Source organism: Nyctereutes procyonoides, unplaced genomic scaffold, assembly GCF_905146905.1.
Source record: "Nyctereutes procyonoides isolate TBG_1078 unplaced genomic scaffold, NYPRO_anot_genome, whole genome shotgun sequence".
In the NCBI taxonomy this organism is placed as follows: domain Eukaryota; kingdom Metazoa; phylum Chordata; class Mammalia; order Carnivora; family Canidae; genus Nyctereutes; species Nyctereutes procyonoides.
Window position 1 is genome coordinate 67284859 of NW_026575046.1, and position 70661 is coordinate 67355519.

General features: G+C 52.6%; 1 protein-coding gene across 1 annotated transcript; it reads right to left on the minus strand.

Moving 5' to 3' along the window:
- Positions 1-271: 271 nt before the first annotated feature.
- On the minus strand, positions 272-40018 carry LOC129509422 (collagen alpha-1(XIII) chain-like). The gene is made up of 3 exons (XM_055324864.1): positions 39725-40018; positions 23163-23235; positions 272-306 (listed from the first exon to the last, which is right to left on the minus strand). Exons 1-3 carry the CDS (start codon positions 40016-40018, stop codon positions 272-274), a joined length of 402 nt encoding a protein of 133 aa, XP_055180839.1.
- Between the last annotated feature and the right edge of the window lie 30643 nt (positions 40019-70661).

The window sequence follows — 70661 nt, forward strand, 5'->3', positions numbered from 1 at the left end:
TTCCAAATTTTCGACTGACCTAGTATAAGAAGGTCAGTTACCGGCAGAAGCAAAAAGCTTCCTGAAACAGTAGTTCCCCTACCAGCTGCGATGCACTTATTATTTTCGACTTCACTTGTCTTTATTTGATTTCATTTAATTAAAAAAAAGTGCTGGTCACAACCCCCTAAATTGATTTTACGCTGATAGGCTGTGACTTGCCATTTGAGAAACACTGACCCCCACGGAAACGGGAGTCATTGGAGTGAATGAGGTCCCTGGGGGGAGGGCTTTAGGGGGCCAGGGTGGTCTTGAGGAGCCCCGACACTGCAAGGAGATGAGGAGGTAGCAAAGGGGACCAGGCAGGGAGGCACGAGCAAACCAAGGAGAAACAGGGTCCCGGAAGAGAGGGGAACATTTTGAAAAGAGAGGAGGTGGCAGAGAGATGTCACAGAGCGTGAAGTTTGAAGAGCACATGGGTCCCAGCAGGGCATGGCCAAGGGAAGCCCAGAGCCCTGGCCCTGGCCCAGATTCAGGGAAGGGCAGCACAGGACGAGGCCGCAGCGGCACTCTGAGCATGCTACAGATGGGGAAACTGAGGCCTGAGGGGGTGTGGGGCCTCACCCAAGGAGACCTGGAGCTCTCTCTCCTCCCTTTCTCTGCTCCTCACCCCCTGGCCTGTTACCCCATCTCTATAGAGTGCTTGTGGCCTCTTGGGGGTGTTAGATGTGTGTCCTCATTTCTTGCTCATGTTCAAGGCCTGCTTGCAGCTGGGTGGGACATGTGTGCTGAGGACCAAGAGCCTTGCTCTCAGCTGAAGCACTTATCATGTGCTGAGGGCCTACTACATGCCAGACACTATGCCAGGCCCAGAACCCAGGGGGACCCAAACTAATCAGGGTGAGGCTTCGAGACAGCTCCCCTTGCACGGCACTTGTCCTCTCAGGCCTGAGGAGTGAGTAGGAGCGAGCTTGGCCATGACACAGAACAGACTGTCTCAGGAGCCTGGGAGGTGGGCCATCCATTTCCCACAGATCCTCTGGGACTGAGGGTACAGAAATCAGGGACTCTGTCCTGGGCTCTGAATGTTGGAAAGGTGAGAGGAGCTGGAGGCTGGAGATGCCTGGTGGCTTAGGCACCGCCAGAGCCCCAGAGACCTGGCCAGTGGCCCCTTCTGCACCAGCCACTTCCTTTGCGACTCAGGCCCACACTGACCCTCCTGTGACTTCTCCATCCTCCCTGATGCCTGTATACCGCCAGATACGGAAGTTATGGGAAGTGGGAGAGTGCCTGTGGCTCGCCCCAGGCTGCCACCATCCAGGAGAGGACCTCCAGAGAAGTGCCAAGCCTTCCACCGAACAAATCAGAAGATGCTATTCTGGAAGGGATCTTAGGCATCATCCAACCAAACATATTTTGCAAATAAAGAAACTGAGGGACAGAGAATCAAACGACTAATTAGGTGACATGGTTCTCTTTGAAGTCCTCTCTGACAAACTCCTACTCATCTCTCAAAACCCATATGAAGTCACCTCCCCTGGGATTCCCCAAATGGAACCCAGGCCCTCCAGAACAAAACCAGCACACCCGCTCAGGAACTGAGACTGAATCCGCCTGCTTCCCCAGCACGGCCGTAACTGACAGTGTGGGGCACTCGTCTCTCCAGTGTGCATTCACCTGACATATGTATTTTATGGTCTTAAACACCTTTAAGGTAAGAACCTTTAAGTCCTGCTCAAATAATCAGGTAGGTCGGCCAACACTTCTCTTCTCCAAGACAAAAACGACAATCTCTGTTGTCATCAAGCCAACGTTGACAGCTGACCCTTCTATAGCGTTCCCTCTGTGTCTGCTACCGTGCCAAGCCCGCCACATGAATTAACTCGCTCAATCTGAGCAACAAGCCAATAGAGTGGCTACTATTGTTTCCCTATTTTACAGATGAGGACCAAAGCACAAGGTTCAGACCGCCTTGTCTTTGCCATGGGGCCGATCTTGAGGCAAGATGTTCTCCTCTTCCTTCACAGGGCATTGCCACTGTGTCCTTGTGGGCATCTCTCCTGGAGGATGAGCATGTGTCTTGTTTAAGTTTGGGATCCATCACAGACCTACCACACTGCCTGGCCCAGAGTAGATGATCACATTTTTCCTGACAAAGCAGTCCGGGTTTACCGACGCCTAGCTCCTACACGTTTTTATTCATTGGAGGCACCTCTCCCGGTGGAAGCAGCAGGACACACAGAGTGTGTTTGGAAGTGAATGCACAGCCACCAATCTCATCATCCCAGTAAATATTAGTTGAGCATTTACTATATGCCCGGAGCCACGCAGCTGGCTGTGTGTCCATTGCCTCATGGAATCATGTCCCGATCGGCAGAGTGAGCCTTCTTTCTCATTGTCTTTCCAGATCAAAGCTGTCCAATAGAACATTCTGCAGTAACAGAATGTTCTACACCTGTGCTAGTCCAATACCATTTCCACGCAAGTACCTGAGATATGGCTGTTGTGACCCAGGAACTAAATTTTAAATTTTATTTAATTTGAATGAACTTAAATATAGACTCCTATGTAGCCAGTGGTGGTCATAATGGACATGGGAGTGTATGTAGATGAAGGAAGACCCAAGAGGTTAGGTGATTTGTCCAAGAGCCTGCATCTGATGAATGATAAAGGGGTGACTCACAGGCCCTGACATCCAGACATGGGCAACCCCCGTGCTGTAACTCCAACTCCTTGCCTCATTCCTAGATTGCGGGTGCAGTGGGGAAAAGTCAGCATCATCACCCCAGCTCCACTGTGGGCTGGTGACCTCTGCAGCCCTCGGACACTTTGTGTTGTGTGGCCGAAGGATGTGAGACTATGGCCCTCCCTGGGCCCCCTTCCTGCTCTGATAGTGGTTACTGGAGGGAGATCCCACATCCTCCCACACTGACATCCCAAAAAGCACAGCTTTTTTGCAAGAGGCTTTTGGCCACAGGCTCTGCAGCCCAAGAACATAAACAGTTTACTCTCACTGCATTTCTGTGGCCCAAGCAACAGGGAAGATGTCCCCATGCTTGGTCCTGATACCAACATCCACAATTGTAGACCTGAAGCATGTGAGGGCCACTGCTGGGCCCGTGTCTCATGCAGTCAAGCCCAACAGGTGTGGCAGGAGGCTGGGATCCCTGCTCCCCAGAGGACCAAACCAGAGTGAAGCAGTGCTCACCCAGTGGGTGCTGCCACTGACACTGGCCTGTGGCAGCACCTGGGGGTCAGCCTCTGGGCACCCACAGCCTGTCCTGACTGCTGGAAACAAGGGTGTAGAGAAGACTATGGCATCATAGAAAGCCAGTGTTTGGGATGGGGACAATGTTAGTGCCTTGTGAGCCTGGACAGATGAATGCTGTGGGGGTGGGGACGGGGGATGGGGGGGTGGGATGCACCCTTAGAGATGCAGTGACCTGGGGGCAGGGGGAGGCCTCAGAATATGCACATCACGTGAGGACTGGGTACAAGGACACCTGGCTTCTTGCCTCTGTTCTGCACAGAAGCCAGGGAGCTTTTCACACCAGCCTGATCGGGTCACAGTTCTGCTCACTACACGTCATTGCTCCCTGTTGCTCTTAAGATAAAGACCAAAACCTTGACCTAGTCCACAGAGCCCCGTGTACTCTGACGACCGCTGGCCTTCCAAACCTGTCTCATACCTCTCTGTCTCCCAAACTCCCTGCTCTGGCCACCCTGCTCTTCCTTCCGTTCCTCATTCCTGCCATATTCCTTCTCACCCCAGGGCCCTTGCATAAGCTGTTCCTCTTTGCCCGGTCAGTTCTACTCCTTAAGGATCACTGCCTCGAGGGAGCCTTCTTAGACCTCTCTGACCATTAAGGATTTTTCCAGTTTTTCAAGAAAACCCCTGTATATCCCTCTGGTAGGGCTGGTCCTCGTTGCAATTTTACATTTGCTAGTGCAATTGATGGAAATTGCCTTCCTCACGAAACTGTTAAGTTCCGTAAGGTCAGGCAGGTGCCATGGCTTGTTCACCCTTGGGTCCCCAGCACCTAGCAAAGACCTGGCATGGAGTGAGTGCTCAACAGCATGAGTGGAATGCACGAAGGCACACACGGATGAAAGGATGCTTTGTGATTCTGTGCAAGGCAATTCTGTTCTCTGGGCCTGATACCTTAAATGATGGCGTGTCGAGAATCTTCTCCATGCCAAGTGCTGGGAAGGGCACAGAATGACTGTCTAGAGGGGAGACAGCCATGCAAACAGGACATGAAGACACAGCAGCATAAGGCTTTTCCCGGAAGACCCGCAAGCACTTGGTAGAGGCATTCGGTGGGCGTACGGCTGGGACCCAGGGAGGGCTTCCCTGGATGAGGTTATGTGGGGGGACCCGCCGGCTAAGGGCAGAGCAGGGGCAAAGGCCTGGCAGCGAGAGAGCCCAAGGAGGGCCGAGCAGCAGCTGGGCACAAAGTGGTGGGGGGCAGCGGGGAGAGAAGGGGCCAGGCGGCCCAGTGAGACTTTGTTGTGAAGGCGCCGGCGCCACTGTGGGGTTTCAGGCAGGGGGGCGAAAGGCGAGTGTCCTGTGTAAAAGGAGAAGACTGAGTGAGCAGTTTCGGGGCCCTCCAGCTCTGGCGCCCGGGGGTATGAGGCCCATGGGGCTAGGTTGGGAAGGTTCCGGAGTCCACTGCCAGCAGGAGCCTCAGGGGACTGGTTTCCTCTCTGACGTCAACATAAAGGTCACACAGATCCCAGGTCTCCTCTCAGGAGCCAGTAAGGGCTCCAATTTGTCTTTTTACCCAGATCCCGTTGGGATCCCGTGACATTCCCAGCCTGGACCACCTCATGGGGTAACCAGTCCCCTGAGCTCCTGAGTCATTGTGAGAAGCAGGACTTCCTCTAATCTGTCCTAAACTTACCTCTCTCAAGTTTCAAAGGGGGGCCCACAATCCTAGTATTTCGGGAGTCAGTGGGGGAGGAAACGCACTACGAGCTGCCCGGTGGGAAGGGGAACTAGGGACATCTTTGACTCTGGGGCTGTTGCATCTCATCAGTGAACATGCTGTACTCCCACAACCGTAAGGACGGGCCGCGGGTCTCTTCCTGTCCCCCCACAAACCCAGGCCCCCTCTGTGGGGTCTAAGCCCGGCAAGCCTGATGAACCAGAGGTGAAACTAGGCCGTTCGACTGACTTCTCGCTCTGGCAAAGGGCTGCCACTGCTGGGGGACGTGTCAGTTTCAGGACCCCTCCTTCCATGTCGCCCACTGTCCTGCCCACCCAGCCTGTTCTTCCAGTCCTGTCCCATCCCTCCAGGACACTGTCCCCACCCCCAGTGCCTTGGGCTGCAGCCCCTCTTCATTGCCCTTCATGACCCAGCTGCATGCTGGCACCCCACAGGCAGCCCAGCAGCAAGGCGTGCCAGCATCATTTCTGAAACAACTCCTCTGTCACCGTCACCTCTCACCTGGGCACCCACAACGGGCTCTCCTCTCCCTGCTTTTACACCTCTTTAATCCATTCTCTACCCCGGGGCCAAGAGGAATGTAAAATGTAAAGCTGAGTGTGTGGCTCCCCTTCTTAAAACCCTCCAATAGCTTCCTGGTTCATTGAGGGTAAAATTTACAAACCCACTGCCAGAGGTGTGCAAAGTGCCAGCGGGCTGGTCCCATGACCCCTCTGAACACCCTGTCTTCTCTCTCCTTTTCCCTCATTCCATCAGGCCACTCTGACTTTTCTCTTCTTTAGACACATCAAGCTCATTTCTCCACCTCAGGGCCTTTGCACATGCTGTTCCCGCTTCTCAGAACGCTCACCCCATCCTCTGATTTAACTATTTAATTAATTTATTCAATTGACACGTTTATTGTGCTTTATGTGATGCCAGGCTTGTTCTAAGCACTTTTTGAGTTCTGAATCAAGAGTTTGTTAACTCTTTGCATGGCTGGTTCCCTCCTGTGTCAGGTCAAATGCCCCCTTCTTGTGAGGGCCTCCTCTGACACAGATAGACTGCTCCCTGCAGACCAGACCCTATAGAAAATATGTCTTGATTCACTTGCATCATAACAACCAATGATATTTTCTTATTTATTTCCTTATGTTCTCATTGGCTATCTCTTCCACTGGACTAGAAGCTCCAGGAGGAGCTGTCGGTCGGGTTGATCCTTGTGTCCCTAAAGCCTCGCATGGTGTGTGTCCATGAGAATGAATGAATCAAGGGGTCACTTCTCCCCAGGAGGCTTCTAAGACCACCAGGCTTTCTAAACCCTACGGCTGGCCTGTACAAATTACAGGATCTAAGTGGGAAATGTTTCCTGTGGATGCTGCTTGGAGACCCCGTGAGGAGATGGGCTTCTAGAAGGAGGGGATCAGGTCTTATCCACCTTCATGTAAATGTGAAAACAGCAGTCAGTGGGTTCACAGCAAATGGCAATGCACTGTAGAACTTCCAAAGGATCTTCCCAGGTAGGAACTCATGGGTCTCTCCCAGCTACTCAGTGAGGTTGTCATAGCCCCATTTTACAGATGCAGGAGCTGAGGCAGAGAAAGTCTGGGCCACGCAGTGCACACAAAAGCCAGGGCTCACCCCCATCTCCCAGTGCAGATCTCAAGCCTTTCCCAAGGGCTGTGCCCACCTGAGCTCGGGTGCCCTGTATACAGCATGGGGCTCAGTGGAGACACCCCCATTTGCTGCGGCACTAGGCAGCCCTGAGGGGCTCCTGCTCACAGCCCGCTGGACGGTCTGGTCCCCAGGGCACTTGGGAGGAGAGGTAAGGTGAGCAGTGAAAAGGATGCTGGGCTGGGGTTCAGGAGAGCGGGGTGACAGCAGCTCAACAGCATTTATTAGGCACCTCCCCTGTGCCGGGTGCTGCACCAAGTGCTTTATACACATTTCCTTAATGCCCACAACAGTGCAACGTAAATGTTGTCATTGTGCTCATCTTACAGATGAGAAAGCTGAGGCTCTGAGAACCAGCACACAGTCGTGCCACTGCTTAGTCAGGGCCCTTCCAGAAACGGCTGGGTGACTCTGAAAGACCCTCTCATCTTCTCTGGGTTTTAGAGCCTATCTGTAAAGCCCCAGCTCACACAAGATCTTGTCTAGGCCTGTCCCACTGTAACAAGAGTCAGGGAGGTGACAAGACAAGATGTGTGGCCACTGGTGTTTCCTGCGCGCCCCCTACCCCCGCCCCTGCAAGCTGAGGAAGGGCCTGCTGGTTGGCTTGGAGCAGGGGCAGACTGTGCTCTGCGCAGGGCACCATGGGTGGACTGGCCAGGGACAATCATCCACAGGGCCCCAGGCTCGTGTGCTGGCTGGGTGACAGAGGCCAGGGGGACCCAGGAATGGAGGAGGGCTGGGAGGCCTTGGAGCTACCAACAAAGTGACTCCTCACATCCATGGGGGCAGGGAGGGGATTACGGTGGGCAAGTGCTACGAGGAACATGCTCCCCTCTGCAGAGCTGCTCAAATGAATGTCAGAAATGGGCTCCCAGCCTGGGCTTCCTCTGGATAAGAAAACCTTCTCTGTATCTTCCTTCCTTCCTGACTTCCTTCCTTTCTCTCTCCTTTCCTTCCCTCTTTCCTTTCTACCTTTCTCTTTCTCTCTTTCCCCCTCTTCCCTCCCTCCTTCCTCCCTCCCCCTTCCTTCCCTCCCTCCCTTTCCCCTTCCTCCCTTTCTTCCTTCCTCCCTTTCTTCCTTTCTCCTTCCTCCCTTTCTTCCTTCCATCCTTCCTCCCTCCCTCCCTCCCTCCGTCCCTGAGTGTGTGAGTCTGTCGCCCTATAGAAACAGGACTATACCGCTTGAGTGTCCTCCCCAGGGGGGATGGGCGTGGAGGACAGAGAAGGGAGAGCCCGGCCTCCTCCTGACTCATCGGGACAGTTACCCACCTCGGAGGCCGGAGGCCATAGGAGGGTGAGTGAGAAGGCGCCCCAGGGAGAGCAGAGGAGGCTGGACCTGACTTCATTCCTAGAAATAGTTGCGCGGGGTGGTGGCTGCAGGGGCCAGCCAGTTTCAGGGATGTGGCGGCATGTCTTGTTCTGTCAGGAGGAACAGGCTGTCTGCTGGCATCCGGAACCAGACACCCCGTTTGGCCGGAGCCCTCGCCTCGGGAGGCGCAAGAACCTGCGGTGCTGGCTGACACTGGCCACACATTGTTGAACAGCCCTCGGCCTTGCCTTCCTTTCTGAAAAAACCCCTGCCTCCCCGTGACCCCAGCAGTGGCTCTGGGGACCATCTGGGGGACAGGATGCAGTGGGACGAGCCCAGCAGGAATGGAGGATGCCTCCAGTCCCCAACTGGCTGCGCAGGTTAAGACAAGTTCTTTTTGTCCTCTCGGGGGCCTCCTTTTGTCCAACTGCAAATGAACAAGGGGACACCAATGGATTTTCCATCCTGAAGGGGCACTTGCATCCCCTGTACAGCTGCGCAGTCCACACCAAGGGGATGTTGGAGCTCACCTTGGGTGGAACGGGACAGGGGCAAACCCTTTCTTTTCAGTCCCCTCCACACCTGCTCAGAGGCCTGGTCTGGATGCAGAATTAGGCCACCCCCCTCCCCAGAGGAAAGGCTCCTTGCTCCCCCTCCCCTAGGCCGGGGCTTGCTCCTCCTACCTCTCCCTCAGCTAAATTGGGGAGCACTTTGGCAGCTGCCAACATCATAACTGTGAGTCTTGGGAGCTGTGTTCTAGAGTTGGGCACACTTTCCAAAGTCAAGTTCTCTCTCATGGTTGGTGGAGAAGAAACAAAGAGCTGAAGTGGAGACGGGAAGCAAATGATCTGTGTCTACAAAAAAGTAGACGAGTGGGCATCAAACACACCACGTTGACTAAGCAGAAAGGAAACTCAATTATCCAGAATGCTACCCTTTTAGGAGACAGGGGTGCATAACTTCAAAATAGTAACATAATAGCGATGAAAGAAAGGTGTCCGTGGACTTCCAGCGCGGTGTCTCACAAGCAGGGCACCTTTGGCCCGGTGAATCCTCTACCCCTTCCTCACCCCACTCCTTAAGCTAAAGACAGAGCACCGCGTGCTGGTCGTTGCCTCTGAGTGCCGACTGGCAAACAACAGCAGCGCCAGGGCCGATGTTGTCAAGTATCTGGAACTATAAGAATGCGGGACCCATCAGTCCGAACCAATGCCAGCGTGATTAATGGGTAAGGCCATCACGTCCAGACTCCTGAGCACCATGTGGGAACGGAAATTCTTCATTTGAGAAGGACTGGCACCAGGTTCCAGGCTGAAAGGGCAACGAGGGAGGGATTTCAGTTGCCAAAGCCCTCGAGCCCGGGCGCCCTGGAGCCTGGGGACACAGATGGGTCAGCCCTCTGTGCCCACACGCGGGCGGCTCTCAGAACACACAGCCACTCTGCCCCCTACACGCTGCTCCCAGGATGTCTGGGGCCTGCCTCGCCCTCCCTGCTAGCTTGTCGCCCGTGTGCCAGCCCGCTGTGACAACTTGCATAACTATGCGGAGAGCCAGCATCCACTTATATACCCATGCCTGCTGGGCATCTTTCTAGGGCTCCACGCCAGGCTGGCTCATCACATTTCCTCCCCACTTGGGTGGACTGAAGTGGCAGGCAGGCTCTGCTGGAGCCCTCTGCCCATGCTCGACCCCCATCCCCACCTCCAGGAGCCTCCGCAGGGCCTTCCAGAGGATGGGCCCTGCCCAGCCACCTCCAGCTCTTTCAGCCGCACCCCCGCCCCACTGGAGACACCCCCCGAAGGGCTGGCGGGGATGGCAAGAAGTCCAAAAACAAGTCTGTGAAGTGAGCTGGAAAGAATGACAGGCAGGTCCCAGGCCAGCCCCCTGCCACTCAGCTTCTGGAGGGTCTGAGCCTTTTGTAATCCTCTCCCCTTTCTTTGTCTGCCCTGCCCCACCAACCTCTGCCACAGCCCCATGCGCCCAGCTCCCCTCTGTGCCTCTCCTGCTTCTCACCCAGTCCCAGTGGCCTTCAGTTAAGTGCCAGCTGTGCAGACCACCAACAACTGTGTGGGTCTCCACAGCGTCCCTGCCTTGGTGTCTGCCTTGCCCCGGGCCCACCTCGCAGGAGCCGGGATCCCAGGGCTCGGCCCAGGACTGCCCAGGACTGCCGCTGGATGGCTCGCAAAGCTTGCACCTGCCACCACCTGTGGGGCTTGCCCCGCTGCACCCCGGGGCTCTGTGGTAGCTGCTGCTCGGCCCATGCATCTCTTCACCCGGACTGTGAGCTCTTCTTAGTCTCCCGAGGACAGGATGGGGGCTAGAGCTGGTGCTCAACACCAGTTTGTTGAGTGAGTCACTGAAAGCCGTGGAGACAGAGAGAGAAAGCAAGTCTGCCTTCTGATGGTCCTGGTTCCCTCTGAGCGAGAGAGCTGCGGCTTCAGCACACACCAGCTCTGTGACCTTGGCCACATCGCACCCATCTTTGGGCCTCAGTTTTCTCACATGCAAAAGGAAGATAATCATAGTATCTGCCTATAGAGTACATGTGAGGATTAAATGAGATAAGGCGCTAACAGTACCTACAACAGTGCCTGGCACAGATATAGGCTGTGGCCACTTTTAACGAGCATCCTCCCCAGCCTCATCTGGCACTGCCTCCCTGGATGAGCAAGGCCTCACTTGCCTGCCGGGCCCCTGGGCAGCCCTCTGCTCGCTGGAGGGGGTACCCTGCAGGACGTGCATCAGAAGCACGTATCTTCTGATGTTTTGGGCTTGGATTTCAGTGCCATCTCCGCCACTTCCCGGCCCCGTATCCTTGAACGAAGCCCTCCGCGCTTCAAGGTCTGCATTGGAAAATGTGATCATGGGAGCATTCACATCAGAGAGGTGTGGGGAGGAGGAGGTGACTTATGCAAGGCCCAAGGCAGGCAATCATGCTACCATCTAGGCCGCCCTGATGGTGGAACAGGAACTCGCCAGGGAGTCACTGAGGTAAGAGGCTGGCTGGGGTGTGACGAGGTGTAGGGTCGGTCAGTGATGGAGAGGGTTGCCTGGAAACTCCAGGAAGAAGAACTGAAGGCTGCATCCACGTACCCTACCTAATAAGGCCCTATCTTATATATCCTATCTTATAAGGGTCACAGGCCTTCCTGGTTACTGTCCCCTTTCTATAAAGTGGCATGGATACTCCTTTAGCGACACTATGGTAGAGTCTTCTCTTGGGACCCTGTGGGTCATAGTGGGCAGAGGCCTGACCTGGGGATCCTCCATGGAGTCTGAGGCAGGGAGCCCCTCTGCCCTCAGCAGCCTGAGACAAGCTCTTAGCTCCACGGCACACATGGAAAAAAAACCTGCCCCGTCCTCTCTGTGCCCTGAGCAGTGACCTCAGCAGCCAGCCAGATGAAGCCCTTTTTCTAAGGCTAAAGGATCAGAGGTTTCCTTACCCGACTGTCCCTAAGAGACGAGCCCTCCCAGGGCCCTCAGCACTTCCCCAGGGACATCCTGCCTCCCCTCCCACCCCACCCCACTCTCAGATGATCCAGAATAGAGCTCTGCATCCTTCGTCTCTATCTGACGGCCCTCTGCCCTGTCCCTAGGGCAAAGGCACTACCCTTAGAAACCTTGGGCTGAAGGCCTGGCTCTGTCTCCCTGCATCTGAACCTGTGTGATCCCTAGACATTGGAGCCTCAGTGGCCTCAGCTTCGAACTGGAGATGACCACAGCCCCATGTCACAGACTGCTTGGACTGTGTTTAAGGCACGAGGTAAGATGCTCTCTCCTAATGTAAATACCTGCAGGATCGTCAGTGGTTACCTGGGCCCACGGGCTCGCCACTGCCATGCACTGTCCCTTGCCCACCATTTAACAAGTGGCCAACACTTGCGTGTTTTACTTCTGTGATTTTACCCCCTCTCTTTGCCCCTTCCACATGCCACTCCATGTCTTCTCTTAGTGGGGCCATGCAGCCTCTTCCTGGCTCCTTCCTTGGCTCTAGTTCATCCTCAGCTGCAGCTTCGCACAGCTGGATCATGTCACATCCTTTCCTGGACACCCTCACGGCATCTTCAGGGTGATGTCCAACCCCCTCCGTGGCTACCTCCCCTACCCCAACTTTTCTTTTCAGCCTTATCTCTTACTCCATCCCTCCATGGGAGCTTGCTACCATCATTCTGGATCATTCACAGAGTGGGAAGGGAGAGAAAAAGCCGGTTCCTTAAGTCTCGACACCTTTTCAACCCTGTTTCCTTAGTGCACAATGTCTTATTTATGTTTTTATTTACTGACAATCTACTTGTCTTTCAAGGCTTGCTTCAAATGCTCCTTCTTCCGTGAAGCCTTTCTTGACTCCTCCTTTTAAAAGTAACCACTACTTCTCTTGCATTTTCCAACTCTGTTTAGCATTTACCTAACTCTGGACAGGAGGGACTGTAATTCACCTGGTATTGCCAGGGCACTGAGCGGCTGATACCCGTCTGTGAGTCAAGGTCACTTGCTGATGCAGCCCATGGCAGCCTAGAGCTCATAAAGAGTATATGGCCAGCCCAGAAGTCTGGCCACTGGGGTGTAGCCTGCCTCTGCTAGGTTGGGGTTAGGAGGTGGAAGGGGGGGTTCACTTAACTCCTCTGGCCACAGTTTCTTCCCTCACAGGGCAGGTTGTAAGGAAAGGACTGACAGCTGAGCGTCTGATACAAACATTTGGAATCATCACAAGAGTGGATGGCCCTCTGGGACCTCGGGCAGTATGGTTTCTTCTTTCTCCTGATCTCCTCTGCTGATCTCTCTGAGATAGGGAGGTAGACAGACAAGGAGAAATGCACACACAGAGAGTGCTGCTGCCTACCTGGGAGTCCCCCCTGCCAGACAGCTGTCCCTGATTCTTTGGAGTTTTTGCAAAATTCCAGAGTCACCCACACCCCAAGCAACACAGCTGCTACAAGTGTGGCTTGTTTCTCTCTCTGGACAGAGAGCGAAGCTGACAGCCTGCCTCCATATGGGTAAGAAGTGTGAACACGACCTTTCAGAAAAGTCCCATTGCCCGGTGGTTCCCACTCCAGGCTGTGGCTGGAGATAGTGGCATGCAGGGAGGGTGAGTCTCTTCATAAACCGCAGTTGCCAGGTCCCCTGACCCACAGTATCAGCAGTGATCTCAAACACCCCGTCAAAGGAGCCAACTATCACCACACTTGTGATCACCCCTCCCTCTGCCACGGTCCATGGCTCTCTGTGGCCCCCAGCCCTCACACAGCCTACATTCTGCTAAGTAACTGCACTGTGGCCAAGCCTAACTGCTTTTCCTCTTGTATCTTTCATGGTGTAGGACTCCACAGTTGACCGAGCGCTCTTGTGGTAACCCTGTGAGATCATTATTTATATGCAAGGGATGAGCTAATGGAAACTCAGAGAGGTTAGTGGCTTTTTCAATGCTGAAGAGCTAGGCATGGAGAGCTGGGGTTCACACCCAGGGGCTCCTGCCCCATTGAAAAGGCCACTGTCACCTCTCAAGGCGTGGGGGCAGGCCTGCAGCTCACCCATCTTGGGTCCTTTGCTGTACATTGCATGGTGTCCTGCAGATAGAGGCATCCAGAGTTTTTCAGTGTTGGAATGACTTTGTCTCTAGTAGGGCAGAGAGGAAGGTAGGAGCGAGCTGACACTTTCTGCAGCCTGAGCTACGTTTCCCCACCACGATCAGTGGCATGACGTGGCACTCTCCTCCAGGACCTCACGTGGCTGGGTGCAGCTGCGTGGAGACCATAACTTCTCCTCGTGACCTCATTTCACCAGAACCCTTTCCCACCCGACACAACCATCCTCATCACAGCAAGTTTGTGTCAGGTCCCGCGTGGAGCCCCGTAAGGTGGATGCTAGCGTGTTACATGAGATGGAAGTGAAGAGAGTAACTCATCCATAGTCCCATGACTGATAAGGAGGAGAAGAGGACCACTGGGATTTGAACCCAGGGTTGCTGAAAGTCAGCTCATGCTTAAAGCTGCGGGGGGGTTAGCCTGCCTCTCCTCGGGCAGGTGCCCTGGATACCACTGCTCCTGAAGCTGGACGAGTGCTTCTCCCAACTGATGGCACAGCACTGCCCAGGCCATTTCCCGTGGTGCAGGGGTCAGAGTTGGAAAAGCCCATCCTGAACGAGATAAGATGAGGTATAACAGACACATAACTTATTTCATGGAACCTTCCTCTCCAGCCTAGCAGGCGGGCTCAGGCACATTCAGTTTACAGTGGCAGAGCAGATAGACAAGTGAAGGATCTGGCTGGCAGGGCTGCCCGCTGCCCCATCACCACGGGGCCAAACAGCTGTCAGAACACAGCCCTGGGGGAAGCTCAGAAGACAAGGCCACCAGCCATGCCAGAGAGAGTCCCGGGAGATGTCTCGGAGGTGGTGACACAGAACGGGGCAGAGGAGGGGAAAGGGGGCAGCACAGCATCGAGGGGGATTTGGTGTCAGAGTCCAGCTGAGCCGGCTTTGGCCTTGTGGATGTGGGTCCTGGCAGGGCCGGCACTATTGCTGCCAGCCCGGAGGTAGCAGAGGGCCCCACACACGGGATCTCAGCCCCGAGCAGTGTCATATCCTTATTGGTGACGAATGCCAATTTGTTACAGAGCCCAGCCTGAAGGGCTCCTCCCACTTCCTCTAATCCAACAACATCCTCTATTCAGCCTTATGATTAAATGTTTTATCTTGAAATATTTCAGACACTCAAAGAGCTATAAACACGATGTCTTATTGGGCAAATAAAAAGGCATGAAGGATTGATACATGTTACAGCCTGGACGAACCTTGAAAACATTACACTAAATCCATAGAACCAGCAAGTAGGTTAGTGGTCGTCTGGGGCTGGGAGGGTTTATGGAGGGACACAGGGGTGATGGCTAAAAGGTGGCGGTTTCCTTTTGGGGTGATGAAATGTTCTAAACTTGATTGTGGTGACAGTTGCACGGCTCTGTGAGCAGATCGGAAACCACTGAATTGTACACTTTAAAGGGACAGACTGTACATGCAAGTGATATCTCAGTGAAACTGTTACCAAGAGATAGCACCAACCTGGCATACCTACCATCCAGCTTAAAAGTCACCAATAAAAAAAAAAAAAGTAACCAATACAGGGGCGCCTGGGTGACTCCGTGGGTTAAGCATCTGACCCTTGATTTCAGCTTGGGTGGTGATCTCGGGATCGTGAGATCGAACCCAGGGTTGGGCTCCGCACTCAGCGTGGGGAGGGGTCTGCTTGAGATTCTTTCTCCCCCTCCCCTGCTCCTCCCCCACTCGGGCACACTCGCTAAATAAATAAATAAAATCTTTAAAAAGAAATCACAAAGAGTCTCCAATATAGCCAGACCCTCAGGGATCCCGGCCTCGCCTTGTCCCTCCTCCCTCCAGAATGTGATGTTTCTCACTCCCACACATTTCTCTGTACACTTTTTACTTAGCCCTATATGCCCTGAATAATGTGGCCTGTTGGGGTTTTTTTTTTTTACATGTTTTTTTGACTTTATAGGGATGAATTATATTGTACATATTTCTCTTGCAATTTGCTTTTTTCCCCTCGACAGGATGAGATTGATCTGCGCTATGGCTTGGCCAGGATGTCAAGTTCATGCACACTCCCCGTGTGCGGTATTTCATTGGTGAAACTACTGCAGTTTCACATCCCACGATGTGTCTCCACTCGGCTGCGGACAAATATTTAGGTTTTCTTTGCCCTTTCCCCAAAGTGCGGACGGTGCCCCAGGGAACACCCTTTCCTCCCTTATGCACGAGTGAGTGTTTCGGAAGAGGCGGCTCTGTCGGGACCCTCCCACACTTTGCCAAATACTGCTCCACTATTCCTCAAAGTCATTAAACCTCTCTTTACACGTGAGGAAACTGAGGCCCAGGGACAGGACGGTGACCTGCTCACACTCCCTCCGGGTCCGGGACCGATTCCCAGTCCACAGCTCTTTTGGCCACAGCACACTGCCTTTCCAGAAGCCTCCATTTCCTTATTTTTATTTCTCTGCAAATCCCAGCGACCACCCAGCGGAGCCTTATCAGAGCCGATCTAGGAGAAACACATTATCAGTGTTGTCCAGGAGGGCTGGGGATCTATCTGGCAGTGCTTTTGGGAGGAAAAGGAAGAAATGAACTTTGGCGAATGCCCCAGGCAGCAGAGAGGGCAGCCCTGGGAGCAGAGGCCCTTCCCATGCGGGCTCCCTGCGCCCCCACCCCCCTTCCTTACCTCTGTAAGGTAACAGCCAGCCTCCCACCAGGCGAGCCGCTTGCTTCCCTGAAACAGAGCCACAAAGGCCTGCGCTTGCAGTCCAGGGTCTGAGCTTTACTGACTGGCTGTCTGATTTCTAAAGCACAACATCCTGGCTCCCTTTACCTACCGCCTCGGCCCTAGCACATGGGTGTCACTTGGGAGACTGTTCGCATGCAGAAGGGACGCTGGCAGGAGGGGAGGTCTGAGGGGGCAGGCAGGCCACATTAGGGATTGGGACCTTCAATCTAAGGGCAAATAAAAGGACGAGGTGCTTTAAGCAGGGCTGTACATTTGTTTTTCAAAGACCATTCAGTCTTCTGGACGAAGAAGGGATGGATCCAAAGAGGCCAGTTAGGGGCTCCTGCAGTAAGGTGAGAGATGGTGACAGCTCAAACAGGTGTGTGGGGTGGAGAGGCTGGAGGCAATCAGCGGGTGGGATCAGGGGGCTTGGTGGTGGGTGGGATATGAGGGAAAAGGCAGGGACTGGGCTGATTCTCAGGCTCCAGCCTAGGTGCTAGGCCTGTGCGGCAATGGCGCCATTCCCCAGGACTGGGGATGCTGGCTACGGGCCAGGTTTGGGAGAAAGACGCTGGCTTCAGCTGTGTGCACTTTGAGGATGGGTGGCTTGTGACACATCTAGGGGGAGATGTTGCAGAGGCTTCCTGGTGTGATTCAGAGGTGGGGAAAGTTCTCCCTGCCTGGAAACCCGCAAAGGCTCCTCTTGCTATATAAGAGCCTTGCTGAGTTTTGTTGTCAAGCACCTGTAGAATCTAAATCAATTGGTCAGTGATCACAGCCAAAGAGAAACCTTCACAGGTGTGTACATCCTGGTCTGTATTCACTTCCCATTTGCAGAAAAATTACTTGTCCCAGTAGGTGGTTTAGCCTGGATTATACACTGAGTGTGCACGAGGCATTATGTTAGCATGGTAACCAAATAGCAGAACCAAGAGACAAGGCTCTGGTAGGAGTGAAGGATGGAAGGAGCTTCAGGGATGCTGTAGCAGGCCTGGACGGGTTAAGAGTTTGTCAGGTAGAAACAGAACAAAGACATCGGAACAACATGAGCGGATGTGGACAGGTGAGACACTAGTGTAGGGGCAGGGCAGGTGAGTGGTCCAGTTTTAACTGAAAGAACAGGAGTACAGCATAATAGGAGACTGGTCAGAGCCTAGGCTTGAGAGACAATGGCCTTATCACCAGGGGGGCTGTGTGTGAGCACTAGGGAGCCATGGATGGTTTTTGAGCAGTTGAGTGGAATTGATAGGATCTTGTGAGGATGGAGCATGTGGGGGAAGGAGAAGGAGGCATTGATGCTGCCACTGGGTTGGAGCCTGGGTGTCTGGGAGGTCAGATGGGCCATGAGACGGGACTGCAAAGGCCGGAGGACGTGGGGGTGGCAGAGAGGGAAGGAAGCTGACCCAGCACAAAAGCCTGGCTGAAGCAGAAATGGGGAGCTGGAATCCAACAGGAGGGTCTCTTATCAGGCTGGCCGTCAGGGATGTGCTCTGAGGATTAGCCAGGAATGACTCAGAATTAACCCATTAGTTATTTGCATATAGAGCAGAGTTTACCCCAAAACAGTTATTTCTTTAGTGTAAATGTTCAGCCTCACATAACCATCAGCTCTGCAATATTTTTCTCTGTTAATGGCACCTGAGGACAGTTTAGTCTAAACTCTCCATTTTCTGGGTTAGCTGAGTCTCGAATGAGGAGACCCACAGGGGAAGGGGGCTGTGGGTCTGCTCTGCTGCAGTCCAAGAGAGGTGAGGGGGGCCCAGACTAGGATGGAAGCTCCAGCCAGGGTCCCGCCCACGAAAATGCCCTGAGACTGGTGGAGGTGGGGGTTGGGTCTGCCACCAGCGCAAACAGGACAAGGCTAGACAGAGAAAGGGCTTCGGAACATGTGGACACCAGCTCTTAGCACCTGTGGAAAACAACCAGGCCCAGGGAGGCAGCTCTGACTTGAACACCAATCGCCAACCTTCATGGCTGGAAGGGGCTTCTCTGCCGCCGAGCCACCCTCCGCATCCGCATCATTGCTAGTTATTTGCTCTAGGATACAGGTTGGGTCAGTCACATCCCTGCTCCCCAATCTTCTCCGACACCACATCACCCCCCAAGGGTTAACAAAGCCAGTGCCTAGGTGTTAGTGCTCGCCATTCCTGCCCCCACGATGACCACATCTTCCACTGAGCCAGGACGGAGGCTCAGCATCTGGCTCTGCACCCTCAGGATGAAAAGCGTTTCCCTCTCTGAAGGGGAGAGGTGGAGCTCCTCGGCCTCGCCCTTTGCTGACTTTCCCCACCCTCATTTCAGATCATGGCTCCTGTGCTCCAGCTTCCTTCAAGGGCTTACCATTCCCAAACATTCTGCTTTTTTCTTGTTCTCAGAGCCTCTGTCCACGCGGGTGCCCCAGCCTGGAGTGACCTCTATGCTGCACCCCCCCACAGCAAGAGGCTTGTGCCCCACAGAAGAACCTCTGCTTGGCCTCCCCTGGGACCTGGGAACCATGGACTAAGCGCTGGCCAGTGGCATACGAGCAGAAGGGTTGCATGTCGGGATTTTCTTTTCCCAACATGCTAGTTTTGCTCTGAAGGGCATATAACCCCCCAGCCTCTTCGTCTTCCATGCGAGCAAGGGATGGTGCGAACAAGGCAATGGGCAGCGTCGTGCCACATGACGAGGATGGCAAGGCCACCTTCCCAGCCCGGCACCACTGTCCTCTGACCTGCTCAGGACGAGAGGTTTCCCCTCTGCCTTGTCGGAGTCTCTCACTGGGAGCTCTGGTGTTACGGTGGTGAATCTCTAGCCATCTGCCCTCCAGCCAACATCCAGCCCCCCCACCCCCCGCAGTGAGGTTCTCTCTGAGTCCCAAGCTCCTCCGGGGTCCCTGGCACTTTGTACACCTCTCACGAGCACGCTGTAAAACAGTGGATGGCCACGGGCTCTCCCACAAGCAGGCCTGAGGGCAACTTCTCTCCCGATCATCCATCCTCTCCGCGGGACCTGGCTGAGATGCTAACGCACACACCCCATAGCACCCCCTCAGCCCTGCTTCCGCAGTCCAAACCTCTTGGCCTAGTGCTCAACTAATGACTCTGGCCTACTCTCTCCCCTCGGAGATGAGGCCCTGAGTGTGAACCACCTACCCCAGCAGCTCAGCGCACCGGCTCCTCTCGTGTGAAAGCCCTCGCTGCCCGCCCTGCCCAGCCCCAGGGTGGCGGGCCTGAAGGAGCTGCTTCCTTGCTGGCTGGAGCCTTGTTTGTTACTGAGAATAGGGACTGGGATGGGAGTTTCCCTAATCTTTGTGTTCTTCTCAAGTGGCCCGGGAAGTCTCACGGTGTGTATCTCTGTGCCCAAGGCCCTCCTCCTGTCCCACCAAGGCTGTGTGCTTTGCAAAGGGCCCACGTTCACTCCTCCCAACTTCTGGTGGCTGCGACTGTCCTAGTGAGGCCCACCCTTCAGCATCCTGGCCCAGGCCTGCAAGTCCATCACAACCCTGGGAAACAGTGCCTGTGGCCCCAGAGCGGCCAGATCTAAGCTAGTGCATGGCTATTTTGGGACAGGGAGGATCCTGGGAGGATGCTGGCGAGGTCAGAGTAGGAAGGGAAGGAGGTGGGTTTTCTGCCCATGATTATGTATCTCGAGCCCTCTGGAGTCCATCCAGGGGCCCAAGGCTGCCCTAGGAAGAACACACCCGGGGCTCCACCTTAGCCAAGCCAGCCACAGAGGCGGACTGGGGGCAGGCATGGGCTCAAGATTCTAGGCTCGGATCCCAGTGGCCACGGTCGGCAGAAAGCGTGTGTGTTTATGTGTTGTGTCCCAACAGCGGTGGCTTCGGCATCAGGCAAGATGCAGGACAGTCTTGGGGTGGGGTGGGGGGGGGTATGTGGTGTGTGAAGGCGGGGGAGGTGTCAGAAACCAACCAGAGGGCAGCCGGAGGACCCGGGGAAGAATCCAGTCACTCGGCAATGTTAACTGATGGCAATTTATTAGAGATGCATTGAGCATCTACTATGTTATCAGATGCTGGCAAAACAAAAATGGTAATACTCTGACTTTGTGGGTAGCACTCTCCAGTTGTATAAGTCCTTCTGCAAATATCAGGAACCTCAAAGTGGTTCATAAAGTGGTTTATAAACTCTGACCTTAAGGAAATAATCTGAGGTGCATCATTTAGGCCCAAGCATGAGAGTGGCCTTCCACTCCTGAATTTGGAGATTTGCAACTATTTTAGAACGTCAAAAATCCACTCTGCCTGTTTGGAGCATTCTGGGGAAGGTCATCCATCAGTATGAAGTGCTCGGTACTGGTCCTGGCACACATCAGGGACTCGGTTAGGGGCTGTGGCCGTAAGTGCAGCCACATGGTGGGCTGTCCTCAGTGCGGAAGGTGGCCAGAACCCTCAGGTTGGCCCAAAGGGGCAGGTGCAGGGACCCTCCCAACAGGACCTAGCCCGTCCTAGCAGATGTGTTATACTCCGTGATTCCATCCATAGTCTGAGATGCCTCTATGTGGCCCTTCCAGTCCCTTCCTGCTGCCTCTCCAAAAAGCTGGGAGAGCATCTTAGACTTCTTCTGATTTTTGTCTCAATTTTAGGTTCTCTTATTAAACTCTCTTGGTGTTGGGAAACCTGAGTCGCTTAGTGGTCAAGTGTCCACTTTTGGCTCAGGGTGTGATCCTGGAGTCCTGGGATCAAGTCCCACATTGGGCTCCCTGCGGGGAGCCTGCTTCTTCCTCTGCCTGTGTTTCTCTCTGTGTGTGTCTCTCATGAATAAATAAATAAAATCTTTAAAAAATAAAAAATAAATTCTCCTGGTGCTACCCACCTGGCGCTGATCTATCATTTGAGCCAAACTGCCCTCTGGGTGATTCTTTAACACCTGGGACACTCCTCCCCGGAGCCCTTGCTCTCTCCTCCCATCTCCTGCCAGCTGCGTCCTGTCCCCGCTGGTGGCTCCTCCCCACAGAGGACCTGTGTTGTCTTTTCTCCTTCCCACTGCATCCCTCCTTCCCACCACTTCTGAGCTGCACACCATGGCTTCAGGGCTTCCTCCTCCCTGTCTCAGACCCCTGGGTTGCCCACAGACTTCTAGAAGTGAAGGGAGATGAAGCAGCTTTGGAACCATCCTCCTTCCCACCACATGCCTCCCCGGCCCCCAGCATCCCAGGACCGCCCGAGCCAGACTCTCCTCAGTGCAAACTTGACGCCTGTTGGTTAGACACCCACTTGGAAGAGGGACAGAACACGTGAAGCCCAATCAGGAAGGAGAGGGAGAGGGCAAGCCTCTGCCCTACCACAAATGCGTGTCCTGCACGCCAGGACGTGGTGTTGGATCGGGATTTTTGTACATCCTTAAGTACAAGAGGAAGTGAGGAAATAATGGTAATAGCGCTTCCTAGGAATCAGGAATGGTACTAAGTGCTTTCCAGGACTATCTCACTGCATCTCCACACTACACCTGCAAGGTGGCTATTATCTCCCCCTTTCCACACCAGGAAACTGAGGCAGACAGGTTACATCATTCCCTAATTATTCTACACCGCTGGTAAACATCAGAGCTGGACCTCAAGCCTCTATTTTCTACGGCTCCTAATGGCCTGCCCTTCAGCAACCTTCTAGACTTTGAGCAAAAGATAATGGCAGTTTGGCCGAGAGCTATGGGGCGGTCTTATCTGAGGCGTGGGCTGCCCTAGAAGCCCTGATCCTGCAGGTGCTCTGCCAAGGCCCCACCACCCTTCCCTCACCCTCATCCCATCTCATTAACCTTGGCATTCTTCTCCCAAAAACTTTCCCAGATGCCAGGGCTCAATCTCCTGGGCCCCAAGGGAGGGAGGAAGCTTCCCAGGACTCGGACACCCTTTTAATTAACCCGGGTGACCCTCTCCCAACGGGCCAGTGGAATCCCATCATGGCCCCACCGTTTCCCATGGCAGCACCCTGAACTGTCACTCCCACCCCAGCTCCCTCACTCTTCTGAGAATGTGGGCCCTCTGTTTCCCATATGCTTACCACCCATTGGCTTCCATTCCTGGCCTGCGGACCCTGGGTGAGAACCACCAGGGTCCTGTGGGTGTCCTGCCAGTGTCCCCTGCCCACAGAGGCTCTCAAGGGGCCTCCTTGGAGTTGGCAGTGGCCCTCTGTGATTACTCCGAAGTGCCCCCCTCCCCAAGGCCTTTCTGGGAGCTTCCTTCCTCACCCCCAAAGAAGGACAGCCCACCCATTCCAGTTACTCATGGGAACAAGGAGACTTGCCTCATAGGTTACCCATAATGGTCAGCAACCTACAAAAGTCCTCGCGAGCTATGACTTGACACCATTATTAACAGCGGACAGTGCCATTGAACCCAACACCCAGCAGGGAGCCCAGCACAGAGCAGGAGCTCTGGGTGAGAAGCAGAGGAAAGTACTCGAACAGGCATCCTCACTAGTGATCTGCTCCATGGCAAAGTGGAATCTCAGTCCAGATGACCCCCCACGTCCCCTTGCAGCTTTAGCTTGCGCGTGTGTGTATGCGTACAGCCCGGGGGCCGTGCAGCGAACGCACAGCACCCCGAGCCATCTAGCTAGGGCAGGAAGGTTTTACAAGGGTGGAGTAATCCATTTGTCCGTGTAACACTTTTAAACACCTACCATGTGTTGGGAGTTGGGGGGCACAACAATAAACTTGAGAAACCAGGTCCTGCCCTTACAGGTTTACATTTTCTTCAACCCTACATAATACTTAAAGATTTTCTGAACATGGCCATGCGCATCATCATATACCACTTCACAGCCTGGCGCACACACCCTCATAGAAGAATTGACAAATTAATGAATACTTGAATGAGTGAATGACAAGTGGGGGGGTGGGCATGCCAAGCCACTAGTAGAGGGAAGGTAAGCATCACAGATTTTGTCATTCCTGTCTTTCACATGAGAAGCGGCGCTCTGAGCAGGGGTGGCTACAGCACACCCACTAAGAGGGTCTCTGGTGTGTGTCCCCATCCTAGGCACCTACTCGCAGGGCTCCTTACCTGGCGGGCAGTGACATCCTGGAGACGTCTTCGGGAAGGCCTCCCGGCGCCTCCGAGAGTGGAGCTTCCATTTCTGCAAAAAGGAGACAGAGAAGAGGAGTCATGGAATCCTAAGGCCAAGCCCTGGGAAGGGTCTGCGGGTGGTGGGGATGGAGGGGGGGGGAGGGGGCTGCCTGGGGGCTGGCAGGGGGACTGTTTCTGGATCAAAGACTGGCCACAGGCGTCTGTGTAATAAGAAGCAGATGGAGAAGGTCCCATCTAGGGAATCTCAGTGTCTGATGTCTTCGGAGTGCTCTTAAAGAAATTAACCCCAACCCCAGGGCCCTATAAACCAGTTGTGGCCTTCCTGCACCCCACAATCATGGGCACAATGACCTGTTTTTCTCGGCTCTCTGCTAATTGTTTCCTGTCTAGGTCTGGGCTCCTGATTGATCCCAGCGTCAGGGACAGTGACTGTTCTCCTGATGTCCCTCACAGCCAGGCACAGGCAGGTCTGGGTAAGGGTAGGGATGCGGGCTGAGGGCCGGCCACCTGCCTCTCTATCGAACCTCTTCTTTGCAAATCACTGGACCCATCAGGAAGGCCCTAAGGAAGCATCAACAAGTAAACTGGAGCATCTCCTGCTTTCCAGGAGCTGCCATTATCCTGGTGGCGAACGGACAGACACACGGCTGTAAGCACCAGCACCTGGGCCCCCTGCCTTTCAAAGGGCAGTGCACTGAGCCACCCAGGGAGGGCCACGCTGGCACGGGGGCTCCAAGGGACACTTCTGGGGAGAGGCTGCCTGGGTTCATAGGCAGTTCTCAGACCCTGGGCAGATTAAAGTCCCTGCCTCACTGGGCTAACGGGGGGATTGGAAAGGTCGATGCACAGAAGGAAAAGTGCCTGACACCGGGGAGGCACACAACAGATGTTAGCTCTTGTGATACTCGTGTTACAGGTGAGGAACCCGAGGTGCAAGGCGGGGGCAGGGGTGCAGGGAGACTAACCTGGCCAGGGTCAGACGTAGGTACAACACCTCACTCTCAGGTGCTAGAGTCACAATTAGAACCTGGGAGCTATAGGGCCAAACTGGCCTTTCGATAGATTTTATTTGCCTCCTAGGGTGATTTTTTTTTTCCATTGAATTTCTTTCCAGCAGTTTGAAGTGAGTGATTTCACAGGTAAGGGAGGGGGAGCGGTCCCGCGGCTCACAGTTATTGACCTCAACCAGAATGCTGAAGTCCCTGGCGTGTGCAGCGGTTAGGAGGCCAGCTTCCCCACGTCCCCCCTCCCCATAAATATTTCTCCATCATTGTCCTCCTCTCTGGCAGAGCCTGAATTTATAGTGACACAGACCCTTGACATTTCCATGGCTTCTCGACAGCCATAAAGCTCTAGCACCAGGTAGGTGCTGGGGTGCACCATCCAGGCCTTGCCAACGGGCCTCGCTTTCATTCACCACCATGATCCCGAGGAGAGCCCAGCAGGCAGGCACCCAGTGTCTCCCTGGCCCCGTCAGCTCAGCTCGCTGCCCCTGCTTCTCCCACTTTCCACCCTCCCAACCCCACTGCTCCTCCCCCCACGTCCCTGTCAGCTGATGGCCCTGAGAAAAAAGCAAGCAGACAAGGTCTGCCAGGGGCTCCTGTACCAGGCAAAGAGGCCCTGTGACTGCACCTGCCCCTTCTCTCTGCTCCTCCCACGTGAGGCCAGTTGTTCACCTGCGCGCCAGGCCTTCCCCACAGGCCTGCAGCAGCAGTAGCCTCCTCTGGACTCCGTCCTCCTCTAGGCTCGCATCAGGCTCAGTATTCTCTGTAAAGGGCCAGCTAGTGAATATTTCAGGCCATGGGAGCCACAGGGCGACACAACCCCTCAGCTCTACCGTTGGGGTGAGAGGCAGCCGCAGAAAACATGAAAACCAGGGGCGCCTGGGTGGCTCAGTCGGTGAAGCGTCTGCCTTTGGCTCAGGTCATGATCTCGGGGTCCTGGGATCGAGCCCCATGTCAGGCTCCCTGCTCAGCGGGGAGCCTGCTTCTCCCTCTGCGTCTGCCTGCCCCCCCACCCCCCGCTCGTGCTCTCTTGCTCTCTCTTTCTCTCTCAAATAAATGAATAAAATCTTAAAAAAAAAAAAGAAAGAAAGACAAGAAAAAACACAAACTGAACAAGCACAGCTGCGTTCCCATAAAGACATATTTACACAAACAGGCTTCGGGGTGGGGGGTGTAGCGGCGGCTCACCCACTCCTGACAGACTCATGGGGCAAACACGCTGGTGATCCTCCCACCATGCAAGAGAAAGGAAAAGGAAAATCCTGTCTTGACCAGGCTCTCTCCCAGGCTGACTCCTCCCGTCTCTGCGGGAGCACTCCCGCCAGGCTCTTCCCAGCCCTCGGCCAAGTGCTACCCCCTAGGTCACGGGCAGCCTCGGTGTCACTAAGCCCAGGAGACAGTCCCTCTCATCTCCGCCTGGTCCCTCCTTCTCCCTGACCCACTCTCTTCTCTCGGCAGCCAGAAAGCCCCTGGCTCAGTTTCCCTCGCCTTCTCCCCCGGTTCCTTTTTATCCATGTGGAGGCCGCAGGGCCCAGCCTCACCACTCTCCTCCCTGCTCTGGCTCCCGGGGGCTCTCACCCTGCCTCATGTCTTCAGCACCATCTGTACAGGACGATGCCACCCTTCCTGCACCTCTAACCTGGATCTTCCTCCACAACCAGATGCACGGAGCCAGCTGCCTGCTTGACATCTCTGCTGATAGGATCTCAAAATGAGCTCGGCCAAACCAGGCCCCTCATGTTCTGTGCCCAGAACATGTTCTGTGCCTTATGTTCTGTGCCCAGTCCCTCGGGCCTGCCCCCTCTGCTGTCTTCCTCGCCACTCTTCCATCTTGCCAGACCCTCGAGACCCTCCGTGATGCCTCCTTCTCTCTCATTCCACGTCCATTTGGTCAGCAACTCCCGCTCTCTACTTTCTGGACACATCCAGAAAGTCTGACTCCTTCAGATCTGACTCCTTCCCACTACCCACCCCCCCATCACACCCAGTGCAAGCCTGGTCATCTCTGGCCCAGTCACGGCCACAACCTTCTGATGGGTCCCCCTGCCTTTGCCCCACAGAACATTCCCACTACGACCGCCAGGGGGCCCACACAGGCCTCCTAGATGCTCCTGCACATGCCAGGCTTCCTCCTACCTCAGGGCCTTTGAACGTGCTGGCCTGGCTGCCCAGGGTGTTCTTTTCCTGGCTAACCACCGACTTGCTCTCAGGGAGGCCTCCTCTTCCCTGGTGCCCTCCTGCAATATACTTACTATCCCTCCTCCCTGTTTTACTTTTTTCCCTCTGGATTTTGTTTTGTTGGCTCATTTATCGTGCTTACTATCCACCCCGATCTCTAGAAGGTAAGCTCCACAAGGAGATGGATATTTTGGTCTGTTATATTCACTGCTGTATCCCCAGTGCCTAGAACAAGGCCTGGCATATGGTAGGTGCTCAATGAATGGCAGTTGCTTACAGATCGAGAGGTTTCACATAAAGGTCTGGATTTCTGGTTCCTCTTGTACAGTGGGGGGTTCTGGGAACACCAGGCCATAGTGATGCCTGGGTGGTGCTGAGTGTTGGCTGCCCCTTTTAGGTGGGCATGTGCTGCCCGGGCCAGCACAGTACCATCCCCCTGGCCAGCTTCACCTACTGGGGCCACCAGCCTGGCCCCCTTAGGTGTCTGAGTTTGATACTCCTGGTGAGACATGCCCAGGCTGAGGCTCAGGGGTGGGTGGAAAACCTTCTAAGGCCCCCGGTGCAGACCCCTAGCCGCCTTCCTGCTCCACCCCTGCTGGCGGCCGGGGCCTCCTGGAATGCCCCGCACGGCCAGAGCCGAAACAGCACCCGCCTGCTCTTCGTAGCTATTAAAATGCCTGTATCAGTATCAAAGAGAAAATGCCAGGCGGCTACTCACTTCCCCCAGAGAATGCAGAGAGGCCTGGCCTTGGGTTTCGGGGCCACTCCCTCCCTGTGCTTGGTCCTGGGGCTCTTAAAGGGCTCAGGCTCTACCTGGGTCTCTGTAGTATGTGGGTGGACCAAGTCCTGGTGTGGAGGATGGAGTCCAGAGCAGGTGAGGTCTGTACTCCACACTGTGACCTTGACCCCGGGACCTCCCTTCTGGGACAATCTGTAAAATGGGGCTGTTGCCCCTCCCCTCCCCCCCCCGCCCCCCGCCAACTGCCTACATGTTGCTGTAGAAAGGGCCTTGGAAACCATTAAGCATTTACCAGGAGGAATTATACAATAAGTTAATGTTAATAATAGCTACACATATTGAGCAGCATATGTCAGGGACTGTGCTAAGTATTTTGGTGGAAAATGTCCTTTAATAAGTAATTTTTTAAAGGATTTTATTTGGGTTGTCTGAGTGGCTCTGACTCAGCTCAGTTCTTGATCTCAGGGTCACAAGTTCAAGCCCCATGTTATTGGGCTCCATGCTCCATGTGGAGACTACTTAAAAAAAAAAAAAGATTTTATTTATTTATTCATGAGGGACACAGAGAGAGGCAGAGACACAGACAGAGGAGAAGCAGGCTTCCTGTGGGGAGCCCGATATGGGACTCGATCCCGGGATCCAGGGTCACAGCCTAAGCCGAAGGCAGACACTCAACCACTGAGCACCCAGGTGCCCCTAATAATTAATTTTTGATATTAGCATATGACTCCTATTAGAACCCACCTGCCCTTGATGACTGTGGTAGGACTCTATCTTAGGTTAGCACAGATGGCATCAAACTCTGCTGAGGTGTCCACTACATGCAGAGCATGGCTGTGTCAATATGGGCTTGCACTGCATTAGGGAGTGCCAGGACCTTGGGGTCTAGTTCCCAGCCCTCCCCCTGAGTATTGAGCAAGAGATACAATCCCTCTGGACTTCGATTTTGTCATCTACAAAATGGGACTAATATTGGGTTATGCACTGGACTACACAGGATGGGATAAAATGAAATGAGATCAAAAAGCAAGAGAGAGTGTCCAGGTGTGAAGAACAGTGAGCAGCTGCTATGCTAGCTTGTTTTTCATGGTGGTGGCCAGGCGAAGGCCACTTCTCTCTCGAGCTGGTGGCAGGACTATCTCCCCACATCTGCCCCGTGAGGCCGGCCAGGCCCCGGGCACTGCTGCAGAGAGGTGGTCAAGTTTCCTGCCATGGCCCTGTTCCTGGGAAACTCTGAACCCCTTTCCTGGGAAGAGGAAGGGTGAGTGAGGGTCCTGCCCGCAGCCCACCCTTTGACCTTGACGACTAGAAGTGAAAGAAGGATCTGCCCACTGCAATGACCCCACTGAGCAAAGCTCCAGTCCCTACACCAGTGTCTGGTTACAATGCCTGGCACAGAGTGGTGCTTGATCCCATCTGCTAGAGCCCTTTTCATTACCCTGGGCCATCCTGCTACTGGGCTGGCGCCCTGGTAGAGACTGAGCCAGTTTTTGGAGGGCAGGGCCTGGTCTGCTGTTTCGATCCACACTTGAACTGAATTAATCACTTTGAGGTCTGCCTCCCAGCACCCATGCCTGTGGTGCTAAGGGGGACGTGGGCTTAGGCCTGGGCTTCGCCAGCATTTGGATAGATGGAGATGGGAGAGGAGGGCATTCTGGTGAGGAGCAAAGGCGCAGATGCAGGACAGAAGCTGTGGGGAGCCGGCCCATGGGCCTAATCGCAGGGATGGAAGGAGGGGGCTGGCCCCACAGATGGGCTTTGTTGAGGGGTCAGGCCCATGGGCGGCTGCACGCCCCGGAGCACAGGCAGATCAGTGTGGGGAAATCAAAACGGAGGAAACTGAGACGCTCAACCCACATCCACCCAAACTGGACTCGCCCCTTCTGCTCTGGGGGCCGGGCGGGGGTGCCATGGGGTGTGCCTGAGGAGCTGTCTTCTTCCTCCCTCCACAATTCTCTTTGTGCAACAGACCTGGCATCCGATCACAGACTCCCAGGACTATGAAACAGGGGCCTGAGGGGCCGCCAGATGCCACGGGCTCCCTCTGCCCCCCTCTTTCACCAGAACCACAGAGCAGTGTTGCTCCAGGCTCTGCGGATCAGAAAAAGCCAGGGGAAGGAGGTGAATGCCCCTGTGTGAGCTTCCAGCCTTCATATGAGAAAGTCCCTCCTTTCAGCTACTCTCCACCCTGCTGCTGCCTCAGGGAGTCAGGCAGGGGGGCCCTGGAACTATGTAGACGTGAGGGGGAGCCAGGTGGTCATGGGGCCTATAGCCAAAGGTTCAAGGGGCCTGGGATTATCTCCGGGTCTGGTGCAGGATGAAGCAGGGTCCCCTACACAGAGCAGGAGGGGCCGAGGTGAGAGTGCTGGAGTGGAAGCCAGGAGCCTCTTCCCTCCTTCCCTCCTTTCAGCAAGTGGCTGTTGAGCATCCTCGCATGCCAGGGCCACGCAAAGTGCCAGGACACGCGGGACCAGACTCTCTGGAGCTTACTCGCCAGGCCGGAGGACAACAGTCTACAAACCGCACACAGCAACGAGAACTCTGCAGCCACTGTCATCAGGCTCTGGGTGGGCAGGGGTGAGGCTGTCCAGGCTGGTTCATTGTGGGGAAGTGACGGCAGGGCTGAGACCTGAGGGTCACCAGCAACTAACCAAGGTGAGAGCCCAGGTGCAGGGAAACAGCTGAGCTCTGACACCGTAATGCGCTTCTTATGGACAGGCAGGGGTCCAGCATCGAGGAATCCATACAGCACTCGCAGCAACTCACTCATGAACGAGGAACCCAAGACAGAGAGAGCAGGGGCTGACTTGCAGCCAGGAGGGGCAGAGGCCGGGTCTGAACCAGGAAGCCTGGTCCCTGCACTGCACACCTGATGGGCGCGAGGGGATGGCTCTGGCCCTTTCCAGGAGATTGCCGTACATATTACTAGAAGGCCAGGCTCTGCTCAAAGCACTTGTTTTACCTTTTTAAATTCTAAGAACAACACTCAATCAGAGGGAGGCACTCTTTACTATCATCACCCCATTTTTTAGAGGTACAACCCAAAGCACAGAGAGGTTAAACAACTAGCCCAACATCACATGGCCAGTAACTTAGCAGAGCGGGACTTGAACCCAGCAATCTGGCTCCAGAGCCTGTGCTCCTAGGTCTGACTGCATAGGGCCATGTGGCTGGACTCGGAACGTGAGGGAAGGGGAGCCATGAGGCAAGAGAGGGAGGCAAGGGCTGAGCCCTTCAGGCCTCCGGGACTGCATTAAGCAATTTGGTCTCTGGCCTGAGAACAATGGGAAGTTACTGAAGACTTGTAATTAGGGGGTTGTGGTGATTATATTTAGAGCTTTTAAAAGGATCACCCCGGCTGCTGTGCAGATGCTGAAAGGGACGGAGCAGGGTGAAGGGGAGCAGGTGTGTTAGGAGGCTCCTGCCACGGCCCAGGTGACTGTGGGCAGCCCCACTGGGGTAGGGCAAGCAGTGATGGAGAGAAGGGGACAGGTCTGCAGGCAGCGGGGCCTGGAGTAGGTGCAGCCAGAGGCCAATGCCTCCTCAAATGAAGGGGTGCTGGGGAGGGGAGGGCTTCCTGCTTTCAAGACATGCTGAAGGGGTGGTATGGTGGGTGTAGAGATGGGCCTGCTGCTCTGACAAGATGAAGAATACAGCCATTGCAGCCAGAACAGTCAGCTGCAACAGGCAGTGAGCTCCCTGTCACTGTGGGTATGTAAGCCCTAGAACCAAGGATATTGTCAGGGCGATTCCCGGGTATAGTTCATAGCTCCCTTTCTCCCAATACTCTGGTTCTACGGAGTGAGGAGAGGCTGGAAGTGGCAGGACCATCCTCTGACCTTCCACATCACGGAGTCTCCCTCTACCCTTAGGAAACTGCAAATGGCAGCTCATGGGGACCAAGCTCTTCCTGGAAGAGCCCTAGCTAATGCCCCTTGAACCAGCCCCCTCTCTGCACCCTTGTCCCCCCTCCCGTCCTGCCCCACAGGCCACCTTGCCAGAGTGTGACCTGATGTGGAACACCTTGCAGTGATGGCTTAAGAGGCACCTTCCTGGGGCATCTGCCGCAGAATAAGCACCTGCAGGACTGCAGACCCCTGGACCCTGCAACAGCCTTCTTGGGGAAGATGTGTCCTCAGGGGGCCCTAAGGCCTCCTCGTAACTTAACAGAGAGGCATGAGCCCCGTGCAGGAGGGTGGGGTGGACAGGAGAGGGGCTGAGTGAAGGGGAGACCAAGGCTGGGCCAGTGCGCTGGGAAGGCCAGAGGCTGGGGTGGGCGTGGGTGGGGAGGAGAAGAAGGGAGGCTTACAAGGCCCAGGCCGTGTGGACTCTAGCCATGTGGCTTCAGGAAGACCCAAAACAGGCTCTAGCACAGGAGACAGGGGCTCCATGTGCCCCTGGAAGGTTGTGCCCAGCCTCTCAGGCAGGCAGTTCCTCCCCTTCGTGTGTGGCTTGCCCTTTGAAGGGGAGCCCCTGCTGCCAGCAGCCCGATCCCCGCCCTTTTGGCCACCAAGAATTTTCTGCAGGGAGGCCCCCACCCCGGGGCAAGGGGCATTTGGTGTGCAGATGGGTGGGGGGCGTGTCCACAGGGAGCTGCTGCCAGGGTCTGCTGGCGGCACAGACGACACCCAGGAGAGCCAGGGACCCCTGTCTGCCCCAGCCTTCCCAGGCCCTCCTGAGATCCTGGCCTCAGTTTCCCTTAAAGAAGCCTGCTGACTTCCTTTATTTACTGAGGACTCAACAGCTGCTTCTGAAAGGGACATCATGCAACTAAAAGACATGAAAAGATTCCTGAGACTTCTGAAACCTTCCTCCTGGAGGGCAAACCCTCAGTTGATTTTATTTTTCAAAACCAAAACAAACTCCAAACCTCAAATCCCAAACCCCAAATCCCAAACCAACCTCCTTCTTTAAGCTCCCTACACTTTCAATCTGTGCATTGTGTAGTAGCACTTTTACGGACACCTCATTGTGACCCTCATTCCTGCCAGCACCAGCTTCTCGGCACTGTCTAGGACCCAGGTGAGGGGTCTGGGTTCAGTCGCGTGGGATGCCCCTAAAGTCTGTCTCTCTCTGTCTCAGGGGCTTCCAGCCATGCTTGTTAAACACCCCACTGCAAGACCCTATTCATGGCATTCACTTCGGGATTTAGGGGAGGGGGTCAGCCTTGGTGTGTTGCTCCCAGCTGACACTCTGTAGCCAGGGCCAGGTCTTCGAGAGTGTGCAGATATGAGAGTAACTTTAAAGAGTCCAGTTGTGGATGCCTGGGTAGCTCAGTCAGTTAAGCATCTGCCTGAGGCCCAGGTCACAATCCTGGGGTCCTGGGATCGAGCCACGCTTCAAGCATCCTGCTCAGCGAGGAGTCTGCTTCTCTCTCTACACCCTGCTCATGGTCTATCACTCCCCCGCCCCCCTCTCTCTCTGTCTCTCTCAAATAAATAAATACAAATCTTTAAAGAGTTCAGTTGCTACAGAGCTTCTACCCCTGTCTTTCTCCAAAAAGAGACATTCAGGCGGCTGCACGGACGGGCAGCCAGACACGTGTTACACCATAAAGCGGCTGCAGGTAAGGGGAACACCGAATAAGCTAGGGCAGGGTGATAAACAGGAACTGGGATTGGCGCTTAAACAGAAACTTCTGCTGGAGGACTAGCCGGTATCACGGGCTGAAACCCAGATTTGGTGCTAAGCTTTAAGTGCCCGAGAGACAAGACCCAATCCATCCCTCCTGGGAAGTCAAGTATTCTGGAAACCAAGGCTGGACGGGGATTTCCCTGACTCCTCCTCACCGAGGCCTGATGTCACAAGCAGTATCCTCTGTGTCATCTTACAGCAAAGATGGTAACGCAGGCCTGATGCCAAGTCAGTTTAGTCAACGCCACCCCGAGGGAGCTGAACCAGACTGAACAGGTCCCTAGCCCCTGGTCTGTATGACCTGCCTCAGCTGACTTAGTAGGGTTTGGCACTTTATATAGATGGTGTAGACTAGTGGCTTTAGAGTGCCAGCTCTGGGGCCAGACTGCTTGGGTTCAAGGCCTGGCTCTGCTACTCACTAGCTGTGTGACCTGGGGAAAGTCTCTTAACTTCTCTGGGCCTCCATTTGTCTCTTCTGCAGGAATATTAAATATAAAATTGAAAAAAATTATAAATCTTTAACCACTTCAGAGGATCATTTTGAGAATTAAATGAATTAAAAGATGGTAGAAATCTTTGAACAGTGCTCCATAAATACTAGCTAATAATAAAACTTATGGGCAAGGTACAACCCCGTCTTACCTCCTCCTCTGATGCTGAGACAGGTGGTCATGATTGTAGCTGCTAATAACTGAATGATTTCATTTAATCCCGCAACCACCTGTGAGGAGGATGTTGTGGTCCTCATTTTCCAGATCAGGACGCTGAAGCTCAGGTCACACAACCAGTGAGTGGCAGAGGTTCAAGTGACATCACATGCCGTGGACTTGCCCAATTCACTGTTTTGCCCAAACCAGGAATGTGCTGGGCAGCCTGGGCAGGTGAAGAGGAAGCTCCTGACCGTGGGGAGGAGGGGATGGGAGGGGATGGGAGGGGAGGGGATGGACGCCCTCAGCTGCTCTGTCCAGGCGGAACACAGCACACTGAACCAGCCCCACTCTCCCAGCCTGCCCCAGGAGGCAGCCCTGACTTAGGAGGAGTTAATCATTTCCTCTTCTGCTGGTGGCTGTGAGACAGTGAGACACCCACCTCCAGGGCGCACCCCTGAGCAGATGCTGAACACACCGCAGGGTCTGGGGCTGGGGGTGAGCAGGGCAGCCAACTGAGACGGCTTCACCAGCCTCTAGCAGAGGGACCTTAAGCCAGCGACGAAGTACTAAGGGTGGTCTACACTCTGTGCTTAGGCTCAGTCCAGGTCCTGGAGGCAGTGAGCCCTTAACCCCGCCTTGGGATCATGTGTGATCCACCGCAGAGACAGGATACTTAAAGGCAATGGAGAGAATTGGCTGCACGATGCACTTGGGGCCGAGCCACGGATGGCAAATAGATGCTCCCCGCACACTGACTCTAACAGACGGGGCGTGGCAGTCTGGAGTGCTGTGTTGAGAAGGATCCTGAGGCCCACCTAGGCTCACGGGGAATGTGTTCAGGGGTTAGGAATGACTGCCGTGGTTCTGGGACAAGAGAAGGCAGCACAGACCATGTCTACACTTACTTTGCAAGTTCTGCAGGAAGTCAGAGCAGGGAGAGAGCCCATTTTGGGTTGGAGTGGTCTGAGGAAGGCTTTCCAGAGGGCACCGGGGCAAGCTGAAGATGATTAGGAGTAAGGGAAAAAAGACATCTTTCTGAGAGCGTCAAATGGTGAGATGTTACTCAAGGCAGACGGCATCTTGTCTCAGATGCTTTGACTTTCCCGCCACCCTCCTAGGAGGGTTGGCGACTTAATGAGGTCCTCAGTCTGGTTTGGAGCTACCTGCTAGTTTTAAGATCTTTGGAGAACCTGTAAAACATTAACAACTCTCCCTGGCATTATCTGTAATAAATATCGCTCTGTATTTTTCTTTTAACTGAGAGTCACGAAATCGCTCTTGATCTTGAACACCAACTCTCACGAGTTAGTGGTCGTTTCCTGGAGAAGTGTTGAGAAGGATTCTGAAGCCGCACTTGAGCTCAATGGGAAAGTGTGCTGCAATTGATTAACAATGCCTGCTGAGGCCAGGGACTGGGGAGTGGAGAGCACGCCCGCAGCGTCTTTGCCACCACTTGATCAGACAATTAATTATAGTCTGGAAGGGAGAAGGTGTCGTGTGGAACCTGGTTTCGGAGCCTCCAGACCTGTTTTCTTATCTGTAAGAGAGGGGGCTGAGATTGAGAGGCTCTGAGGATCTTCCCTCCCTTAACTCCCACAAGACCGCTCATGCACTTACTGCATGCGGAGTCAGACACAGTGGCTGGCTGCATGGCTGGCTGCATGTGAGGGCACCTGGACTCAGGGTTTGTCTGATGACCGAGGCGCAGGCTGCTGTGATCTACAGGCTGCACCCCCAGGAGCACAAAAGTCCCCTGGAAGACCCTGCTCCTGTCCTCTTTCCAGCATTTCAACCATAGGAGACTGAGATGGGACTCCCCCATCCGGAGCCCCAGTCTTGCAGACACTGCTTTGATCTCTCCCCTGAATGCTCCTCTGGAAAAAAAACACACAATAAAAGGCCCCTGTCTACACCCTATAAATGTGAGCCATTCCTGTTACAGTGGTTGGCATTGTTATGTTTAGGGATGAGAGAGTTTGCCTGGGGTTCCTCAACAGTTTAGCCTGGAAGTTTCACCCCCCACCCCCACCCCACCCCCACACCACCATCAGGAAATTCCTAGAGGTGGAAAATGCCCTTAACACCCAAAGGATCGGATCATAGAGAGCGGAGTGGGAGGGTGGGGTGGTACAGTGACATCAGTCTTCTCATCTGTAAAATGGGACAATGAGAGCGTCAGTCCCTTAGGGAGGCTGTGAGGACTGAAAGAGGCCTCGCACACAGCACCGGCTGCTGTATGTACCACATAAACACGAGCCATTCCCATCGGTGGGCCGTTACTCCGACTGTCAGGGAAGGGGAATCTGCTTGGCACCCCCCAATGCCCAACAGCTGCTGACACCGTTGCTCCCCCTTGGCCTGGATTTGGCTATTTTAACCTCCAGTCCCTTCTCTTTCACGCACACCCTCTGCCCAGCCCCGGGTGACATCTGATTTCCTCCATTTGGGACATTCCAGTTTCTTTCTTTACAGCAAGCAAATCAAGCAACAGGCAGCTGGAGCGCTCATTAAGGGTCCCAGCCCAGGAGAGAGGCACCAACAGGGGAAGAGTTGGGGCCTGAGGTCTGGAAGCCACACTGCCAGCTCCCCACAAGCTGGCGCCCTGCCCCCATGCTCCTCTCTCCCCTCTGAGCCTCCCCTCGGTGGCCAGGCCCCTCAGATCCAGGCCTTCTGCCGGCATCTGCCTCTGGCCGGCCTCCTTTCCAGCTCCTCTCCCACTGGGTTCCCTCAGCCTGGCCTTCCGCCAGCTTCTCAGATTCGTCTCTGCCCAGCAGGCCGCATTCCCTGCTGGGATGGGTGGTATGCACGTGCCCCTGGGTTCCTGCCTCCAGGCCGGACGCCTGGGCTGCATGTCTCACCAGGACGGCCCTGTTCAATGCCCTTCCTCACCTACTCCAAGATAGCTTGCCTGCTCCAGAGCCCAGGGAGCCCTCTGGAAGCCCTCATATGGGCCCGGGACTGGGGCAGGGCCTTTGGTGGCAGCACTTCCTAGGGCATCCTCCCATCTGCCATCTCCCCAGACTCTCCCTATGCGCACCCAAGAGAGGGTCAGAGAAGGAGCCTGAGGTTTGGGGGGGGGGGGGATGGCGTGGCTTGCTGAAGACCACACAGCTGCCAAAGCCCTGTTGGCATCCTGGGTTTGGGGCGCCTGCACTCACAGGGTGCCTGTGTGCCCTTTGGAGCAGGAATTGTCTGTATGTCCATGTCACGGAATCACGCTGCTAAGGAAACCACTTCCCCGGCTCTCCTCTGCCTTTTCTTCTCACTGGGGGCCCCTGGTCCCACTTCTCAGCCTCTCCCCATCCGCACCTTTGCCCTTTGCTCAGACCTGGACGAGCACACCTTTCCTGGCCCAGAAGTAGCTCACTGCTAGGGCAGAGCTGTCCCACAGAACTTTCTCTGATGATGTGTATGCTCTATATCTGCACTGCCCAACTGGTAGCCACTAGCCTTGGGCGTCTCTTGAGCACCGACCTGAAATGTGGCTAGTGTGACAGATCAACTCAATTTTCAATTTTATTTGATTTTAGTTACTGTAATGAGTCATGGTGGAACTGTATTGGACGGTGCAGCCCTTAGAGTATCCCTCCCTGAAGCCTGGGCCCGTAGGCCCCACCCAGGGGGTGTCTTCCAGGGCCACCTCCCCACAGAGGAGGCTGCCCACCACCTCCACCCACAGGACCAGACCTCCCTCTGGCTCCAGGGCCCACTGCTACTGCCCCCAGTTACCCCCCTGCAGCCACTGTCCCCGTTCACCCCATTCTGTCCCTCCCTGCAGCCCAGTCCCAGCCTCAGCCCCCTGTGGCCTGTGCCAGCCTCTTGTCTGGCCTTCCTGCTCTACCCTGCTCTCCCTCCCACTCCAGGTACACAGCCGCCCCCCTCCAGCCCTTCCGTGGCCCTCCCAGTGCTCTCACATAGACCTAACGGTCTCTAAGGAGCCCTGGCTCTCTCCAGCCAGACTTTCCACCTCTCAGTTCCCCAAGGCAAACCCCTCCCTCTGGCTTCCAACCTTCAGAAGCCGTTCCCTTTGCCCCTTGGAACAAGGCCCCTCCACTCATCCCCTTCTGCCTGGAAGTCTCGGAGTCTCCCTTTAAGACTTCGCTTGAAAATCACTTTCCCAGGAAGCCACTGCTGTCAGGTACGCTGCATGTTAATACGTTCCCCAGACCTCCTCCGCTCCCATCACCCTAGCATTTTTCATATGACATGGTCACTGCCCGGTGACCTATTTGTGCCCTATTTGCCTGCGAGTGTAGGAGAGCAGAAGCGTCCCCCCACCCCTCCACACATGCACACACAGTGCCTGAACCACAGCTGGCTCTCAGGAAGCGTTTGCTGACTGACTGACTGACTGAGGATGGACAAAGGAAGGTGGCAGGACACAGTGAAGAGCACTGGAAGTGGGGTCAGGAACTTTGGCTCTAGTTCTGGATCTTGCCATGTGACCGGGGTAACCTACTGCCCCTCCATGGGCCTTAGTTTCCCCATCTGTCAGATGGGGGTCAGTTCAGATGCTCTGGCAGATGAGAGGTCTAGAAGTCAGCGGGTGCACAGGAAGCCACAGTTTGCAGAGGAGGAATCACACTGCCCAGCCCCCAGGCCCCGCGGGCATGAGACTTGACATGGCTAAGTCTCAGGGCGAGGAAGCCACGCTCTGGGGCATGCCCTGGCCAACAGCAGGGGACAGGGAGGGGAGAGGGTGGAGAGAGGCACTGAGCTGAGCTTCCAGGGTCAGATCCTTGCCCCTCAGCAGCCAGGGCCCCTGAGATACATGGGGGGAGCCCTCACTGCCCCGACACCATCTCCACCACCCAGCCAGCCCTGCGTGCATTCTCAGACAGCTGACAGAGGCCGCTGGCTCAGGCAGTTGAGCCCAGACACTTCCCAGGGGACTTGTGGGTGGCCTGCCAGAGTCCTGGTCCCCTGGGTCCTGGCAGGGCATGGGAATGAGCTGCTGGCAGCAGCCATGGGTGCACGTCTGGTATCAGTAAACTTGCACTGGGGCCACCCTCTCTGGTCCTGTGACCTTCATCTCCTTGACCACACCAGAGACCCTGCTTTGGCAACTCTCAGCCTTCGCCTGGTAGTGGAACCGCAGAGGAGCCGGCTGTAGGGAAGTGGAGCGTCGTGCCAGAATGGCCACGACCCCAAGCTGGGTTCCAATGCTTGCCACCTGCCATTTCAGGAGCTCAGAGGGGTGAGGGTATTTGCTCCAGGTCACACAGCCTCTAAGTAGCAGTATAGGGATGAAACCACCTCCCTGCTCTTGACTGTTCCACACCACCTCCCAGTAAGTAAGAGGTCCCCTCCAGTTCTCCCACAGGGAAACCCTCCATGGCCAGCCCGTTCCAGGACCTCTTCCCAGACCACTGCAGCTGTCACCTGTGGGTGCTCTCCTTCATTTGAGCCCTGCATCCCTTGTGCCGTCCAGAGCCTCCTAAGTCACCTCCACCAGGAGTCACCCTCCCACTGGCAGGCTCTTCCTCTGGTGGCACCAGTGAGCCTGCAGGTCCTAAGAGTGCCATGGCTAAGAAACGCTAATGGCTTTTAATCCACTTAGGTTCAAGGACATTTCAGATTTCAGAAGGGGGTTAAACTCAGCGTCCTTTCCCCAGAAAAAACACACAAACATAAGATGATGGGGACCATGGATAAGAAACCCGGCTTAGAAACAAGAAGGTGTTTGAACCCAAGGACTGCTGAACCAGGGAGAGCCACACTTGGGTCCCCTAGCGGCCTGGGGCAGTGGGCAGGGACCAGGACACCAGTCCCTGCAAGGACGGCCCCTTCTGTCCCCCTCAGCCCCTTGGATGACTCACTCCCTCACCCGCTCTTCCCGGCTGAACGTGGCAATAAAAATCAGGCAGCGCTGATCCTCAAGGGATGGATGGGGAGGGCCGCGGGGGCCCGGCAAGGCTCAGCCCGGGCCACCGGGCACACATCCCGCCGCGTGGGCGCTGCGCGGCTCTCGCACCGCCTGGCGGGGCGCCGGGAGGGGGAAGTGGGGCCGGGCAGCCTCCGCGCGCCCTGCCTTCCTCCACCTGCCCCGCGCGCCAGGCGCTCTCAGCGCGGGACGCGGGGGGCGCCTGCCGGCGGCGGGGGCGCGGGGATGCCACGCACGCCGCCGGGGTCCTCCGGGTCCCCCGAGTGCCCGGCAGGGCAGCGTCGGTCCCCGCCCCCCCCCCCCCCGCGCCGGCAGACAGCTCCTGCGGGCCCCGCGCGCACCGCACCGCCTGGAGAGCAAGCGCCGGGCCGCGCCCCGGGCCGCGAGTTTGGAGGCTGCGCGAGGGGGCGCCGCGGGAGGGACGCGAGCCAGCAACAAAGAGCACAGACCTCGTCCAGCAGTTGGTTGACTCGTCCCAAAATAGCCGTCTCCATTTGCTGCTCCCCACGCTCCGCTTCCAGGCGCAGCACCCGGGCCTGCAGCTCGGCCGTCCGAAAGTGGGCGAGCAGGCTGAGCGCCAGCGAGCACAGGGCCAGCGCCAGCAGCCCGCACGCCCCCGCGCTGGGCAGCCGCGCGCAGCGCTCCGCCGGCGCCACCGCCAGCGCCCCCGTCGCGGGCGCGCCCGGCTCCCCCGGGCCGCGGGCACCCGCGGCGGCCGCCTTGCGGGCGCGCTCCGCTGCCATGCCCCCGCGTCTTGAGAACCAATAAATAAATAAATAGAATAAATAAAGGCTGGAGCCGCTGCCCGGAGGCGCGATCCGAGCTGCGGGCAGGGGCGGGGGGAAATGTCCCCTCCCTTTGCTCCCGGCAGAGGATGGAAAAATGAGCGGCAGGAGGGGGAGAGCCGGGAAAAACCCGCAGCCGGCGTAATCGGGGTACACCCAGGTGCGCAGAAAGTTCCTTCGCAGAAGGTTCCAAGTCCAGGAAGGTTGGGGGAACGGGGAGGCGCTCCCTCCCCGCCCGGTCTCCCCCTGCGAGCGTCTGCAGCGTCCCGGGGCCGGCGCTGCGCCCTCCGTCCTGCTCGGGGTCTCGCGTCTCGGCGGCGCGCGGGTCTCAGTCCCGGGGCGGAGGGGCGCGCGCGGAGGGCCCCATGGGCAGAGGTGGGTCGTGGCCGCGGCCGAGGAGCGTTGGGGCCGATTCCGGCGCCTCTGTAACTTGACACACGAGCTGCGGCTGAACGGATCGGATGAGCAATCCGTGCTACTTCCCAAACTAATCTCTCCCACCCCCCTCCCTCCTCCTCCTCCTCCTCCTCCTCCCCTCCGCCCCTCCACCTCCTGCGGGGCCGACGGCTTGGATTTATTTATTTATGCAAACTCGCCCGGGGTGGGGGGCGTGGTGTTCTGGGCCCCGCCGCCCCAACCGGCCGGCCCCGGGAGCCCCTCTCCCGCGCTCCCTGTCCCCTTTGAAGTGACACTCGGGGTTATTTATAGGCAGGAAGGGGGTGTGGAGTGGAGCGGGGGCTTTACTTCTCGCCCTTTCTCCGGATTCACACCGAGGGCCCTCTCCGCCTTCCACCCAAGTCATGGGGCCAGGCATCACTCTGCTTTCTGAAAAGTTGTTGAGAGGCAGCCTTCGGGATCCTCCGAGGAGCCTGGCCGTCTTATTGTGGGCCACCTGGATGGATCTCCAGATCCTGAGCAGGACGATCTAAATCCCTTGGGTCACTATTGCTCCCACGTCCACGTGCCTCGGTCCCATCCCCTCCCTCCCATCCCAAGCCAGTTTCACGCTGGGTTCTGAACCTCCTGAGTCCTGCAGCTGCCCCCACCCCCCAGCCTTTGGTGGGGCTCATTCCGCCCACCACATCTTTAACATCTTTCTCTGGGGTGAAAAGACAGTCCTCCAGGGGGCAGCGGAACTGGCCTTCCATTGTTTTCTTCAGGACCCAGACCTAAGGAGGAGACTAAAACTGAGCAGAAAGGTTCATTCCAAGGTACCTGAGAGTCAGGTCCTGATCCTTCCCCTTCCTGCCCGCCACTGATCTGAGACCCCTCCCAAGCCTCTGCTGTCAGAGCAGCCGCCCAAACACCCCAGCCATCAGAGGTAAGCAATGCTGACGGCACTCAGACTCCCTCCCTGTGCAAGAGTCCTTTAGAGCTAACCTCGCTCCCTCCTGTTGTCATTTCTTTGGCTCCAGTAGAGAATAACTGGTGGTCAGAGGGCATTTTGTAGTTTCCTCTCTTGTCGCCTCCCCCACTTTGAGTGATATTGTATCCCTAAAGAACTTATCTCTCTGCACCTCTTGACATTCCTGCAAATGAGGTGGTGGGATTGACTTCCCGGAGAAAGCCTGCGTCCCAGTGACAGTGGGCAGGGGGTGAAAGGCTGGCCTTGGGGATGTGAAATTGCAGGTGGGGGTGACAGGAGTGTTGCGATTCCGTTTTAGAAGAGCATGTGTGCCAATTTCACATTGCATATTGACTTGGTGGGGCCTGATAGCTCATAGAGTATCGGGGCACCCCTAACAGTGTGGCACATATGACAGTAGTGTGGTGACCCAGCGCTCATACGGAATCAAGGCTGTACCGTTGCGGCTGGGTCACTCAGCCCCATGGGGGACCACGGGGATAGAAAGTGATGCTGCGGAAAGCGCCGGTGGCCAGGGGTTCCAGGTCAGTGCCAGCTCTAGCATTTCCTTCCTGTGGGGAACCCCGAGTTTCCCCACTCCTGTTGGAGGTCTCTCCACCGGGCTGTGCAAACAACCCCGGGGCGAACACGCGCGTGTGCGTGACCAGCAGGGGGCGCCAGAGAATTTCTGCACTAAGATAACAGGGATTTGGATCCAGAGATTCAGGGGCTTGGATCCTCTACCTTCTCCCCCTTCCCACTCCCCAGGCTGGTAAGAATGGAAGGACTGAACTGCGGGGCTAGTTCCATTCCTCTTGCATTCCGCAGGCTGATCGTTCCCCCTTTCTGGACGTTCGGAGCCCTCAGGAATGCCAGGGTGGTGAAACCCTTGATTTGGGACTGGAGAATCCTCTGTGGCTGGAAACAAGAAGGAGGTCCAGGGCAAGACTGACCCCAGCATCACAAACATCATGGCTGAGTCTTGGAGGGCTCCAGGGGACTCTAGAGCCCGAGAAACCTGAGTCTAAATCACAGTTGTGTCAAGCTTGGGGGAGCGCAGGTAAAGCACTTAACACCCCACCTGGCACCCAGCAGGCCCTCAGCAATGGTACCTACTACTTCTTTAGGATTCAGGGTTGCTAGTGCCAGCCAACATGCAGCCACTTCTAGGCTCCGGGTTGGGAAACAGAAAGAAACGTCAGCTCCAAGAGGAAGCAAATGAGTCACAGCCTCCATTTCCCATCACTGAGAGCTGAGGGTAGCCGCTGAGTGGGGGACCCTATCCCCAGATGTCCCTTCCCTTCTCTGTGCATGTTCTGGGAAATTCTGCTTTCTAGGGAAGCACTGCTCACCACAGGCACAGACTAACCGGGCTTATCTAGAATGCTCTTTCTGCAGAAGTGGGGACTGGGACCCAGGGGCATGGGGCTGAAAAGACTACTTTCCAGGAGCTCAGAATCCAGGGGAGAAGATTGGATGTGTTTAAAAACAACTGCCACGTGAGGCCCAACAGTGAGAATGCACAGAACAGGGCACGGGCCACAGGAAAGTAATTTGGGGATTCCCAGGAAGAAGGGCAGGGATCCCGTGGCTCAAGAAGAATTTCTTGTTTGTAGCAAGAAGAAGGCTTTCAACGTTAACCCAAAGAGTTTGACTTTGCTCTGCGGCCACGCTTATACTCCCGGAGAAAAACAGATATGCTGGGTATTGGGATAGAAAGCTAAGAAAAAATGCCCCTATGCAGGTGGGCCATGCAGTTCTTAAAGTATTTTCTGTGTTTTTCTGCCTCCAAGTATTTGCTCCTGCTAGACTCCCTGCCAGAAAGTCCCCCCTTCCCTCACCAGCCCTCTGCACCTGAAAGTCCTGTCATTCACTCCAAGGCCGATTTTGGTGCACAAACCCCACTCCTCTTCTCGCTTGTTGGCTTTGACAGCATCGACCTCTCACTTCCTGAGACCCTTATCCCCCCGGCTTCTGGGACCCCGCTGTCTCACCTGCTCTTGTCTCTCCAGCTTGCTTTATTCCTTCCTAAAGATCCTTTTTCCTCTCCCCGGGTGGGCCAACAATTGTGGCAGTCGCAGAACCTCCACTGGGCTATGCTCCCCACAGCTCTTAACCTGACTGCACATCAGAAATCACCTGTAGAGGCCATGGGAGTCTGGACACCTGTGGTTTTATCTCCTGAACTTATTCTCACTTCTCTCCATAACTATGACTCAGTTTCCCCTGGGGGATCCCTTTACTCTCTTCTCTGTCCATGTGGCTCTGATGATATTGACCCCATGCCTGGCTCTTATCTTCTAAGATCGGGAAGGACCAGCTACAGGGGATTTCTTTTTTTTTTTTTTAAGATTTTATTATTTATTCATGAGAGACACAGAGAGAGAGGCAGAGACACAGGCAGAGGGAGAAGCGGGCTCCACGCAGGAAGCCCGATGTAGGACTCCATCCCAGGACTCCGGGATCACGCTGGAGCCAAAGGCAGATGCTCAACTGCTGAACCACCCAGACATCTACAAGGGGATTTCTAAGAGAGTACCAGCCAGAGCTGCAGGAGGCATCATGCCACAATCCATAAAGATCTTGCCTAAAAATGAAGCAAGCATGGAGACGAGCCGAGACTCGGAGAAACTGAGTCCCGAAGGTGTTATTTAAACTCTTGGATCGACTGTGCCTGAAGCTTGCCCATGCCTGCATTTTTCAATTACAGGAGTTGTTGCTGCTCAAGCTAGTTTGAGTTGGGTTTCTTCTCTCAAACGTAAAAGAGCTCAGAGTCACAGATAGGGGCTCCCCACCTTAGAGAGTCAGAAGCCCTTTGTGGTCAGGGTAGGGGCACAGGAAATCCCAGGCTCCCATCCTGTTTATAGAAGTTCCCTGACACTTTGGGATGTGTGTCTGTCCAAGATAGAAAGTCACTGTGCTGAGCACTTCGCTTGGGGCAGACATGTCCCTCCCCAGCTTGGGTTTCAGTGTCAGCTCCCGGATGATGATGACTCTCCAACACAAACCCCTAGCCCACTCCCAGCACTACTCACCCACCTCCAGCTGCTTTCTGGCAGCTCCATGAAGAGCCCCCTCCCCACCAGCTCACCTCACACTCAGCGTCTCCTGTTCTTCCTCCCTCTCATTTCCCTGGCATGTGGCATTGGCATCATCCTGCGGCTCAGGCTGGGTGAGTGCCTTCTCCTCCTTCATTCATTTGGGACCAAGTCCTGTTGATTCCATCTGCTTAATTTCTTTCAGATCTGTTCCTCCTTTTGGATTCCTCCACTCCCACAGGCTGTCCCATGCCTGGCACCTAAACCAATCCAACTTTCTCATATAGTAGTGAGACCGAACCCAAGGAGGCCTGGCCCAGGGCCTGCAAGGATATCCCCCACGCACTACACACTCCCTGATCCTTATTTCTCTCCCAGACTTTATGATCACTGGCATGAACAGTGCTTCTCCTGGCTCCATTTCTGACTCTTGCATGTAGTGAGCAAAAAGATAGAAGGGGCCTGGGCCCCTGGTAGCTTTGTGGGATTGAGTTGTCAGACAAGCCTAGACTTCTTGTGAAGGAGAAGTAACCTGTCTCATTTGAGCCATTGTTATTCAGGCCTGTGTTGTGCAGCCTAAACCATGTCCTACGACCTGTGCTATCCTCTCCCCTAGGCTGTGAGTTTCTAGAGAGCAGTGGTCAACTGTGGACTGTGTATATCTCTGAATGTTCAGCGCTTGGTGCAGCATAAATGCCCAAGAACTGTTGTTTGAGTGAATGTGTGAATGAACGGTCAGATGAATGAACTCTTGCCCTCTCCCAGCTGTATTGCTAAATTGTGCTTCTACATCTTCTTATGTAAGAGAGGTTGATGGGCAAGGAAGGGAAAGGAGAACTGGGATGTATAAAGGCCTTCCCAGCTAAATAACCCATCCATCCAGCAAATATTTATGGAGTGCTTTCTATTGTCAGGCCCCAAGCTGGTTTTGGAGACACCCCTGGGCAATACGGCAGGCTCATGGTGGAGGTGCACAAGCACAGTGCTACAATGCAGGTCATGGGGGGTGCTTGGGGAGCACAGAAGAGGAGCCCCTACTAGGCTTGGGGAGGTGGAGCCTGAAGGATGAGCAGCTAGTCAGATAACTCAGTGTTGTGAGGGCTTGCCCAATGGAAGCAAAGGCCGAGGGGTAAGAAGTAGCATGGTGCTTTGGGGAAGCACCTGAAAATCACAGTGCGGAGGAGTGAGGGCTTAGGGTGAAGAGGTGGGCAAGTGCCGGGCAAGGTAAGAGGTTTGGACTTCGTCCTCAGGGCGAAGGGAAGCAGGGTGGGGGCTGTGCCCCTGTGCCTGGTATGGGAGCTACTGACCCAGCTCCCAAAGAGCATGAACTGAGCTCAGGCTCAGGGGAGAGAGAAGGTGAGCAAGGTAGTTCTCTTGGGCTCTGGCTGTCAATCCTTTGTATAAACTTCGACTGAAGTGTTTGCCCCGATTAGAGTACAGTAGCATGCAGTGTCTCTGGGGAGAACGCTTTGGGGTTTGGGGGCCAGCCCAGGGCCCCTGCTTGGAGCTGCAGATCAGACACTTGGAAATGTCTTTTCCTGAGTCCCCACTTCCTTCCCACACAGCCACGCCAATCAGTTCACCGGCTGTGGCTGCAGAGCAGGGGATGGGGGTCAAGGGGCAGGGGCTGCAGATGTGCGGGGGCGGGCTAGCCTGCCCAGGGGGCCCCCGGGAGCCTTGTTAACTAGGGCCAAAACAAACTCTCTCATTAAGTAGAGAGCAGAGCCAGGTGCGGAGGCTATGCTGATGACATCGCCAGGGGCCCCTTCAAGCTGGCCGAATGGTTTGGAGGCGTTTGGGCACATGTGCTTTCAGACCATGATCAACTGTGTGCATGTATGGGGGGAGCGTGACTCCCAGCTGCCATCTATCTAGGCTTCTCACTGCGTGTACTCGCCTTTGTCTTCTCTTGTGTTTTTGGTGCATGTGATGTCATGCTCATTTCTGCAGACACGCACCAGAGGACATGTGTAGTGCAGTGCAAATGCCGTGGCTGACCAGAGCTGCCCCACTGTGCCAATGGGTTGTCTCCAAGCCACTCACTCTCCGTGGGTGTGCGTGGGTGTGCACCTGTGCAGGTGCCCACAGAGGGGTGTGTGGTGACCCCTATGTGCACAATCGGCTTTGGTCCAGATGTGTGTACAGGAACACGTGTGTGCTTCTGAGCAGTTGGGATCCCGGCCAGGTCTCGGAGTGAGAATGGCAGTAACGGAGGACAGTACTAGAGTCATCTATAGCTGCAGAACAAACCACCCTGAAATTTACTGCCTTCAACAGAGTGATTGACTATTGCTCACGATTCTGTGAGTTGATAGGGTTCAGCCGAGTGGTTCTTCTGTTCCATGTGGTTGTGGCTGTGTGGTGGGAGCTTGCCACAAGCTCGGTTGGGGCTGCAACATTCTACATGGCCTCTCCTTCTCCAGGAGCCACTCTAGGTGGCTTCTCATCATTCCAAAGTCTATCCTGATCTTCTTCACAGCACTGTGGCTGTCTTTCAAAGGGAGTTCCAATAGGACAAGCCCCAGGGAGCAAGTGCTTATGATGACTCTATTTGTATAATACTTGCTCATGTCCCTGTGACCAAAACAAGTCACATGGTCAAGGCCAAATTCGTGTGGGAGGGAACTACCCAAGAACTTGACCCAGGATGTGTGCTCCCTTGGAAGCCACAGATAGAACTGTCTCCCCCAGTCCAAGAAGAATCCTTGGTAAACCTGTCTATAGTTCATTTGACCCTAAAAAGTAGGATTGGGGGCAAATTGCATTAGCAAAGGCTATACACAGCCACCCTAGTGCCCAGACCCTTCCTAGACCAATAGCTGGAGGCCCCATACAGCCCACATCCCTCTGGTCTCAAATGGTCCAAGAATAACTTAGCAGACGTCTCCTACCTCTTCTTATTCTGTCACTAGGCACACATAACTCTGGGACCCTGGGAGGCTGTTCTGAGTGGTTTTAGGACCTGGCTGCTCTGTTTATTAGCAGTATGACGTTGGGCAAAAAAGTAGCCTCTCTGCACTTGGGTTTCAAATCTGAAATATGGGGATAACAAGTCCTATCTTGTAGGGCCATTGTGAGGATTGGATGCAGTGGTGCATGCTAAGTGCCATGTCAGCACTCAACACGAGACTATCATTTGCAACTATAATAACTGCAGAGATTTGGGGACATATGGCAAAGATCCTTTCCCTCAAACCCTGTGTTCTTGTCACTGAGAAGGAGGGATGGTAGGTCACTGATCCATCAATCAGTCCACACTGATTACTGAGCTCCTAGTAGAAGCAAAACCCAAAGTAAGTGCTCACAGAGTTTGCAATCCCATGGGCCCTCTGTAGGGGTCTACGTGCAGTGCCAGGCAACATGAGCAGAAGGCCAAAAATACAGGCAGATGAGTGACTTGGGATTTGGGGAAGAGGAGATGGATGGAGACTTGGAATTGGCGTGAAGATGCAGGAAGGCTTCCTGGAGGAGGTGAGTCCTGAGCAGGGTTCTGGAGTATGGCAGGATCAAGATTTTAAAAAGGGCTGAGAGAATAGAGCAGAACTTCCAAACTTTTGTGGTTTCTTTTTGCCAGGGATGTATCATGTGATCACCTGACCTCCAACAGTCCCAACCATCTGTCTCATTCCCTTCTCTGATGGCAGCGGCAGGTTATGTTTGTCATACATACCAACACTCCCATTCCCACACCATGGGTAGATGTCACTAATCAAGTACAGAACACGACCACACACATACACACACACACACACACACACACACACACTACTTAGGCTTCTCAAAGGAGGAAGCTATTATCAGCCAGTCGAGGTTAGTACTTGGGGTGAAGCCATTTTGCTGACTCAGGTCAAGCTGAAATAAAGCACCATCTTTGAAACCTCAAAACTCTGAGTCCTGGCCTCTCCGTTGTGCACACACTGTCTACCTCTCTGGATCTCAGCCTCCCGCCAGGGGCAGGGGAATAGTAAGTCCTACTCAGAGGAACCTGGGAGCCTCAAATTAGATCACATGTGTGAGGCTCTAATACACTCCAAAATCCAGAAGAGATGATGATGATGGGCCTGCTGCAGACAGACATCAGAAACCATGAGCAGAGGCATCCATTTGCAAAGAGCAGAAGTTGCAGCTTTTTGGAGTAAGTAGAGGAGTGGGAATGAGGGGCAGAGCCCCTGAACTCTCAGCTGTGGACACAGGGCTTGGAATCTGGGCCTCAGCACAGAGAGGGTGGAAGGGCATCCCAAGCATGTGCTCAGAGGAGCAGCCCAGGTTTTGGGCTCTCCCTGATGGTGCGGGTGGGTGGGGGGAGAGCTGTCAGAAAGGCAGGCAACCTTGGGTTAAGAGACAGATGTTTCTGGTTGATGACAGATGGGTAAGGAAGAGCACAGTTAGTTTACTGAAGCCAATCCCCATTTCCCAGCATCTGGGAACTGCAAGTCATGGTGTCCTGTCTCCTTGCTCTCCTGTTCCCTGCCCTCTGCCCACCCCCACCCGCCACCACGGACGTCTTCGTCTTGACCCTGGAGCTCAGTTGTCGATTCTCCCCTTAGGAGGAACTCTCCTGGTTTTGGAGTGGGGAGGATCCCTGCCCCTTGCTCAGAAGAAACTTGATAAATTCCCTCAAGCCTTCACTAGCATATGGCACCTGCAGAAGCTGCACAGAGGGGTCAGGGTGCGGTCCAAGGTCACACAGCACATGAGTGTAGGGCCAGAATTGGGCCAGGACTCTTCTCCACCAGGCATCGCACAGCCCGCGAGTCCAAGCTTAACCCGTGTCTGTACTGCAGCTAATGGCCAGTAAATCCAGAGGACACTTTGCCCTCCTTACGCTTTGCCCTCCCATTCCTTCTCCAGCAGAAGCTGCGAAAGCAAAATTGCTTGGAACATTTGTTCCTGCAAACCTCATTTACAAAGGCCTTTTTTCCTAAAGATTGTTGTTTGTTAAGGTTATTTCTGAAGTTGGAGAGAGAAATGCCCTGTTTGTCTTTCCTCTATCAGGAAATGAGGGGTCTTGCTTTCTTTGAGCAATCCATTCCTGATAGGAGCTCGTGGCTAACAGTCGGGTCTGCTGTGGTTGCATGAACTTTAGTCTTCCTTCAGCTCTATAAGGCTCTGGGACAACATCTGGAAACAGATGTTTGCTTGGAGATGGAGCAGGAACAGGAGGCACTGGGCCAAAAGTAAGGCCCAGCCCCCAGGGCAGGGGGCAGATGTGTTGAAGGCTGTGGCAGGCTTGTGGGTGATGGGCTAGAGGTAGAGCCTGGCACATCTGAAGGAGTGGCTCCCCCTCTGGGTTGGGCATAGGCACCAACACGCTGGGCCTGCCCAGAGATTAGGGACAGTGCTGCAGAGGTGCTGGACTCTGTTTGCACAACTTCCCTTGTTGTTCCCATCCTGTGGCCAAAGACTAGGAGTAGAGCTCCTTGAACATGTCACCTTTCTTGTTTCCCAGAGATGGAAAATACCTGAAAGACTGGAGACTTCATCAAATTCAAATTTCTTGAGGCTCCAAACGAGAAGTTCAGGGCTCAGCACATTACAATTCTCAGGAAAAGAGTAGTAATGGTGGTGATAGTAGTGGTGGTGGTGGTGGTGGAAGTGATGGTGGAGGTGATGGTGGGGGTGATGGTGGAGGTGATGGTAGTGATGATGGTGGTGGTGGTGGTAGAGGTGATAGTGGTGATGGTAGAGGTGATGGTGATGGTAGTGGTAGTGGTGGTGGTGGTGGTGGTGGAGGTGGTGGTAGAGGTGATAGTGGTGATGGTAGAAGTGATGGTGGTAGTAGTGGTAGTGGTGGTGGTGGAGGTAATTGTGGTGATGGTGGTGGTAGAGGTGATGGTGGTAGTGATGGTGATAGTGGCGGTGGTGGTGATAGTGGTGATGGTGGTGGTATAGGTGATGGTGGTGGTGGTGGTAGAGGTGATGGTAATGGTGGTAGTGATGGTGGTGGTGGTAGAGGTGATAGTGGTGATGGTGGTAGTGGCAGAGGTGATAATGGTGATGGTGGTGGTAGAGGTGATGGTGGTGGTGATAGTGGTGATGGCGGTGATGGTGGTGGTGGAGTGATGGTGGTGATGGTGGTGGTAGAGGTGATGGCGGTGATGGTGGTGGTGGAGGTGATGGTGGTGATGGTGGTGGAGGTATGGTGGTAATGGTGGTAGTGATGGTGATGATGGTGAAGATGGTGGTAGTAAACTGGGTAGGTGAATATGGATACAAACCAGGATACCCACCTGCTCACCACTTTTCTCTCAGTTGCAGTGTCTATGCTCAGCACATGACAAGCTGGATCGATTGCAAGAACACATGTATCTTGCCTTCGTGACTGGCCCAAAGGATGATTGAGTAGCACCAATCAGGGACTTTGCTCAGAATTTTCCAATCTGAGGTTGGAAAATGGAAATTCTTTTACTTTGGAGTCACTATGCAGTAAGGATGTAAATCCCTGACTCACTTGGATAGGGGTCTGTCTGCAGAAGGAGAGAATTGAGCGAATGGCAGAGAGAAGCAGGAATAAGAGATGGAGAGAAGAAAAGCCTCCTTTTGGTGTTTGGATGTTTGAGTCCTCTGGGCATAGTCATCCCTGGAATGGTCTTGCCCTTTTGATTTTAGGTGTGTGAATTCCCATCTCTCTGTCTTTTGTATTTCTCTCTCTCTTTAAGCTACTTGACTTGGGTTTCTGCCACTTGCTACCAGAGGGCTCTGACTGACCATGAGCAGAAGGTGATTGTGGAGGTGTTAGGATGATTACATGAGAGGAAGCCAAACAGTGATGACAGTAGAGACGAAAATCAAAACAGCAAAGACAACATCAGTGTTGGAGGTGGCTATGGTGACAAACTGGTGGTGCCGACATCAGAGGTAGAGGTGAATGAGGCTTACATCAGATGGTGACACTGATGGGGATGATATTGGTGATGATGGCGGTGGTCATGTGATCAATCATGAGAATCATGGTGAAGATGCTAAGGCTTTACCAGCCTAATCTGGGTATATGTCTGAAAAAAACACAGGTCTAAAAGATCCAAGAAGCAACCGTAAAGAAAGGATGGGTGAAGGGGAGCACATTTTTCCAGAATGGCAGGTTCTGTCCTTTTTCTTTTTAAGATTTTATTTATTTATTCATGAGAAACAGAGAGAGAGGCAGAGACACAGGCAGAGGGAGAAGCAGGCTCTATGCAGGGAGCCCAATGCGGGACTCGATCCCGGGTCTCCAGGATCACACCCTCAGCTGAAGGTGGCACTGAATCACTGAGCCACCCAGGTTGCCCCGTCCTTTTTCTTTTTCTTTTCTTTTTCTTTTTTTTTTTTTTTTTTGCCCCCTGTCCTTTTTCTTAACTCAATAAATCCTATCTGGGTTTGGATCTGGAGAGGAGGGTCGCAGGTGGTACCTCACAGAACTTCATAACTATATTAGAACCTTCTGGAACAGAAAGGCCCAGGGTCCTTTTGAGAATGCCAGGTGCCTCCAGGACTCCAGACATCAGGCAAGATGAACTTGGGCTGGGATGGCAAACATTGAAGGACACTGAATCTGGTGTTGGACCATTTATAGTTTTTTTTCTCTTTTATTATTTATTTATTTATTTATTTTACATTTCTAAAAATTTAAATTCAATTTGCCAACATAGAGTATAATACACAGTGCTCATCCCATCAAGTGCCATTCATAGTTTTTAACTGTGGCTATCTGGGACTATTTGTTCATCATGGTCTACTTGGTGAAAATGAATTACTTCTGGAGAATAATAGCAACTAATTTTGTTAAGCATTTACTATGTGCCAAGGACTGTTCTAAGTGCTTCATATAGATCATCTTGCAGGATGAAATCCTCACAACTGTACATATTTCTATTTTCCATGTAACAAATGAGGACACTGAGATGCAGAGAGCTTATGTAGCTTACCCAAAGCCATGTTGTTAAGGAAGGCTGGATGGGAAGCCAGGCCGTCTGGGCTCTGGGTCCCATCCTCTGACTCCCACCCCTCTGGGAAATAAATGTGCTCAGGGTGGGTAGGAGCACCAGGAATGTTTCTGATCCAGTCCTTTCTCCAGTGCCTCCCCTTCTGTCCCATTCTACCCAAGCAAATGTTTTCCAGAGGGAAGGCCTAAGGCCAACTGGGACAAAGTAAAGTTCTGTGGGTCCCATGGACCAAGCAACCTGCTTTAGAGGGCTGCCTGGTGGTGCCATTTCCCATGTAGGGAGGAGCTCTGATGGAGGAGGGCTGGGTTATTGGGAAGATGCCACCTCTTCCTTGGGGTTTAGTTTCTTCTCCCAAATAGAAGGCTCTTGCCAACAGTAGTGAGCTCTACTTTTCTGCCTGAGGCATAAGACTGTGGCTTTGGGGGTCAGACCTTGGGGTATGTAATTCTCACTTCACCACTTTGGGCTGGTAACTATTCCTCTGAGACTTGATTTTCCTTCTTGTAAGGGGTAGACTTATTTCCCATGGTTATAGGGAGCATTCAGTGTGTAAAGCGCCTAGCCCAGTGCCTGGCATACAGTAAGCACTCAATAAATGTCTGCCGGTTCTTATACCGATATTTCAATTCCCTGGACTTCAGTTTTCTTCTTTTGCATTCTCCTCCTCACTCATGAGCAAGATTCCTGTGGCCCAAAAGGCCCAGACCTAACTTTAATACAAGAGGGTCAGTACTGGCCCCGGAGCCATCGCCCTCCCTGAGAAATTATAGATTCCTGTAGCTGTGCTTTTAAAAATAAACACATGCCATTCCACAGTGGAAAATTTTCTTTAAAAAATAAAGATAAAAAAGAAAGTACAACACTCTCCTGTCATTTCCCTTGGCCAAGCAGAACTTCAGAAAGATAAATGAAGCCTTTTGCACAGACGTAGCAGGTTCCAGGTCTGGCCCCCACCCTGACGTGGTTGGCGTTTTGTTGGAGGCTACAGCAGGCTCAGGAGGGAGCACCCATCCTCAGTGCCCCCAGGGGGCCTTTGAGGGGTTCTGCAGAGGTTATATCCTCTTTAGGGGGAGGAGGAATGGGTCACTCCCTTCCTTTTAGTTTTCTTCCCCTTCTCAGCAATGCCCCCTGCAGGCAGCCAGAGCCACTGCACTCGTTCACCCTATCCAGTTAGCACGGGTGACCACGTGTCAGGAACCCCACGTAGAAGCCTGGTCAGATGAAAATACTGGTCCCAGATCACCCAGCCAGTAAATGGCAGAGCGAGAGCTAGAAGGAAGGCTCTGATACCCTGATCTAACTTCCTCCCCTACCTGCCACTCTCTGACCCCTCGAAGCCAACTCCACAAACTCTGACATCAATTTGTTGGTCTGGGTGTAGTAAGGAGACTTGAATCTGTAGTTAGAAGTCACAGGCTCTCTTGGGTAGCACTTTCCACCCTCCACATCCCCCCCTACAGGTTACTACCCGCCCAATTCTCTGATTCTCCGTCATCTTTTCTGCTGAAAGGGGAAAGGCGGCCCTACCACTTGGGGTTGTTGCTTGAAGGTCCCAGTACATAGCAAGGACTCGATACATATTTTCAAATGCACACTCAAGAAACCATCATTGTTTCACATGGAAGGATTTGGGGGTATGAATGGATCTGCCCCTTCTGAATTTTCCACTTTTTTTTAGTAATGAACATATATTGCTTCTCTAAAAAAAGTGTTTTTAATAAAATGCAAACAAGATGTCTGTTCTTTCCCACTACGTTTCCATTATGGACACTTCCCACTGGCTGGCCAGTCAGACTTGGAAGCAGCTCAAAAATATTTTGGTGAATCAGTTAGAATGCTTTGGGTTGCAAATAATAGACAGTCTCTCTTATGGGGTAATGTAACCCATCCCAGAGAAGCTGGCCAGAGCCCCAGGGAGAGTTCACTTTTCTTTGTCAAGGGTAGGCACCTTGGAATGGGCTCACACCTAGAGTTGGGGGAGGCGTAGGGAATGTTGCACCCAAATTGAGCAGAACAATAAAGTTGACTCACATAATTGAAAAATCCATAGGTAGGTCTGAAGGAGATGCTTGATCTAGAGTTTAACAGTGTCACCAAGGACTCCGTTTCTTTCTTTCCTTTTTCCCTCCTTCCCTCCCTCCATTTCTTCCCCTCTCTCCTTCTCTCTCTTCTTCCTTCCCTCTATCCCTTTTTTTATCCCTTTTCCTTTTCTCTTTCTCCCTTCCACCCCTACCCCTGCTTCTTCTGCTATGGTGCCCTCAACTTCACTTTCCTTGTGATCCTAAGATGGGTGCCCACAGCTCCTAGGGCTACATGCTTTCCCATTCATATCCTGCCAAAAGGAAAGAGCATCTTACCTTAGCATTATCAGCAAGAGTCCTGAGGTCCATTCTAACTGGACTGGCTCAGGTCACATGCTCATCTTTGACCCAGTCCCAGTGGGCAGGAGGATGGCAGGTGCTAACTCCAAGTGTGGAGCGAGGATGGAGTCCACTTTCCTGAATCACTATCCCCAAACAGGGCTACTAGGAGGAACAACTGGGCCCTGGGAGGCAAACAACATGTGTTCACATGGTTCATGGTCTGGATCCCACAACCTGTTTATCATTTTTTAAAAAACTAAATAATAGCAAACTAAGGTTTGTGATTCTCACAACTGATGTAGAGATGTGGGTGTTTCTAGGACTATTCTCTCACATAACAAGGATTATGGGCTGGCTATTGCTTGTGTGATTCTCTCTTTAGTTGTATGATGGATACTTGTTTTTATTACAGCTCATGATATCTTTACCCTATGCATGACCAGCACCCCAGATTTCCTTTGGGCAACAATCTGTTTTTCCCACTCTCTGTTCATGTGATTTGGATGGGATATGTGACCCAGACTGACCTGGTGGGACCATGTGACCTAGAATTAGCAGAGTAGCGCAGTGCCACCTTCTTGGCTTCAGTGATTGGCTCAAGGATAGACATATGACCCAACCTGGGCCAGCGATGGCTAGGCTGAGGAGCTGGTTTCCCACAATTAGGGGAGGAAAAGCTCCTTTTTTCTGTTGAGTTTGTATCTAGGAGCATGTCTCCTGGTGCCGACAGCCATCTTACCACAACTTGGAGCCTGAGAACAAAGACAATGAGAAAATGGTAAGTCTAAGAAATGGAAGTGGACCGTGCCTGCTTCTTAGTGACAGTTTGAAACCCTGGAACAAGCTGCACCTGAAGCTGGAGCTCTCTTGGATTTTTCAGGAATATGTTCCAAAACTTCTTTTTTTTGCTCAAGGCTAATGTGTTAGGTTTTCTGTCACTGGGACCCCAAAGTGTCCTAACTGGTAGAGCATGTGTTTGACTTTCCCCACCCCTACCAACCTTGGGCTAAAAGCCTCTGGTTTATTTTGTGCAGAACCCAGACGTTCAATGAGGAAACTGTTTCCTTGCCAAACGCTTCCTTCTGGGGGTGTCTAAACATGAGGTTTGTTACAAAGAAAAAATATTTGTCTACAGTGGGTCAAAGTCATGTGGTCAGACCACCATTTCTGTGGTCACTACTGTGAAGTATTGAAGAGAGAGGTACTCCAGAGGGAGCAGAAGAGAGGCAGGCACAGGCCACCCTGACAAAGGCATTGCTGGGGCAACTATAGGCCACTCCCTGGGGAAATTAAGCCTGGCTGTTAAGGAATGTTTCCCAAGAAAATGTGCCTGGCTTTGCTGCAAATTCCTACACAAGCCCTTCCTCAAATGGCTAAATAATCTGAAGAGCTTTGCTATGTATTTTTCATTCCACGTACTATTTGCTCTGCCTGCCTGTCCCAAGCAGCCAAGTTTAACCCGATGGAGACTTTCTTCTTGCAGAATTCAAGTTAACGGACTCCCATAACTAGAGGGACTGTGTGTCCATTGTCCCTCTGTGTAGCTTTGATTGTGTCCAAATTAGCAGATGTCCCCGAGCATCTTCCCCTGCCAGGACTGGGTTTGGTGGGGTCCTCCATGAGCACTGGTGTTAGATGCAACCACTGTGCCTCAGAGAGTTCAAAGCTGGGGGAGGGAGGACATGCGGGCAGCAAGACCAGCTATTACGCCAGGCTGAAAGAAATAAGGGCACATCAGGGCTGGGGTTGAATCATGGGAATGTTTTTTGGGGGGGAGAAGGTGGATGCAGGGATGGCAGGATTCATAGCCTCTGCCTTGGCACTTACCCTTCAATGGTGGGAGAGCCTCATTCCAGGGAGAGCAGGGAGGCTCTCCAGGCCAAGGGAACAGTGGAGCAGAGACACAAATAATGCAAAGCCACATGTTCATCCTTCCTCTCATCGTCCTTAGGCTGTGTTTCTACATCTAAAGCTCAAAGGAGGTTATGAAAATATCACGCTCAAGGGGTTAACTGTCAAAACTGAGACTTCACGGTCACATTATGGCTCCTATCCTTAATTAAGTTCTTGCTTTTTTGGCCAGGATTCTCCTTTCTTTGAGCCAATCCGACAAGCTCAAAGCAAAGCCAAGAAGTGTATGTCCTATGGCATCATGGTGGTTTCTAAACCCAGACTACTGCATGAGAACCCGCTGGCAGATATTATGGCTCCTACCTCTGTCTGTCACAAATTTGGCCACATGAGATCATGAGCTGGTGGTGGTGGTGGCGGTGGTGGTTACCATTTCTGCGCTGTAGGGGGTTGGCTTTTGAGCACAAAGGATTTGAGAAGAGGGAAGGACCGAATCTGCTTCCAAAAGGTGAAGATGGGGTAGGGATGGGAGCATGGGCTGAATGAAGATATGGCCCAGAAAGAAGAAGGGGAGCTGAGAGGGTGGGGCAGATTCAGGAGCCCTATCTGGAAGCATAGACCCTGACGATTTATTGGAGTTTAGTAGCTCTACTCTGGGGCTTGAAACACCATTCACCCTCCCTGTGCCTCCCTTAGGTGCGATAAAAACAATTGGGGGGTGCCTGGGTGGTTCTGTCGGTCGAGCATCTGACTCTTGGTTTTGGCTTGGATCATGTTTTCAGGGTCCCCACGTCCAGCACCACACTCAGCGGGGAGTCTGCCTGGGATTCTCTCTCTCCTTCTCCCTCTGCCCCTCCCCCCACTCATGTGGTCTTTCTCAAATAATAAATAAAATATTTAAAAAATAATTGGAACTTTTGACAGTGAGAAATGATGTATCAGTGATCAAATACTGCATAACAAATCGTGTAAAACTTAGTGGTTTAAGACAGCAAAAACTGATGATCTCTGACAGTGTCTGTGGTTCCAGAATTCAGGAGTGGCTTGGCTAGGCAGGTCTAACTTGGGGTCTCTGGTGAGGTCACAGTCAGATGTTGGTCGGGGTTGTACTCATCTGAAAGCTTGAGGATCCACTTCCAAGATATTAATGGCTTTTGGTGGCAGGACTCAGCTCCTCTCCATGTGGCATCTCCATGAGGCTGCTACAGTATTCACATGGCATGGCTGCTGGCTTCCCCAGTGTAAGGGATCCAAGAGACCAAGATGGAAGCTGTAGTGCCTTTTACGATCTACCCTTAGAAGTCACATACTGTCACTTCTGCTGTGTTCTATTTGCCTCACAAGTCAGTCCTAATTGCATGGGGGAGGGGCCTATCAAAGGAGTCGAGAGGTTAGCTGGCATAGTGTTCTCACCACCCTCATGATGCATGACCCCCCCCACATGCAAAAGTAACTCACCCCTTCCCAGCACCCCTCAAAGCATCAGCTCAAATTCCAGAATCTCATAATCTAAAGTAAATACAGGTGTGGTTAAGGCTCGTCGGGTGTAGTTCTGCATTCAGTTTAGTTGATGATGAAGGGACTTGAGGAGCCAGGAGGGACCTAGAGTATGGTGGGGTGGGGAACAAAGGATGCAGTAATTATAGTCAAAGGAGCAAGGGAAATGCTAGAGGGGGGAAAACACTGGTTGATATTTCAGAACATTAACCTGAGGTAAATGTCAAGGGTCCCCCGAAATTTGGAGAGGTTTGAGTGACCTGTAAAGGTGATGTCACTGGGCACAGACAGATCCAAAATGAGAATCTGGAACCTCCTTCTGGTCCAAATACAGTATTTGGTCATGCTTAGGGATGGTGAGAAAACTTGTGTAACTGCCAGTTTGGTTGGACCATCCTGGGAGAGGAAGAACACAAGACTTTCCATCACTTGCCCACAAGCTGCCTGGCATGCTTCTAAGCACTTTGAGATCAAAACTGCTGGCCCAGGTCACAGCTGACTCTTGAGGAGCATTATTTTCTTGGAGGAAATTTGGAGAAGGTGGCTCTGGTGAGAGGTCAGAGAACATTGCCATATGAGATAGGGTGAAGAAACAAAGAAGATTTCTTCTAGAAGAGAAACATCTCTGAAAGCTGTTGGGGAGTAGCGGGGAGGGGGAACACTTTTCTAGGACTCCCTTTGGGACTCAGGGAAGGCAGGGAGTTGGACTTCATCCCTGCTGAAGGGAAGGCCTAAGGGTTTGTCTGAAGATGGAAAGACTCTTCCTAAAGATGGTGAGTTCCCCGTCAGTGTGATGATGAAGCAGAGGTTGGATGAACCTTTGAGAGTAAGACAGACCCTTGGATAGAACATCCAGTGAGACCTTGAAGGTGCCTTCCCACTACTCCCTACCCCAAGATGTCATGATTCTTCACTCCCACCAACTTCTGGTACCTTCCATTTTCATCCCACTAATCCATACCTCGTGGTAAATAGATAGGTGCTGTCTGAAGACATCAGCAACTATGGAAAATGAGAGCTAGAACACAAAACTAGATCACAAGGGAGGGGCCTGCCTATGAGAGCAGGCTGTTTCTAAGCCTTCCTTCATATGTAAGCAATCACCCTGGTAACTGACATCATTGTTCACTCCCTGCTCGTTGTTCACCAAGACCTTGCCTCCCAGTCTTCCTGAGAAAATTGAGGCCATCAAGTATGAGTTCTCAATTCCCAGGCATCCTCACCCCCAGCCCTTGCACCAGCCAGACTCATCCTGCTTTCCTCATTGCAGTCTCAGAGGATGAGTTATCTTTCTGTTCAAAGCCAACCTCCCCACCTGTGTCTTTGACCTCTGATTCTCCTGCCTCTTCTGAGAGGCTACCCCATCAGTCATCCTTCCCTCTCTTGGATCTTTACATCTTCCAGCCGCTGGCTGCTTCTCTTCTGCCTAAAAATATACTCAGGCCTGTCATATGCCAAAATCCCCTAAACCCTGTGGTATGCTTTGCTAGCTTCTGTCTAAATCTCTCCTCTCCCCTTCTCATCCAACCTTCTCGAAAAAGTAGTCCACACTGGCTGTTTTTCCATTACACAGTACCCATATCACACTTCAGTCCACTGCCAACTGGTCAATTGAAGTTGCCCTTAATTACTCTTCATATTTTAATGACCCCTGATTGATCAATCAAATGGACATTTCTTGATCCTTAACTATCAAACACAACTCTTCTGGAACTTTCTACCTTGGCCTCTGTGATGTCACCTCGTATCTCTTGCTGTCTTATCTCTTTCAAGAGCTCTATGGTAGCCTGTGTCCAAGATGGCCCCCAGAGAGTCCCACTGCCTGGAATTTATCTTGCAGAGTCACCTCTCCCATTGGACCAGAGTTGGACAGCATGACTAATAGAATACAACTGAAGTGATGCTCCCTTCAAGACTAGGTCACAAAAAACTGTGTGGCTTCCATTTTGGTCTTTCTCTCATTCTCTGTCTTGGCTTGCTTAACTTTGAAAAAATCCAGTGACCATATACTGAGGCCCCTCAGATAGCCTGTGGAGAAGCCCAGTTGGCAAGGAACTGAGGATCCAACCAATAGCCATATGATTGAGTCTTCCTGGAGGCAAATCCCCCAGCCCAAACCAAGGCTCTAGATAATGCAGATCTAGCCAACAGCTTGACTGCAGCCTCACGAGAAATCCTAAGTCAGAACCACCCAGCTAAGCTGTTGCCAGGTTCCTGACCCTCAGAAACTATGAGAAAATAAATGTTTGTTTCTTTAAGCTACAAAGTTTTACAGAAACTTGCTACTCAGAAATTAATAAGAGTCCTTTTCTTTGACCCCATAATGGAGCTCCATGAAATGTTGATGTTCTGTGGGATTCCACTCTGGATGACCTCATTTCATCGGCCCTGCTGGGGTGGGGCAAACACTGTGGGTTGCCTATCTGGCAGTCAATCCCACATCCCCTACTTCTTTCCTGCTGGCAGACTCCATTTCCCATAATTGGTGTTGAAAACACCAGAGACTTGCTTTACCAGCCTCCCTTGCAGCTGGAGTATGGGTACAAGATCCAAGCTTAGGGACCTGAGGAATAGTCTGCTGTGTGCTCTGAGAAAGGTTTCTCTTCCTAATAAAAAGAGGGAAATTAACAAGAGGCTCTCCTTTAGCCTTACAGCTTTTAAATGTCATGTGAAGCATGATGCTTGGAGCTATAACATGTGCTATTTTGGGAAGTGCATTTTTCCCCATTATTCTCCTTGGCCACATCGACAGAAAGCACTGAAGAAGATGCCCTCCTTGGGGGCTAAGCAGTTTTATTAGTCTGTTTCCTCCCTGCAGAACTTTGCAAGCCCAAGAGTTCAACCATGAATAGTCATAGACATTTTAAGTCCAGGACTGTTGTTGTTGTTGTTGTTTCCAACACCAATCACATAAAGATGTAGCAATCTTTTTATTAGATTCTGGACAACATCATGTACCAATAGCCACATCATAAGTTTTTATTCTAGATATTCATTTAAAATTTGCTGTATTTCTTTCCTCTCTTGTCCCCATTGGCCCCATTTCCTTGGAGTCATTAAGTTTAAGGGTAATTTGGTAAGTCGAGTTTGGCAGACTTAAAATAAAAGAGCCCTCCTTCCAGTCTCTTCCCCTGAGTCATATGGTCCAGTTCAAAAGTTGGCCTCTTAGTCTCTTCAGAGTTTCAACAATGGAGATGCAGCCATTCCATCCATTTGAGAGTTGCCGGGACTACAATTTTTCTCTGGCTGCATATAAGGGGATTATTGCCTTGTGATCAGTTTTAGCAATTTGATCATGATGTGCCTTGGTGTGGTTTTCTTTGTGTTTATCCTGATTGAAATTCACTGAATTTCTTGAATCTGTGGGTTTTTATTTTTCATCAAAGTTGGAAACTAGTTGGTCATTAATTTTTTTCAAATACCCACACTCTTCTCCTGGGACTCTTACTACATGTGTGTATGACCGCTTGTCCAACAGGTCATTGAAGCTCTGTTAATGCTTTTCTCAGATTTTTTTTCTCTGTGTGCTTCAATCTATCCTGTCTTCAGGTTTCATTGATCTTTTTCTGTCATGTCTAATTTGCTTTGTAGTCCATCTGGTGAATTTTTCACTTCATATATTGTATGTGTTAGCATTCTCCAGAGAGACAGCACCAACAGAATCTCTCTCTCTATAGATATCCATCTATCTAGAATGAGATTTATTAAAAGGAATTGGCTCACACAATTATGGATGCTGACAAGTCCTATGATCTGCCATCTGCAAGCTTGTAAAACCCACTGGCCTGAGAACCAGGAGTGCTGATAGTAGAAGCCGCAGTCCAAGCACGGGAAAAGACCAATGTCTTAGCTTAAGCAGTCAGGTGGTGAGAGACAATTCAATGATTTTTCATCTTTTTGCTCTATTGGGGCTCTCAATGGATTGGATGATGCCCCACCCACCTTGGGGGGGGTAATCTGCTTTACTCAATTCATGAATTCAAATACTAATCTCTTCTGGAAACACACACTAACATACACAGAAGTAATGTTTAGTGAGACATCCAACCACCTTCTGGCCTCTATAAAGTTGACACATAAAATTTACCCTCACCCTGTATTTTTCAGTTCTAAGGTTGCATTTGGTGTTTCTTAAAAATATGTTCATTTATTTTCTCATTATTTTCATATTTTCCTTTACATACTTGAATCTATTTATAATGGCTATTTAAAATTCTTGTCTGCTAATTTTATCATGTCTGTCATGGCTGAGTTCATTTCTTTTGATTGTTTTTTTTTCTTTTGGTTGTGAGTATCATTTCTTTCCCTCTTACATCTAGTGATTTTTGATTGGAAGACAAACATTTTGAACACTACCTTCTCGAGTGCTGAATTTTGCTATCATTCTTTAAAAAGTGTTGAGCTTTATTCTCACAGTTCACTTGGGGATCAGCTTGATCCTTTCAAAGCTTGTCTGTAAGCTTTGTTAGGATGGGTCTGTAATATGTCTTCACTCTAGGGCTTGCTAATTTAGCTTTATTCCTTAGGTGTGACCTTTTGGAAGTTTCCACTAAATACCTTGGGTGCTTAATGAGGTTTCTCCACCTTGGTTGGCCTGAACCTGAACATCTCCCAACTCTGTTTGAGCCCAGACAGTTGTTTAGTTTACAACACCCTGGAACTTATTCTTTCTCTGAAGTTTGTTCTTGACCAAACTCACGGAGACTCATAGTAGATGTGCGGAGTGTAGTATTTAACTAAAGACTCCAAATGACTCCTATGCAACCTTCTGAAGGTCTTGCTCTGTATAGCTTCCTCCTCTCTAGTATTCTGCTCTGAAAATCCCAGCTGCATCTGTTAGAAAACAGAAAACTTCTGATCTCCGTCTTTCCAAAAACAGTGAGACTTCTGTGCTCCACTAGGGCTTCCCCTCCCAGGCCCTGGTTTGGTAAATGCCTCTAGGCAGAAAGTTAGATTGATCAGAGAGTTTATCTTATTTGTTTTCCTTCCCTCAAGGAATACAGTCTTGTTCTGATTGTTATCCGGTGTCTGGAAACAGATGTTTCATGTATTTTATCCATTTTTCTACTTGTTTATGGTGGGCAGGGGTTACTCTAGAATCTGTGACTCCATCATTGCCCAGAGCAGAAGTCCACACAGGGTAAGTTATCATCAGCCTTGCTGACTGAAAGCATTTCTCAATTTTACATTTTACTATGTAGGTTTGAGAAACCGTTGCCTTTTCCAACCCCACAAGCACTAATTAGTAGACATTTAATTCCCTCTCATTCCTGCTAGTCAACCAGCCAGTTCTTTCCTGAGTCTATTCCTTTCTGTCTCCTGCCAATCACAGCCAAAGGCAAGCATCACATCACTAACCAAGTGTTTTCTATCCTCTGTCCTGAGGGTTGCAAGTCCTTTGGATACCTCCTCTATCTTCATGTTATTGCAGGGCATACAGTTACACATGATGGAGGTGGCAGAGCTAAAATACATAAAGATCTGGGTCCTTGATAACATACTGAGATGACAAAGGAGCCCGGGACTTATGAAGTGAAATAAATAGATGCTCTATTTGTCTTAGGCATCTTTAAATGTGCATTCTGTTCCCTGCAGCCTAGGGCTGATGGACATAGGTTGGTCCCACCTCCTTCCATGGTTTCTAAGCTCATGTCCTCAGGCCACTGTTGCCAGCGCAGATCTTCCCCCATAGGGGCAAGCTCAGACATCCACCTGCCTGTGGTCCTCTCCACAGGACATCATGCCCTGCTCTTTAAACGCAACATCTAAAATTAATCTGATTTTCCTCTCCTAAACTGTCTTCCCTCAGGATTCTCATCTGCTTTGTAATGCCATCTGTAAGCCTGGCTGTCATTCTGGAATTCCCCTTTCCCTCTCCTGTTGATATCCATAAATCATCAGGTCCTACTAATTTTGCTCTCTCAGCGTTTCTCAGATACGCTGGATCCCCTCCTCTCCATTTTTCCTACTGCTACTGAGGACAGGCCCCTGGCATCTGTCTCCTGGGCTACTCCCAGCCACTCCCCTGCTTCCAGTACATCCTCTGCCTTCCATCTGTCTTTCTGAAACTTGAATTTATCTGTATCACTCTCTTGTTTGGGACCTTTTAATGCCCCTCTCCTTATTTATACGATGAAATCCAAACCCTTATCAAGGCTCCAGGTTCTGGCCTCTGCTGACTTCTTCTGTCCCATCTTGCCACTCCCTGTCTTCATGTTACATCCCAGTAACACTAATTTGTGGTTGGTCTCCCTAGTCACCCTGCTTCTTCTCCGCTGTGAGATTTTGTGCATGCTGTGCCCTCCCTGAGATGCCCCCTGCCAATTCTACCTACCCCATCCCCCAGCTTTTTCCTTGCAAGCACCTGTTTATCCTACTGAGTAAGGAGTCCCCTTTTCCTTCATCTAGAATCTTCCCTGGTGACACCAACCTCCAATCTTGTACAGTTACCCTTTTCTGTGTCCCAGTAATCTTCATACACATCATTCCTACCCTGCCTACCACTTTGCTTTGTAACGTGGAAGTGTGTCTATCTCTTCCTCCAGACTGAGTACCTTGAAGACAGACACTTAGTCTTGAGTCTTACTTAGTCTTGAGCCCCCAGGCTGTGGCCTATAGGAGTTACACAATGAATGTTTAACGACTAAGTGAATCATTCAATAAATCCCTTACAGCAGGTCTCCTACAGACCATCTCTGTGGAATGCTTGGTGGTTAGCTCACTCAAGTAAGTAGATTAACTTAAAAATAATAAAACTATGTTCCCTTAAAATCATTTTTCCACCAGCACTTTCCTTAATTAGTACAATCAGGAACAAGAGTGTATTTGTGGTGAAGTTTCCATAGCACTTCTCTCGGAAGGAGTATTATGTTTCCAGAAGCAAAGAATCATGGCTTAGGAAGAAAAAAAAATGTGAACAGAGATGGCATGGATCTGAGAAGCTGCTGGAAAGCTTTTCTAGGCCTTGGAAATCAGGATGTGCCTTGAGCATCCATAAGGGGGCGTGACTGTGGATGTGGGCAACTTGGTGGGTGTCAGACTGTCCCTTTCTGCCAGTTGCCACACTTAACCAAAATTCCACCATTAGATAGTCACCCCTTTTGACTATCCATCACCTCTCTGGTGAAACTCTTACAAGCCAAACTTCCTGTGGAAGGAAGTCTCTCTCTCTCCTTACTTTCTTCTGCCTGGAAAGCTTTCACCTCCTCCTCTGTCTACCCTGGTTTTCTCTGTTCTTTAAAATGTAGATTCAATCCCTTGCCTCCCACAAATCCTCTCCAGATCTTTCTTTTAAGATTGTAAGTGCCTCAAGAACAGAAATCATTCAACGTTGTCTCCTGGGTGCCTGTTACAGAGCCTAGCACGTGGTAGATGTTGAATAGAGGAGGAGTGAATTACTCTGAACTCATTCATACAGTCATTTTTCCATCTTTGTGCCTACACCCTGGGGACTTCTATCAATGCTGGTTTTCTGGCACTCTGGTGATCACTTATGCCTTATGGAAGGTCTTCTTGTCTTCTAATGAGACATTCTTTTTGAGGTGGCTTTTTAAAAATAACACTTCCTGAATATAGGCTAGTTTTCTCACCTGGGCTCTCTCTGTGGGTAGGGACTGGGGGCCCCTTGTTTCCCAGCTTAGAGAAGATGGTGAGGAGAACACTTCTCGCATATAGTATGTGGGATATCATTTGTACTCCTATTCTAGACCCCCAAAATCATGGGATACCTGCTTGTGGGTACCTTGGGGAAGGTGGTGAGAATTTTCATACAGGATCATCAGACAGGGGCTCAGCAAAGTTCAGTGGCCTGAGTGGCTGCTTCTCTTTGGCCTGATGATTAAAGTGAAGTCTTTGGTCAAATAGTATCCGCCTGTGTACATGTGATGGGAATTTCTTGCTCTTGGGTCAGCGGATGGAGACTCAGAGCCCTTGTGGCTCCTAGGCCCTCAAATATGACTCTTCCATGAGGGTCTCTTGAGGCTCACTTGACTCTTCTTGGGCCCCGTTCCCACACTCTGGTCCCATACCTCATCTCATCTATACCTTTCCCCTCACCTCACCCCAGACTTTGAGGAAGACTCTCACACCTTCACCCTCCTGGTCTTAGACCTTATTTCTTTCAGGTTCTTTCACCTAATGACCCATTCAAGCTCCCAGCAACTGAGAAACCAGCTTCCTTTGCCTGATGATAGGGAGGGCTTCATATTCAAATCTCCAATCCTCAAATAAGGAAGTGAGAGGAAATATTTGTACCTAATCTTTTCCAGGGTGATGGAGAACAAGGGAGAAAAGAACAGTTTACCTTCCAGATTAAAGAAGCTGAGTCTTGGTGCAGCCACTGTGGAAAAACAGTATGGAGGCCCCTCAAAGAATTAAAAATAGAACTACTATGTGATCCAATCGTTGTGCTTCTGGGCACATATCTGAAGGAGAAAAAAAAACACTATGTGGAAGAGAGATCTTCACCCCCACGTTCACTGCAGCATTGTCGACAATAGTCAATATGTGGATGCAGCCCACATGTCCACTAATAGACGAATGGATGAAGAAGACGAGGTATGTATATACATCAGAATATCATTCAGCCACAAAAAAGAAGGAAATCCTGCCATTTGCAACAATGCAGGTAGACTCTGAGGGCATTATGCTAAGAGATAAGTCAGACAGAGAAAGACAAATATTGTATAATCTGACTTATTTGTGGATTATCTAAAAACAAACAAACAAACAAAAAAAAAACAAAAACAAAAATCCCCAGTCATAAAAAACCAAACTCAGAAAAAGTGATCAGATTTGTGGTGACCAGAGGCAGGGGGCTGAGGGGGGGAGGGAAATTGGAGGAAGGTGGTCAAAGGGTACAAACTTCCAGCCGTAAGATAAATAAGTACTGGGGATACAATGTACAATGTGATGACTATTGTTTAAAAAAAAAAGGCTGAATCATTCTTGTGTCAGATTGGATGATAAACCTCCATTCTCCACTCCTTTTGGCAGCCATGCCTTGTCATGGCCCCATTACAGTTGAGTGTGTTTCTCTGCCTCTTTCCTCCAGGCTGGGCCATATGACAATGGCCTAGGGCAGAACTGAAAATGCACCTGCTCCTTAGGAGACCGCATGTGTTTCTGCTTCCCCCTTGTGCTTCTGTCACAACCATGTGGGGAACATGCCCTGGCTACCCCCTTGTCCTGGGAGGATAAGAGAGATAAGGAGTAGAACCTCTCCAACTGACCCACAGACCTGTGATGAGAAGTAGCGCAAGGGAGAGCCCTTGGTCTAGCCCAGCCTGGATATCAGCTGAGCCTCAGCCTATCTCCCTGAGCATAAAGGATTATTGTGTTAAGCCACTAAGTTTTGGGGTCTTTTGTTATACACCATCATTGTGGCAGTAACTAACCGATATAGATCTTTTGCTAGAAAGCCAGGGTAGACCAATAAGCACTTAGTATGAACGCTTAGTATTTCATTATCAGTTGAGCCTCGATGGCAGGCCTCAGAACAGAACACGAGAACATCAGACCTGGAAGAGCCATTAAAGGAGCTCTGGATGGAGAAACAAGATCGAGTGGAGCCATGACTTGCCCAAGATCACACAGGGAATCGTGGCTGATCTTGGGCAGCACACAGGGCCAGAGCTCCCCAACATAGTGAGATGACTCCCTAGCTTCCTGTGGGCCAGCCCGATGGGCGTCGTGGCTTCATCCTGCTTGTTCTTTGGCCTCTCATGTGAGCTTCATGTCGTTGTGCTGGGATTTTGATGAATGGGAAGTGGCGGCGAGGGAGAAGAGGCAGGAAGAACGTCCAGCCAGAGACAAGACTCCGGATGCAAGCAGGGATGTTCCATCTGCACCCTGTCTCCCTCTGGTGCCAAATGCCCTAAGATGGGACCCCCAGCCCAGACCCCAGGCTGTGGGCCAGCTTTCACAGCCTGGTCTCAGGAGACACACTTGCTCTCAGGTGCTAGGGGCCAGATGACTGGCTCACCTGTCATCATTAACCTCTGGCCCACCCTGAGGCCCCCTGGGAACCCAGTACAGACAGCCACAGGGATGAGCCAGAGAAAGTCTGGGAAGGAGTGGGAACCAGGGTTCCAGGCGGGAGCCTGCTGTTCTTGCTGTTGTGTCCCAGGGCTGTCGCTCCAGCTCCAGGGCCTGGAGAGGCACCTCTGCACACTCCAGGCCCCGTGGCTCGGAGTGGGACCAGCTTCTGAGACTCTTGCTGGGGGACAGCCCATTAATCTCCCTGTGTGCAGTTGCTGGAAAAGGGAGCCCTGGGTCAGGCATTTCGGGGTCTTCCATGAGTTCACTCCACTAAAAAAACTGAGCAAAAGAGAGTGAAAACTGTACCGGTTGGGGAATCAGAGACTGGGGTTTGGGCTTCAACTTTGCATCTCATCAGAACCCTATGTGACCTTAGGCAAGTCACTTTCCCTATCTGTCAAATCACTGTGTTGGAAGAACCGGCTTAGAGGGTGCCCTCAGCCCTACTATCCTGTGATAGTGTTGGGGTTGAAGTGGCTCCTCCATTCCTATGGAATAATAATAGTAATAACGCATATTCATCCCATCCTCAACATGTGCAAGACACTGAACCAAGCACTTGCATGTGGTAGCTCGGTTCAGGCTCACAGTGACCCTATGAGGCAGGTATTCTTACTTTCTCCATTTTACAGATGGGGAAACTGAGGCTCTTCAAGGCTCAGTCATTCATTTACATCCACCTTGCTCATTCATGCAGAGCTTGAGCCTGAGTTACCTGACTCCAGAGCCGTGCCTCCTGCCTCCCTGCTGCGTCTCTGCTGATAGATACAACTCTTCTCCTGGTCTTTCCTTCAAGATCGCCTCTTCCTCCCAAGGCCCTCTCCTTGTACACTTCCACAGTCAGAGAACTCTGGGATCCAGTCTGGAAGAGTCCAGGGTGCCTGACAGAAATCCCTTCAACCACAGGGATGAATGCAATGTAACCATCACCCTCTCCGTGCTGCCTCTGCCACGAGGCCAGCCCTGCCCTGGTGCAGGTGCTAGAAGAAATGCAGGCCCTGCTGTCGGGATGAGGTATGGAAACTGGCCCGGGACCTAAGATTGACTCAGGGCAGCCTGCTGCCTGCTTCCTTCCTGCACCACTGGGGCCTAACACAGTGCCTGGTGTGCAGGAGACACAGTGAGCGCTTGCTGATTGCACGCTGGGGTGATGGAGTCAGCAGCACGGGCTACTGCAGGTGGAGGCTCGGAGCTGCTCTGTTGCTGTCCCTGAGCTCCCATAACCTAGGAGGCAGGGAGGTGCCAAGACGCAGAAGATGAAATACCTCTGGGCCTCCAACTCACTGGAGGTTAACACTCAGGGGTGCAGGGGGCACAAATCTACCCACCAGCATATACCGTCCCTGGAAAGTCCTCTGCTTACCTCTCCCTTGAGGCCACAGGGCCCTTGCACCGATAGCCCCTTAATGAGCCAGCCACAGAGTCTGAAGGTTTGGGTGTGCAACACTAAAATGACTGCTCAGGAAGGAGGCACAGCATGGAGATGCTGACCCGTCTCTGGGGCTCCTGCCCGGAAACGCCCTGTGATTCCACAGGCCGTGCTTGGTGGGGCTGGTGCAGAGACCAACCCCCGCTCCGTGTGATGGCTGGAGTGAGGCCTGAGTCACAGCATCAGCTCCGCTGCTGATGAGATGAATAGCCTCTCAGAGCTGCAGTGAGAGGTGGGCACAGTAAGCCCGGCCCCCACATCGCTCCCAGGGAGGCCCCAAACGCACATGTGACAAAACGTGGGAAAGTGCTTGGGGAAGTCTCGGGCTGCAGAAAGGCTGGAGAGTGGGGCGAGGGTTCTGAGGAGGGTTGCCCTGAGAGTCCTAATCCCTTGGGCAACCATGGAGCTTCCCTAAGCCTCGGTTCCCCTTCTTTTATTCACCAGTTCAGGGCCATCTGTGACCCTGGTACCCACGCAAGCAGAGGGCAGACTGCAGGACTGACCAGGGCTGATACTTTGCCTGCTGTGTGATCTTGGTCAGGTCATTTCCCATCTCTAAGCCTTAGGGTCTCTGGCCTTGCAGGTCAGTAATATCTCGAGCCTGGGAATCGGCCCGGCTGTGTCACACATGGCCAGCTGCAGGGGGCCGCAGGGGGCTGCAGGATGGCAGGAGGGGCAAGCCCACTGCACACCGAGAGACGTGACTCCACCCCCAGCTCTGCCTTGCTCCAGCTGCTTCTCTGAGTCTCCACTCCTTGGTTGCATGGGCTGGGTCGTCCTGACCTCACAAATGTGTCGTGAGGGTTACATGACATACCACAGCTGCGGGACTCGGAGTGTGCCTAGGAACAGGTACTTGGTAGGTGTACTTTCTCAAAAAGTAAAGGTAGGTACTTTCTCAAAATTCACCATCCATGAGAAAATACACTTTCTGAACTCCGGTTTATCATGACCTTGCAAAGCTTGCATGTTATTCAGGGAGGTGTTGGTCCCACCTGGAGGTACAAGGCTGAGAAGACTTTCTCCAGCAATTCATCCACCTTTTCTGGGTCTTTCCCTGTCACATGACTCTGTAGCCCCCATGAAAGTCGTGTCCTTTCTCTTTGAAACCCAGCATT

Bases quoted from the DNA above. Each gene is read 5' to 3' on its own strand.
- LOC129509422 (XM_055324864.1), bottom strand. From the start codon at position 40,018: ATGGCAGCGGAGCGCGCCCGCAAGGCGGCCGCCGCGGGTGCCCGCGGC. The intron at 23,236-39,724 runs GTCTGTGCTCTT...TCCTTTTTGCAG, and splicing joins TCAACCAACTGCTGGACGAG to AAATGGAAGCTCCACTCTCG. The intron at 307-23,162 runs GTAAGGAGCCCT...ATCTCCTTGCAG, and splicing joins AGGATGTCACTGCCCGCCAG to TGTCGGGGCTCCTCAAGACC.